At 35.8% G+C, this 70507-nt stretch overlaps 5 protein-coding genes and 2 pseudogenes across 13 annotated transcripts; 4 read left to right on the forward strand and 3 right to left on the reverse strand.

Annotated features, from left to right (window-relative positions):
* Nucleotides 1-1360: 1360 nt before the first annotated feature.
* LOC121242577 (auxin response factor 19-like) lies at nt 1361-9864 on the forward strand. Of its 3 annotated transcripts, XM_041140472.1 has the most exons (15): nt 1361-1927; nt 2300-2415; nt 3357-3455; nt 3543-3599; nt 3839-3994; nt 4068-4152; nt 4412-4502; nt 5162-5326; nt 5482-5604; nt 5920-5995; nt 6092-6230; nt 6712-8552; nt 8656-8846; nt 9275-9443; nt 9531-9864. In XM_041140472.1, exons 1-14 carry the CDS (start codon nt 1867-1869, stop codon nt 9408-9410), a joined length of 3336 nt encoding a protein of 1111 aa, XP_040996406.1. In that variant the 5' UTR covers nt 1361-1866; the 3' UTR covers nt 9411-9443; nt 9531-9864. The 3 variants fall into 3 exon arrangements, with proteins under 3 accessions (XP_040996406.1, XP_040996408.1, XP_040996407.1); XM_041140474.1 differs by lacking the exon at nt 1361-1927 and having other exon boundaries at nt 2331-2447; XM_041140473.1 differs by lacking the exons at nt 1361-1927; nt 2300-2415 and adding an exon at nt 2603-2756.
* A 2681-nt stretch (nt 9865-12545) lies between these two features.
* Nucleotides 12546-24883, forward strand: LOC121242702 (DExH-box ATP-dependent RNA helicase DExH10). Of its 3 annotated transcripts, none has more exons than XM_041140634.1 (17): nt 12546-12692; nt 13051-14256; nt 14983-15297; nt 15434-15538; nt 15614-15682; nt 15904-16071; nt 16152-16223; nt 16325-16441; nt 17425-17634; nt 17753-17911; nt 18585-18674; nt 18803-18895; nt 19093-19246; nt 22382-22530; nt 22620-22715; nt 23774-23866; nt 24478-24883. In XM_041140634.1, exons 2-17 carry the CDS (start codon nt 13153-13155, stop codon nt 24586-24588), a joined length of 3105 nt encoding a protein of 1034 aa, XP_040996568.1. In that variant the 5' UTR covers nt 12546-12692; nt 13051-13152; the 3' UTR covers nt 24589-24883. The 3 variants fall into 3 exon arrangements, with proteins under 3 accessions (XP_040996568.1, XP_040996567.1, XP_040996566.1); XM_041140633.1 differs by having other exon boundaries at nt 12566-12692; nt 12946-14256; XM_041140632.1 differs by lacking the exon at nt 12546-12692 and having other exon boundaries at nt 12708-14256.
* Nucleotides 24742-26068, reverse strand: LOC121242703 (annotated as a pseudogene).
* A 4527-nt stretch (nt 26069-30595) lies between these two features.
* Nucleotides 30596-41417, forward strand: LOC121242928 (biotin carboxylase 1, chloroplastic). Of its 4 annotated transcripts, none has more exons than XM_041140938.1 (18): nt 30596-30835; nt 30921-30992; nt 31150-31478; nt 31664-31805; nt 32691-32789; nt 32923-32979; nt 33547-33618; nt 35764-35853; nt 36387-36446; nt 36806-36991; nt 37124-37216; nt 37330-37411; nt 37899-38005; nt 39283-39358; nt 40388-40434; nt 40549-40611; nt 40723-40776; nt 40994-41135. In XM_041140938.1, exons 2-17 carry the CDS (start codon nt 30948-30950, stop codon nt 40726-40728), a joined length of 1554 nt encoding a protein of 517 aa, XP_040996872.1. In that variant the 5' UTR covers nt 30596-30835; nt 30921-30947; the 3' UTR covers nt 40729-40776; nt 40994-41135. The 4 variants fall into 4 exon arrangements, with proteins under 4 accessions (XP_040996872.1, XP_040996871.1, XP_040996869.1 ...); XM_041140937.1 differs by having other exon boundaries at nt 40723-40742; nt 40994-41133; XM_041140935.1 differs by lacking the exon at nt 40723-40776 and having other exon boundaries at nt 40994-41417.
* A 2341-nt stretch (nt 41418-43758) lies between these two features.
* On the reverse strand, nt 43759-47264 carry LOC121242720 (FCS-Like Zinc finger 14-like). 2 transcript variants are annotated; one of them, XM_041140658.1, is made up of 3 exons: nt 46406-47264; nt 45410-45448; nt 43759-44175 (listed from the first exon to the last, which is right to left on the reverse strand). In XM_041140658.1, the coding sequence occupies exons 1-3, from the start codon at nt 46966-46968 to the stop codon at nt 44016-44018; spliced, it is 762 nt and encodes a 253-aa protein (XP_040996592.1). In that variant the 5' UTR covers nt 46969-47264; the 3' UTR covers nt 43759-44015. The 2 variants fall into 2 exon arrangements, with proteins under 2 accessions (XP_040996592.1, XP_040996594.1); XM_041140660.1 differs by lacking the exon at nt 45410-45448 and having other exon boundaries at nt 46406-47262.
* A 9397-nt stretch (nt 47265-56661) lies between these two features.
* Nucleotides 56662-58023, forward strand: LOC121242435 (annotated as a pseudogene).
* Nucleotides 58024-59335: 1312 nt separating this feature from the next.
* LOC121242436 (U-box domain-containing protein 35-like) lies at nt 59336-64569 on the reverse strand. Its single transcript, XM_041140291.1, has 8 exons — nt 64444-64569; nt 63406-63527; nt 62495-62715; nt 62346-62400; nt 61824-62130; nt 61541-61642; nt 60416-60844; nt 59336-60106 (listed from the first exon to the last, which is right to left on the reverse strand). Exons 1-8 carry the CDS (start codon nt 64567-64569, stop codon nt 59336-59338), a joined length of 2133 nt encoding a protein of 710 aa, XP_040996225.1.
* Nucleotides 64570-70507: the final 5938 nt, after the last annotated feature.

Consider the following 70507-nt stretch of genomic DNA (forward strand, 5'->3'; position numbering starts at 1 on the left):
TAAAATGGGATCAAATAATTGTAATAATCAGATAATGTTATCTGAGCATAGGTTGTAATTTGGGTAGCATTTAGGTCAAACTCTATTTTATTGTTAACCAAGTCTTGATTTAGATTTCATAATAATGGTGGTGCATATATATTACTCTTACAATTAATTTATTGGTAAAATTTATTTAGTTAAAAGTATTACATTAAATCCAACTCAACAATAAAAAATATAAGAAAATCAAAGAACCCTGGATGAAGCAGCCTTTTTACAAGCATTATTGATTTGATATTTAGATTCCTTGTGTTATATCTTTTTTTTTTTTTTTTTTTTCCTTTGGCACAATAACTAAAAGGAACAGCTGTAATGGATTTTTTTATTGGATAGCAGGGAATTTATTATTTTTGAGATAGGAAGAGAATTTTATGAATAGTAATAAGATGATATGAGAATTTTATAAATAGTAATAAAATAGTTTGTGAATAGTAGTGAAATAGTTTGAGTTGAATACTTTTTGGATTTTGGGAAAAGAGAGAGAAAAAAATTGAATAAAAAATATTATAGAATTAAAATATTGTTAGAATATAATTTTATAATTTTTATAAAATTTTTATTATTTTTTATTTTTTGCTTAAAAGTTTAGAAAATTTATAATGATTAGTTTGAAAAAGTTGTAATGATTAATTTAAAAATTTTATATTTGAATTATATTTGAGAATGAGATGAAATGAAAATTTTAAGATAAGATCTATTTCCAAACAAGTCTTGAGCTTCGATGATCCATTTAAAAAATCTCGAGTTTAAGTTGTCAATTTGCTCTCTCAACAATAATTAGACTAGCTAATTGTGTTGTTGTAATTAGTTTTATTTAAGACACTGCATAAATGACATAATATAAAGCATTGCATTTCTTGTGATGCACATTATAACAACAATGCTGTATAATAAATGTGTGTGTAAATGTGCAATGAGTCCTTCAAAATAAATTTACCATTTGCACATAATGGAGTGTGATGGTGATGGTCAGAAAAATGGGTCAACAATTATAAATCATTGGGTTTAGCTGCCTATGAAGGAAACAGGAGAGACATTTTAAAAAATGAAAATTAATTAATTATGGGAAAAATATGAAAGAAATTATATATAGAAAAACAACAATTGTCTTCCTTGAGGCTTTTATTTCGATTGAGACACTTTTTTTTTTTTTTTTTATTAGAAAATATTATTTTGTTTAAGAGAAGACATAAAATTTATGATAAAAACCCAAGAAAACAAATCTGAAAAAGAAAAGAAAAAGGATAAAAAAAAAAGTTTGCAGTGGAATTTATTGAAAAAAAGTGTTAGAATTTTCATTACAAAGGTCATAGAGGGACATAAAGAGAGGGAAAGGACAGAAAAAGCACTAATCCGGGGAGGGAGAGAGAGAGAGAGAGAGAGAGAGAGGGGAGAAGAAGAAGAATAGAGGGGAGATGTCTGGGTGTTGTAGGGGAAGATAGGGGGCAGAGCTTCAGCATTTGGTCTGGTCTTTGAGGAACTCAGCAAACAAATCCCAACCCTTTTTTCCTTCCTCGTTCCCTCCCTTGTCGGCCGGTCGGTCTACTCCCACTTTCCGGCGAGGTAGCCGGAATCTTTTCCTTTCCTTTACTTTTTGTTCATTTTTTTTGGTCCCCGGATATTCTCAGAAAGTCGCTTTCTGGTCCTTCCCTGAGCTGATCTGAGCTCGTCAGCTGAGAAAGTCAAAAGTTTGCTCTACTTCTAAGCTTTGGATTTTGTTGCTTATCTGAACTTAACCGAGCTTGGATTCACCAGACAGAAATGGACCGTTGAAATTACCTGGCCAATAGTTTGTTTATTTTGTAATATTCGCCGGAGAACACAATGAAGACGCCGGCGAATGCCGGAGCCGGCTCCGTCACGGCAGCGTCCACTCCCTGCGAAGGTTAAGTCTCTTTGTCTCTGTTTATATCTATATGTCCACTCGTCTCTGTTTGTCTCTCTCTACGAGTGATAGAGCATTGGACGAATCGGTGGATCAGAAAATATGGATTTTGCGCTTATTTTTTTCCCTTTTGTCTTTATCTTCTTCTTCGGTTGTGTACGCTCATGTTTTGTACGGACTTTGTAATTTGCCAATGTCTCCGTGAAAATCGATCTTAAAAAGAGAATCTCCTATTACTGCTTCTACTCTATTTGCAAAATTCCAAAATTTCCATTTCTGTTTCTGGAGAAACAAACGTGCTTTATGGGTAGATAAGAATTAATGATATGATGGAGTATTCTCTGAAGAATAAGAGGGTGAAACGTGGTGCAGGAGGAGACAAGAAGAGCATAAACCCGGAGCTATGGCAAGCGTGCGCCGGGCCGCTGGTGAACCTGCCGCCGGCTGGGACCCACGTGGTCTACTTCCCTCAAGGTCACAGTGAACAGGTGGGTAGTATCAGATATCGTGCGCCGTGTTGGTGCGTCTCTGCTTAACCTTCACTTCTACTCCTTCGTTTCTGCTTGTCTGAATTGTATTAGTCTCTATCTCTAATTATACTGTCTGATTTTCTTTTTCTTTATTTCTTGTTTCTTTTCATTTCTTATTTTGTATCTATTGCTCATCTATAGATATGTGCGGAGATTTATGTCTGGTCGTATTTTTACAAAATAAAGCGGTTTGGTGAAATTAATGAATAAAGCGGTTTGGTGAAATCAATGAAGAAAGTCTATGTGAAAGGGAAAAAAGATAAGTCCTTTCGGATTTTGCTAAAGTGGGAGTTTGGTAGGTAAATATCGTTTTACCTTATAGGGTGAGATGATGCATTTTTTTGTCTTGTAATTATGCAAGCCTTTCATTTTAAGTACCAAGATTGTGTTAGTGTGGTGAAGTTACGAGCTTACTTTATACATCCATTTTATTTCGTGTGAACTATATGTATTTTATTCTTGAGTTTTGCCATGTACAAGCAAGTTTGCGTACCAATCTGCGTACTAATGTTATTGTCTTCATATTATAAATTCAAATTAGCATTGTTTTTAATAAAATCTACTTTTTGACCAATCATATTGAATGGGTGCGCGTATTAGTATGCAGAATCGCTTACAATTAGATTTTTCCGTCAAAATAATTATATCATTATTATTGCTACTTATACACTCCAGTAGTTTGTTTCATCATAGTTTGTAAAATTCTTATCCTAGTGTATTTTAGCCATTGAACCAAGTAAAAAAAAAAATATGGAATATAGGTATTTCATTGGCTTGAAATTTTTGTTGAACTACAGGCATGCAGTTTCTTTTATGATTGTACCATGAAAAGAACTGTGTACTTTATGTTATCTTCTTCTTTCAGAGTCCTGACTTGAAAGTGACAATCCTGGTTTCAGGTTGCAGCTTCTATGAAGAAGGATGTGGATGCACAGATCCCAAACTACCCTAATCTACCTTCAAAGCTACTATGCCTCCTTCACAATGTTACCCTGCATGTATGGCTGACATTAGCAGGCTTTTTCCTTCCAAACATATTGATTTCATTACTAAGCTTGTCCATTTTTTTGTGCTTGAATTCTTAGGCGGATCCAGAAACAGATGAAGTATATGCTCAGATGACACTCCAGCCTTATCATTCTGTAAGGACTTGACGCCATTTTTTTATAAGTTGGACTCGACACCAAAATGACTAGCATCTTTATTCTGTCCCAAAACTGTTGATGTTGTTAAGTCACATGGTAGCTTATGCTTTGTGAATTTGGTTATTCCTAAGCTACAGAAAAACTATACATTACTCAATCTTTAGGGACTTCTGAATTTGAACTTAGCTTGTCCCAAATCAGCAACCCATTTTGAATCTATCAAGCTTCATATGCAGTTTGACAAGGATGCGTTATTGAGATCAGATCTTGCACTCAAGACAAATAAGCCCCAACCAGAGTTTTTCTGTAAAACATTGACAGCAAGTGATACAAGTACCCATGGAGGTTTCTCGGTGCCACGCCGTGCTGCAGAGAAAATTTTTCCTCCTCTTGTAAGCAATATGCTTGATTCCAACGGTTTTGTGGGTTCATTCAAATTTTCATCTTGTTCTTGCTTCTGTATAGGATTTCAATATGCAACCACCTGCTCAAGAACTAGTGGCCCGGGATTTGCATGATAATTTATGGACTTTCCGCCATATCTACCGTGGTATGTTCTTTTCCATCTGAACAATTTTACAGTTGAACCAAAACTTGGGATTTGAAAGCTTTAAACTCCCAAGATCAAACTTTCAAATTTTTCTTTGAAGTAACTTTCTTTCTAATCAATTCACAAATCCCAACTTTTAATTCCACTTTAGAATTCATTTCCCAAGCATAGCAACACATCATCTTTACCTGTAATTATCACGTTTTCTATTGTTCCTTTCTAAACATATTTGGCCAACTCCTGCTTTCCCTTGCACCAGGACAACCAAAACGTCACTTGCTTACAACTGGATGGAGCCTATTTGTTAGCGGAAAGAGGCTTTTGGCTGGCGACTCTGTTTTATTCATTAGGTAATTTTCACGAATTGGGACTTTCCAGACTTTTATTTTTGGAGTTGCTGATAACATAATGCATTTTATATAAGTCTCTTAGTAATACTTCTTAATACATCACTTACATGCATGTGTTAGATTTCAATTTCATCCACAAACTGTCAATTATTTCAATTTAGTCCTTCAAGTTTTTAAAACATCTCAAATTTTATCTTTACTTATTGTTTCCATAATAACAACAATTTCTGATTTATCGAACTTTTTTGTGCACATTCGTAGCAGACATGGCTTTTTAAGTTATATCTTCTTGCTAATTCAGGGTGTAGGGGTCCTTAATGTTTTTTACTTACTGGACTTTCTTAAATATTGGATTCACATGCATCTGAGTGTTTTGTTTTTTTGTGAGATTAGTTTCATTTAAGCATTAGAAGGATGTGTGCGCATAAAATGTCTTTTTGTTTTATACCTGCAATTACTTTTTGTAGGGTAACTGTGATAGTGAGGGTATCATTTTGACTTTTTAAAAACCTTCTAGACTAAATTGAAAATTACGATTGTTTTTAGGAGTTTGAAATTTTACATATGGTTCAGGGTCCAAAATCTAGTTTGATCCAAAACACTTCAAATCAAACAAATACCTCTGTATTAACTGTATGGTATTTAATGCTTGTAAGCAGGGACGAAAAGCAGCAGCTTCTTTTGGGCATTAGACGGGCTAACAGGCAACCCACCAATCTATCATCGTCGGTATTGTCAAGTGATAGTATGCATATAGGGATTCTAGCAGCAGCAGCCCATGCGGCAGCGAATAATAGCCCATTCACTGTGTTTTATAATCCGAGGTTAATATCTTTCATTTTCCTATTTCTAATATTTTCAGTGATAAGTGTTCCTTACATTTTTTATTAGATTTCGAGTGCATAAGCTTAGTTGTAGGTCATATGAATTAATTTCTCCATACCTGGGAATCAAACGGAAATATCCTTTGTATATGCAGGGCAAGTCCATCAGAATTTGTCATCCCTTTAGCCAAGTACTACAAGGCTGTATATAGCAACCAAATATCACCTGGCATGCGCTTTCGAATGATGTTTGAAACAGAAGAGTCAGGAACAAGAAGGTAGTTGTATTTGAATTGTTATTCTTGCTCAGAATGTTGATAATATCATAATAGTATGGCATCAATGCTTGTGAAAATTGTGCTCAAAGTTCATATTGTGGAATGCTGATGGAGGCTTGATGGAAGAAGACAAGATTGGCTTCTTTTTGATTGGTTCTTTATTTATATTTAACTCTAACCACGATTATTGAATAGTTGATCTAGTTTATTGAGAAATGAGAAGGGCAATGGCATTCTTAGATCTGAAGAAATTTGTTTGGGATAATTGAACTTTTCAAAGGTTTTGGTCTTAAAGAAAAAGTGTTTCTTCTGCAGGTATATGGGTACAATCACAGGTATTAGTGATCTTGACCCTCTTAGATGGAAGAACTCACAGTGGCGTAATTTACAGGTGGAAATTCTGGGATGTCTTTGCTATTTCAGTAGGCATATCCTCACTATCGATAGTGCAGATTACCATGTTAATCACTTGCATATTCTTTAACAGGTTGGTTGGGATGAGTCAACAGCTGGGGAAAGACGTAACCGGGTCTCAATCTGGGAAATTGAACCGGTAACTGCTCCATTTTTTATCTGCCCCCCTCCGTACTTCAGATCAAAGCGTCCAAGGCAGCCAGGAATGCCAGGTACAAAATGTTCTGTGGCAACCTTAAATCTTGTCAGCAGCAGTTGTTTAAATTTTAATCTCTATTATTTTTCTATGTCATTTGTTCATAAATCCAGAAAATGATTCTTGCTTGTATGGCACCTAGGTCATTTGTTGCTAATGATATTTGCTTTAGTGCAATTCATTTTCCTCTAGTAGTTGAAGGTGTCATCTGACTCAATTATCCAATAAAACATGAATATCTCATGGGATAGATTTTCTTTTTGTTTTGTCTTGGTCAGTGTTTGTTGGCCTTCAAAGGTAGCTTTTGAGTTGCCTTTCGAAAGTTGATCGTGTGAAATGCCTTATGCTGATGATTGAATTCTCAAAGAGGCTTCTCGTTCTTTCTGTGACTTGGTTGTACACCATTTTTTAATTACTCTTGCCAAGGCAGAAAGTAAAAAGACGGCTATATTCAATTTTGGTGAGAGGACATTTGACTTACCTTACTATTATTGCAGATGATGAATCCTCTGAGTTTGATGCCTTATTCAGAAGGACAATGCCTTGGCTTGGTGATGATATCTGCATGAAGGATCCTCAGGCTCCTCCTGGCCTAAGTTTAGTCCAGTGGATGAATATGCAACAAAACCCTTGCCTGTCTAACTCGATACAGCCAAATTACATTCATTCCATGCCTGGACCAGTTCTGCAAAGTCTTAATGGAGCAGCAGATCTTTCCCGTCAGTTAGGCTTGTCAGCACCACAAATACCTCAGTCAAACAACATGCAGTTCACTTCCCAATCCCCGAGGTTACCTCAGCAAGCACAACAGTTTGATCAACTCCCAAAGCTACCATCAACATTGAACCCATTAGGATCCATCATTCAACCACAGCAACAGCTGGGTGATATTGCTCAACAATCTAGGCCAAATTTGGTTAATCAAACTCTTCCATCAAGTCAAGTTCAGACCCAAATTCTGCAGCCTCAGTCTCTTGTTCAAACTAACAATATCCTTCAGCAACAGCCATTGACTCAAAACCATCAGTCTCATAGACATATTTCTCAGAACCCACAGCAACAGCACCAACCACAGAGTATGGGTCAGAACCAACAGCAAAACCTTATTCAACCTCATCTGCCTGACCAGGTAAACCAACAATTACAGATGTCTGATAGTCAGATTCAGATTCAACTTTTACAGAAACTTCAGCAACAGCAGCAATCGATTCTAGCACAACAGTCGACCCTGCAACAGCCGGCTCAACTAACACAACTCCAAGATCCTCAGAGGCAGCCGTTAGATATTTCCCAGAGCTTCTCTAGGTCTATGACACCTACCCAAATACTGGAGCTCCCTCAAGCAACCTCAACCTCGCTTCCTCAGTCTAACACTATCCGACATCAGATGATAAAGAATAACAGCCACACAAATATTCGTCTCTCTCAGCCGCCCCAGCAGCCAAAGCTTCAACACCAGCAATCTGGCATTCTGCCTGAAATATCAGGGCATGTGGGCCTTCCCTCATCTTCCCATCAGCTATCTGTGATTGCTAGCAGTTTAGTGACAGCAGCTGCTGGAGCAGGGCAGTCTGCAATTACTGATGATGTTCCATCTTGTTCAACTTCACCTTCCACGAACAACTGCTCTAATGTGGTTCAACCAGTGATGAATGGCAGGCTCCAACGAAGTACAACAATGGGGGAGGACATGGCTCAGTCTGCTGCCACAATTATTAGTCAAAATGCATTGGAAACTGTGTCATCTAATGCTAACTCTGTTAAAGATTTGCAGCAGAAACCAAATGTAAAGCCTTCATTGAGCGTCTCTAAGAATCATAATCAAGGATTTTTCACTTCACAAACATACCTCAATGGTGCAGCTGGCCAGACAGATTACTTGGACACATCATCTTCGACTACTTCAGTTTGCCTTTCACAGAATGATGTACATTTGCACCAGAATAACAACTCGATCTCTTTCAATCCACAATCGTTGTTGTTCAGAGACACCAGTCAGCATGGGGAAATTCAGGCAGATCCCAGGAGTAATGCTCCTTATGAGCCTATTGATGGCCAATTGGGCATACCCTTGAATCCTGATCCTTTATTATCTAAGGGCATGGATGGGTTTGGAAAGGATTTCCATAATGATGTCACTTCAGGAGGCATGCTTGTGAACTATGAAAACTCTAAAGATGCTCAGCAGGACCTTTCATCCTCGATGGTTTCTCAGTCTTTTGGAGTTCCAGAAATGACATTCAACTCAATTGATTCCACCATAAATGATAGCAGCTTCATGAACAGAGGTCCTTGGGCCCCACCACCGCAATTCCAGCGAATGCGGACATATACCAAGGTTTGGTGCTTTAAATAAAACTTTTCAGCAACTGGCACTAATTCTATCTGTTTGATTTTTCATACTTACCTTGGATTTTGACTTGGCAAATCCTATTTTGAAGGTGTACAAACGTGGAGCTGTGGGGAGGTCCATTGATATCACCCGTTATGTAGATTATGGTGCGCTTAAACAGGGTCTTGCTCGAATGTTTGGCATAGAGGGACAGTTGGAGGATAGACAGCGAATCGGCTGGAAATTTGTCTATGTAGATCATGAGAATGATGTTCTCTTATTGGGAGATGACCCTTGGGAGTATGTCCTTCAGTCCTTCTCTGGTTGCAGATCACAGTTTTTTTGTGCATATGCACAACACACACATTTGTAGGCTTTCCTGCTGGAAAGATAGTGGCGAGGCCTTTGGTTCAAAATTGGTTTTATAATGCCCTATAGGCCACATATCGGGTGCATTTTGTACATTCGAAATCTACCTGAGAGGAGTGGGAAGCAAAGTTTTCTGGCTTGTTAATGTTTTCTTACAAAGTGTGTTAAGGTTCATTGATCTAAGGAATGTGTTTTCCATGTAAAACCACTTGTGATGTGGAACATCCACCACTAGAAGAATTGGAGTGTGGTTAAAATTGGTCACACATTGTTGGATAACATTTACCAGACTTGTGAAACCATAAAATTTATCAGCATAGTAGTCTGTCTCTTACCTTTTCTGTTTCTGGGTGTTTCAGGGAATTTGTTAACTGTGTTCGCTGCATTAAAATCCTGTCCCCTCAAGAAGTCCAGCAAATGAGCTTGGATGGAGATTTTGGAAGCGGCATTCCTCCGAATCAAGCCTGCAGCAGCTCTGATGGTGGAATTGCTTAATTTAGTCTTAATTGCTAACGATTCTTCTTCCGGGTTGGGAACTTAATACTCTTTCTAGTAACATGTTCATGGGTTTCCATATGGCATGTATTAATTGTATGCAACAACTGGATTTTCCAGGTGCAGGCCCACCGAGAAGTGATCCTTGGGTAATTGGAGTGGATATTTCCTTGTATTTTGGCACTGTTGCTGGAAGTGCAATGCAGAAGTTGAGAAATGGAGAGAGAAGCTTTTCTCACGGTACGATTAATATTCCATGAAAGTGTATTTCCAGACTTGTGAACAATCCAGTTTGGAATGTGCCTAAGATCTTCCATATGTGCTGTCTTGAGATCAATTCTACATTGTTTTGCCCATTCAATTTAGTGTTGGTAGTTCTCCCACTTCAGTTGCCATGTAGAAAGCAAGAAGGATGTAATTGTAAGGCCTAGTTCGAGTGTATAGTTCTTCAATCCGTCAATGATGTTGCTTAATATACATGAATTTCAGTAGCTACTAGGAGGTGTATGGTTGAGAGAATAGATTTGCTTGGTATAAAATTCCCAGTTGTGAAGATATATGTACTTTTGCAGTTTTTGTGCACATGCCAAACCACAACTATCCACTGGATGAATGATGAACTTAAAATATTAAAACATTGGTTTGGGAAAGTCTCCACAGAAGTTTGGATATGGTGGTTATCAACTTAACCAAACCCGAAAGGTAAGGTACTCCGGCCACTCGGCCGGCTCGGACACCATTCTGGAGATCTAGAGATGATGAAAAGATGATATGTTAAGTCATTGTATTTGCTATCCTATTATATTATTTGTTTTTCTACTGTAAGCCCAATGTAAGGTAGGAGATGAGTTTGAAATCTCAAGCCTTTTTTCGATGGAAAATGATACAATTATAATTTCTTTTACAATTTTTATACAACTATATATAAAATGAGGGATATTTTTGTAAAATAACTTATAAAGTAATATAATTTTACATAAATACTCTTAATTTAACATATGGTTGTAAAGTTGTGAAAAAGAGTTATAAGTATATCATTACTCTTTTTCGAAAGTGGAAGGAACTAGCTTCTATACCGTACTCATTAATTGACACGTTTGATCACTAGTTGGTTTGGTTACATAAAACAAAATTATTTCATCTCATATAATCATTACAAGTTTTTTAAACTCTCACACAAAATATAATAAACAATTTAACTTTTTCAAATCTAAAAATAAAAATAATATCAAAAATTTATATTATAACAATATTTTATTCAACTTTCAATAAAACATCTCATCTCATCTGAACCGTATAACCAAACGAGACCTAAGTTGATAATGACGAGACATATCACCATATTTGGTCGATAGAGTTCTCTTCTAAATTAAATTGGAGAAAGCTTTCTTCAAACAATTTATAAAAATGATAAGCGTCTACTGAGTATGTGACAGGTGCATATGTTTTTAAAAGTGAAGGTTAAAAAATTGTCATGTGTCCATTTCTTCAAAAAAGAAAAACATTTGTTTCTCAAATAACCAAAGAACCTACAACAATTCTTTAAAGAGGTTGTTTCTCTCAACTTGGTTTGGAGGAAAATTGTCCTTTGGACATAAACCATAAGCATTGTTTTTTAAAAAGTACATCCCAAGAACCGACATGAATTTACTACGGAAATGTAGGTCCTATTAGGATTCAAAATGTATTTTATTTCATCTCATTTTATTTTATTATTATAATTTTTTTAAATCTACACATAAAATATAATAAACAATTCAATTTTTTCAAATCCTAAAATAATAATAATCTTAAAAAATAATATTATAACAATACTTTTTTTAACTTTTATTTTTCATTTAAAACCATCTCATCTCATATCTAAATCTAAACCAACCATGTGTAATCAATCTTGGTTGAGACAAAGTTTTCCTCCAACGGCCAAATTGGCTTTCTGTCAACCCATTTAAAAAAAGAATAATGATATATGCAAGTCCTAAATATACAAGTTTTGCACAGTTTTTTTGTAAAAAAAAATAGACCCATTATGAAAAAGTGTGAGAAACTTATTTTTTTTTAACGAGATCTTTTTTTTCTTTTTTTTTTAAAAAAGACTTATGTAAAATTTGTACATTTAGATCTTATTCAAATGGGACCTGATTGGAGCAGTGACAAAAAGATAGAGTAAGAAAGGAATAGGACAAAATGAAAACTTTGGCCTATTCCTTTCTTACTCCCCTTTTAGGTTAGCATACTCTTAAAAAATAGAGTATCCTCGTGTTAATATGTAAAAAATACCATTCATATAATTTAAATAGTAAGATTTGATTTGTAAGATTCAAATCGAATTATATTATGTAAGTACTTTACTAGATGTGCTCTATACACTGACTTGAAAATATACTTTTTTTAAAAAGAAAAATGCTATGCGTCTCGATGGGTTTTTTATTTTTTTTACTTTATGGTTAAGATATTTTTTTTAATAATGTTATGAATTTTTCTTTAAAATTTTTTAAGGGAATTACAAAAATGTATGTAAAGAGGCACAAAAAAATAAAAAATAAAAAAAAGAATTACAAGTCTCGGGACCCAAATATCAGTAGACGTAGCACTATCCGAGATAAAATTGCTACGTCTCTCAGTCATGAGAGAAACACATGCTTTTTTAATAAAGGGGCTTAAAAATTGTTTAACCTGCATTTTTTAAAAAGGAAAATACTTTAGTTACAAATAGATTACATAAAATTAATTTTATAAATTGACATGATTTAATATGTTTTGTCAGATTATAAAATTACTTTTATTATAAAATAAATATAACGAATTAGATGAAATTACGTCATTTTATAAGATTATTTTTATATAATTTATTTATGGATGTAAGAGTCCTCTTTTAGAAAACATGGACATGTTATATGCTTGATGCACACTCATGTCTTAAAAAAATGTAGACTTTTAATTTTTATAAAAGTAATACTACATACAATTGTAAAATATATAAATACTATACAGTCATTTTAAAAAAGAATAAAGTTTATTATTAAAAAATTAATTTTATTTATATAAATTTTATATTTATTCATTTTTTTAAATAATTACACCACACTTGTACACTCTAAGTATCATTTATCTTTTTATAAATAGTTTGGAGGGAAATACTGCACCGATAAAATATATGGGCCTGAACCCAGTAATTGCAACGATTAAATATATTTTCCGCTCAGCCCAACGAACGGATATTTTGCAGTGTTGCATAATCCCGCAATTTAATTTCGTCATTCAGGTGCATTGTGGCCGTTGCAGGTATGCTGCTTCCCTTCAATGAAAAACCCTAATTTCCCCTTTCTCTTTTCCTCTTCTACGTATTATATACATGCGCTTGTTTGATATATGCATTTCTTATATTGTTAAAAACTGTATGTACTTCAAACATAAGACTGTTTGGTAACTAAGAAATGAAGGAAAAAGGAAAGAGAAGAATTGCTGCTTTTCCATATTCAATGTTAGCAAAGTATGATTACTTTCAAATAAGTTTTTCCTGTATGTGTCGATGCAGGCTTTCTTTTATGAATGAAATATTCTGGAATCCGGACTAAGGCGTTAGTTCACTCTATTCAATATGAACCTTTTCCAATTTATTGTTTTGTGATTTGTGTAACAGATAAAAAGCTTCAATATTTAGTTTAAGGGCTCAAAAAACTTAAACTGAGTTTAAGCCAGGTTGAAGTGAGTTTGAGAAGAGAAGTAGGTTTGATTTTTCACTATGGAAGAATCTCCGTCCCTAGGGAAACGAAAAGAACCTGAACCTGAACCTGAAGAATCAAAGGTTGCTGAAATCCATAATCAAGGATCTGCTCCGAAACGACAGAGAGAACCTGAAGATTCAGAGGTCACTGAAACCATAAATCCTGAGTCTGTTGTGAATCGACAAAGAGAACCCAAAGAATCAGAGGTTACAAGGACACCTAATCAAGCTTCTCTCCAAAATAAAAGCAATTTGATGCGCACATGTGTGCACGAGGTTGCGGTTCCGAGTGGATACACTTCAACCAAGGATGAATCGAGTCATGGAACCCTCTCAAATCCCATATATAATGGCAAGACGGCAAAAACATATCCTTTTACGCTTGACCCATTTCAGCAGGTATCTGTGGCATGCTTAGAACGGAATGAGTCGGTTCTGGTGTCAGCGCATACTTCAGCTGGTAAAACTGCAGTTGCTGAATATGCGATAGCAATGGCTTTTAGAGAGAAGCAAAGGGTTATATATACTTCACCACTGAAAGCTTTGAGCAATCAGAAGTACAGGGAGCTTAGTCAGGAGTTTAAAGATGTGGGGTTGATGACAGGTGATGTTACTCTGTCACCTAATGCTAGTTGTTTGGTCATGACAACTGAAATTCTTAGGGGAATGCTTTATAGGGGATCAGAGGTTCTAAAGGAAGTCGCATGGGTCATATTTGATGAAATCCATTATATGAAGGATCGTGAAAGAGGGGTTGTTTGGGAAGAGAGTATTATATTTTTGCCGCCTGCTATTAAAATGGTATTTCTGTCAGCAACAATGTCGAATGCCACTGAGTTTGCTGAGTGGATCTGTTATTTGCACAAACAGCCATGTCATGTGGTGTACACTGATTTCCGACCGACTCCTCTGCAGCATTATGTTTTTCCCATGGGTGGAAATGGTTTGTATCTTGTGGTCGATGAGAATGAGCAATTCAGGGAGGACAATTTTGTGAAGCTGCAGGACACTTTCTCAAAACAGAAACTTGATGTTAACAAGGGCTCTAATGGGAAAGCAGGTGGGAGGATTGCAAGAGGTGGGAATGCTTCTGGTGGTTCTGACATATACAAAATTGTGAAGGTGAGGCTTACAGTTTCAAGTGCTAAATTTGTTTGTTTTTATCCTTTCGGACCAGGTGGTCCAAATTTTGATGCTGTGATCCATTCTTTGTTTATTCTTTCAAATCTTTCCCCTTTGGATTCGAGCATGAAGTGTTAACAGGACAAATGGAAGGAACAATGGTGAGAATGAGGCTTTGGGTGCAATTTTTTTGATGAGAATGAGAGTTTAGGTGCAATTTGCTTTTTAAATATAAACAGTTTGATAATTAATTTGACTATATTTTAGAATGGGGGTCTGGTTACAGAATGTTTTAGTTCATAGCCTTTTTGACCCATGCTTGTAAAGGGCCTCTTAAAGGACTTTTGGGATACAAAATTTTTGTAGGTTGTACAGGATCTAGTATCAACACCTTTGCTGTCTGTTGTGATGTTATGAAGATTAGAAGCATCAGTAAATTTTTTCTGTGCTTCTAAGTGGTGCCCTCAGAAGTTTGATTGCCTTGCAGTAGTTTACGAGTCCATTATGTTGACATATCTAGATTGCCAACACTTACAATTGTTTATTTCAAGCTGGGGTCTTTATGTTCATGACCTAGAAATTATAATTTTAGGCAAGCAGATCTCCAGGTTTACTTCATAATGTAAGTTGTAAAGTCACAAATGTTTTCTCTGGTTTTATATTGCATAACCATGCATCTTGAATACCCTTGCTTAGTACTTGAATTGCTGTTTTGCTGAATTTCAGATGATTATGGAACGGAAATTCCAACCGGTGATCATCTTCAGCTTCAGTAGAAGAGAATGTGAACAACATGCGATGTCCATGTCAAAGCTTGATTTTAATAATCAAGAGGAAAAGGATACTGTGGAAGAGGTTTTTCGTAATGCAATACTCTGCTTGAATGAGGAAGACAGAAACTTACCTGCTATTGAGTTGATGTTGCCACTACTTCAGCGAGGTATTGCTGTTCATCATTCTGGTCTTCTTCCTGTTATCAAGGAATTGGTGGAAATTCTTTTCCAGGAAGGCCTTGTAAAGGCCCTTTTTGCTACAGAAACAGTAAGACTTTCTCCAAGCATTTGTTTATTACCCCTCTTCCCCCTGCTTGCTTTGTTTCAAAATCAGTTTTATAGTTGCCTCGGTCTATATCTAAAATGCAGATTGACTAACTTTTTAATAACTTCCTTTGTGACAGTTTGCCATGGGATTAAACATGCCAGCAAAAACTGTTGTTTTCACAGCTGTCAAGAAGTGGGATGGTGATAGTCATCGTTACATTGGTTCTGGTGAATATATACAGGTGATTGAAGAGTTCATTTTTTGGGATCTGGAGACTGCTTACACACTTGTATGATAGTTTTCAATGATATTGTAGATGAGTGGGAGGGCTGGGCGCCGTGGCAAAGATGAGCGTGGTATTTGTATTATAATGGTTGATGAGCAGGTGATTTTGTGGCTAGTTCTCCCTCTTTGTATTACATGATTATATGCATGCAAACTCTTTAGATCCTCCAAAACTTTCATAATTCTCGTTTCATAAGCTCTTTCAATTTGTGATGTTTTCTGATTCTTTCCATAGTCTCTTGTTGGATTTTAAAAAATGAGTGAGAAGACAATTTGGCCTTTGGTTTCATCAAATCAATGGTGTCTGCTTATTTTTTACAGATGGAGATGAACTCACTCAGGGACATGGTTTTGGGCAAACCTGCACCACTAGTTAGTACTTTCAGGCTGAGCTACTACTCAATTTTGAATTTAATGAGTCGTGCCGAAGGCCAGTTTACTGCTGAGCATGTAATCAGGAATTCATTCCATCAATTTCAGCACGAGAAGGTTTTGCTAAAACCTTTATTTCATTTTTATCATTACTGCTGCATAATGTTTGTTCATTACAGTTTTTTTCTTCTGCATAGGCCTTACCTGATATAGGGAAAAAAGTTTCGAAGTTGGAGCAGGAAGCTGTGGTGCTTGATGCTTCAGGAGAGGTAACTTTTGTCACTCAATCCGTCAATGTTTTTTTTTTTCTAATGTTTGTTTCAATTGTATATATTTATATATATATATATATATATTTGTTTTTTTGTAGGCTGAAGTTGCTGAATATCATAAGCTAAAACTAGATATAGCCCAACTTGAGAAGAAGTTGATGGCTGAAATAACCAGGCCTGAAAGGGTTCTGTACCATCTTCGTCCTGGTCGGCTGGTATGTGATAATGTGGCATATTGGCTATCTTTTCTGTTTTCTTATAAAAAATGTTTTAAGGGCCTGGGTGTTTTTGGGTTACTTGACCAATCCTAGCAGTGTTTTCCTGAACAGAACTGCTTTTTAAGACAAATTTTGATTTTGTTACTTCTTTTTTTTTTTGTACTTTTTTTTGTCAGTATGTAAGTTAATAAATAATTTTTTTTGATAGGTAAATGATTATAATATATTAATAAGAAAATGTATAGCCCAAGTACACAGGGAGTATACAAGATATAACACCTATTTAGGAAGAAAAAATAGAAATAAGAAAGTCATGAAAATCAAGGCCATTAAAATCTACAGCTTTGGCCCAAGAAAATAGAGTTCTAACAAAAACTAATCTAATCTCCTCCACGCTCCCTATCTTCAAACGTCTCAGGTTCGACCAACATGCCAGAAGTTCGACCACTGTCGCATGTATACAACCCAGGCTAGCTCTAGCCGTCTGAATTCATCTACCCATAACGCTCTAACAATCTTGCAATGTAGTAAAAGATGGTCTACAGTCTCACCACTTTGTTTACACATACAACACCATTCCACCACTATCACCCCTTGTTTCCGTAGATTATCCATCGTCAGAATCTTTCCCAGAGACGCAGTCCATGCAAAAAATGCTGCCCTAGGAGGGGCCTTATTTTTCCAAATTCTTCATGGGAAGTGATTATTTTGCGGTTGTGTGAGGGCCTTATAGAAAGAACGAGCTGAAATATACCTTTTATGGCAGGTGTCCACCACAAATTATTAATAAATAATTTAGTTGTCATTTTTTTTTTTCTGTGCATCTTTTCTTGTAATTATCTTTAGTTTAGTTCTTTCTGTTTTTTTGTGCATGCACTGTCTTAGGCTATGTGTCTTAGGCTATGTGTGGCTTCATCTTATAATAGTCCATGGTACATTTAAGCTCTCGTATTCGCTTGGAAGCGCTTTTCTGATTTCAGGTCAAGATAAGGGAAGGTGGAACAGACTGGGGTTGGGGGGTTGTGGTTAATGTTATGAAAAAGCCCTCCGCTGGGGTAGGTGCATTGTCATCGCGTGGGGTTGGATATATAGTAGATACTTTACTTCATTGCTCACCAGGTTCAAGTGAGAATGGTTCACGGCCAAAGCCATGCCCACCTCATCCTGGAGAAAAGGGTGAAATGCATGTGGTGAGTTGAGATGTGCAGCAGTGGTATCTATAATTCTAGTTGTGGTTCAGTATAGTTATTTGTGCAACTCTATGAAATGATTGTTTGGGATTTTAATATCTATTTCTATTAACTCTAGGTACCTGTTCAATTGCCCTTAATTTCTGCTCTAAGCAAACTGATGGTATCCATTCCTTCTGATCTCCGGCCATTGGAAGCGAGGCAAAGTATATTGCTTGCCATACAGGAACTGAAAACACGTTTTCCGCAAGGCCTTCCTAAGCTTAATCCTGTGGAGGTAACTATTAGCTGTATGCTGATCTTATGACGTGGCTGGTGTGTGTAGTTGTTTTGGTACATATGGGCTCTAGGATGTCATGTATCACTTTGTTACCATGGTTCCTATGTTCATGACCTTGAGGTGGTACGATAACCAGTGATGGGTATTGAGAGCGAATTACCCTCAACTCAGAAATTAAAATAGCATTTAATCAACATTTTTTGTTTATCTGATTTTTTTTGGTACCATTTTAGGCAAAAATCTGATTTTTCTTGATCTAGCTGCATCTAAATTTGTTCTTATTAGCTCCATTTGGAGTCGCATCTTCTTTACATGGGCATAACGAAATTTCTAGTTGTTTCATAGTCGATATTTTTTATAAGTTGGTTCATAATTTCTAGTTGTTTCGTAGTCGATATTTTTTGATAAGTTAGTTTATAGTTGAGTTAGTACCTCTCAAACGTTATGTTTTTTTGGATCATTTGCTTAGCTAGTATTTAATAGATTTTCTCCATGTACGCTCATTCTTGGCTCTTTCCAATTTCACTGTAATTTTCAGTTTAGCTTATAGTGTGTATATATATATTTAATTTATTATACACGTATTGAGATTTTATTTCGATGGAATCTGGGACAATGTAATGAAACTAGATGGGTTCTGCTATTTCCAAATTGTAATGTTGAAATGCAGGACATGGGCATTAAAGATCCGGAAATTGTGGAGTTGGTGAACCAAATTGAGGAACTTGAACAGAAGTTATATGCACATCCGCTGCAGAAGGTTCATCCTATTTTTCTAAATAACTCCACTATTCTATTGTTCCATCAAGTTTTTGAAGGCAGCATGCTGCCTTATATTTTTCTTTTTCCGTAAGGACTTTGTTTAACTATTCCATTGTGCAAAAATAGTCCCAAGATGTGCAACAGATGAGAAGTTTCCTGAGGAAAGCAGAAGTGAACCATGAAATTCAACAACTTAAGTCGAAAATGCGTGATTCCCAGGTATTGCGTTTCTTCGATGCTTCTTTGAAATATTTTCCCTTAGCATGTGGAGAATATGCTCATGTTACAAAAGAGTAAGGAAAATCATGCAGGCTTGCATATTGATAGTTGTTAATGTTCAAAGATGTCTTCTAATCTTCCCACTTGGCCAATCAGCTCTTGTCATCTGTTGTTTTTGTCTCTTGTCAATTTTGCAGCTTCAAAAATTCCGTGATGAACTTAAGAACCGTTCACGGGTCTTGAAAAGGCTTGGTCATATTGATGCTGATGGTGTTGTCCAGTTGAAGGGACGGGCAGCCTGCTTGATAGACACAGGCGATGAGCTCCTTGTCACTGAACTGATGTTTAATGGTACATGCACTGTTCTTTTTGTGGTCCTTAAAATCTTCTATTACTTCATGCTTAATATTAGTGAGCTTAGGTTGGACTGGGCTGGCCAAACTGAAGTTAGCACATGCTATAAGATCAAGACTTATTTTGCCGAACTGGGGGCTCATAAGAAGGAAAAAGTACACGTGTCTTTGTCTTTCTTGCCCAGCCTGAAGTTTTAAGGCTGTGTTTGTTTTGTCGTTAAATGAGGAAAATAAGAAAACTTTTTTTTGTCAAAAATATTTTGGGAGGAAATAACTTACTTTAGGTGTTTGGTGGAGACCAAAAAGAAAATCTCGATAATATTTTCCAACATAAAAAACACAACTGAAACATCCCTCTCTACAACTAGAAACACCCAATGTTGCAGCAGGTATCATAGCAGCCAGAAAGGAGCTAAACAACTCAACAGACATTATACATTTAGAAAGAAATCCCAGTAGCACAGCCATCATGTTTTGTCAGATAGAACGGCTAAAACTCATCAGATGCAGCAGCAACCAGAGAGCAAAACTGACTGCACGCACACAAGGGATTAGTCAGTGAAAATAGCCTCAGATAAGAAGAGGAAAAAAATTAGGGAGCAAAAACTCAATAATAGACTTTTTTTATGAGTAAAAGTTCAATAATAGAATTGGAAACATAATTACCCCTGCAGCACAACAGTGACCACGGCAGTGTAACCAAGTTTGAAGCAAGGTCAGATATGTAACAATGATCACAGCAACAACTTCTATGCGAATTAGCCATGCAATGGAAGAACTTGATGCATTTATCCCCTTTTTTTTAACCATAAAGCCCTAGATTTTTGTCCCCATGAAATCTCTTCCATTAAAGCCATCCTTTCAATATCCAAAGGTGACTTGCTTTTTGTGAGCCTTTTCTTTTTTTGAAAGCCCCCTCTCCTCCTCCACATCCTCCAAACCCTGTAATTCGTTGAAGAGGGACATTTTTTCGGTGTTCTACATTCCCAAAAATCTGCTCATTCCACTTCTTCAAGTCTTCCTTGAGAGCCTTTAGCTTACAAGCCAGCACATAACTCGGGTTGCCTTGTATGAGATAGGAAGACCACCATTGTCTAACTTGCTCAACAAAGCCTTCTGATTTCAGCCACATGTTCTCAAACTTAAAATATCTTTTACCTCCTTGGATACCTCCACAATCAATGAGAATAGGGAAGTGATCCGTACATAACTTTGGAAGCCGTTTTTGGATTAGATCTGGAAAATGTGCTTCCCAATCGGGCGAAATGAGGAATCTATCAAGTCTTGACCAAGCTGGATGTTCTTTATTACTGGACCATGTGAGTGCCACCCTCTAGAGTAATGTCCAGAAGATCTTGCTCATAAATAAAGTCAGAAAAGTCCGTCATTGTTGAGCTAGAGCTAGGACCTCCTAATCGTTCGCTTGGGAAGCGACATTAAAATCTCCCCCAATACACCAAGGAAGGCTCCATAAGCTACAAAGACCAACCAATTCTTCCCACTTGCCTCTTCTCTCGGTATTAGTATTGGGACCATAAACACCGGCAAAGGACCATTGATAACTATCTTCCACATTCTTGAAAGAAGTAGCCACTGTATATTCCCCCCACACTCATCCTTTTTTTCCACCACCCTTTTATCCCACATTACTAAGATGCCTACCGAAGCCCCCTTAGAAGGCTGATACGACCACCCCACGTGACAACAATTCCACAAACTCCATATGATGTTACGGGAGATGAATTCCAGTTTTGTCTCTTGTAAACATACAACTCCAGTTATCAGCTACGAAGCTAATTTCGTACTTTGGTGCGCTTCTCTAATTCGTTCAACCCCCTTACTTCCACAAGACTATTTTGAGCTTCTTAAAACCACTGATTTTGCCCTACCTTTCGTCCTGCCACAACTCGCACTTCCTTCATAATTTACCGAACAAGTCACTTTAATTCCCTTCCCCTTATATTGGCTGAATGGCTCTTCATGGCTGAATTGGACTGCCCTTCTTCGATGGCAGCAAGATCGCATTGTGATGTAGCCAAGAGCTTATGGAATGATATCTTTGCTAGAAGGGTTGTTGACTTTTTGGCCTGCTGGCAAGGCATTCCAGGTAACTCTCAATTGTAGCTATGTGGAAGAGGATACCGATCTGCCCATGGTGGTGCATATGGATGGAGAGGAATGGTCGGAGTTTTGAGGATCGTGAACGGACTATGGACAAGATTGGAACTTTTTTTTTGGACAAGATTGGAACTTTTTTTTCTTCATACTTTATTCCATTGGTCGATTGTAATAGACTTTAATGGCATGAATATACATGATTTTCTTTTATCTTTGGATAGTCATGCATAGGTGTGGCTCTTGTATATGTTCCGTGTACTTATCTTCTCCTATTTTTAATAAAATTCTTATTTACTGATCCAAAAAAAATAAAGACAACTACTAACAAACCAACACACAGCAGCAGCCCAGTTTGAAACAACTAGGGGATTGAACCCGAGAACAGATAACAACTACAGCTTCAGTTCATACAAAACCCCAGTAGCGCAGTTCACACAAAAGCAACTTGGGAGGAAAACTGAGCAAACACTCGTAGCAGCACTTGAACACAGCAATAGCAGAGCTCTCTCATTGCCGGAAATGTCATTCTCGACTGCACTTTAGATTTTCATCAGGGTGCAGTATAAGGGAGGATTAGGGTGTAGGGGGCAGTGATTTTCAGATAGGGTTGGGTTAGGAGGGAGGCGAAGGGCGGGGTTGGGGGAGGGTTAAGGGTTGGTGATTTTTGGGAAGAGAGGCGAGGGAAAGGAGGAAGCTGGGGGAGCGAGGATGCCTATAGGGAAAATAGCTTCTACCCCAGTGCAGTGTATGCCTTGTTGGTCTCAAAGGAAAACTTTTTGTTGGTCAACAGCCTAAGGAAGATATGTTTATCACATACAACAACTTAAAAGGCAGTAACAGTTGCATGTAAAGCATAAACACTATATTTTTAAAAGTTGAAACTTCATGTAATTGTTGGTTCAAGTTCTAAAAACCCTTCTTCATCCACACTTTCCATTGCTGCCCATATAATGAAGATTATTATGTAGCCTTGATATGATCATGAATTCTGAGTGTTTGTTTGTTTCTTGATAAGGTACATTCAATGATCTTGATCATCACCAAATTGCAGCTCTTGCAAGTTGCTTTATACCAGGAGACAAATCTAGTGAGCAGATACAACTGCGAACTGAGCTTGCCAGACCATTACAACAACTTCAAGAAAGTGCAAGAAGAATAGCGGAGGTGTTTAATTATTTAGCTCTTTTTTTTTCCTGTTCACAAATTTAATTTGGCAATTGAATATTTATATATACTTGTTGTCTATGTTGTAGATTCAATATGAATGCAAACTGGAGATAAATGTGGAAGAGTACGTGGAATCAACTGTAAGGCCATTCTTGATGGATGTAATTTATTGCTGGTCAAAGGTCAGTCTATATTCGCATTTCTAGAGTTGCTGTTTGATGTTCATATATATATATATATATATATATAGATATAATCAGTATATTATTAGTTCTAACAAAACGTTGTGGTCAAACAACCAAGTAGGTTCTTGTTGACATAATAGCAGGTATGAAATGATCAAACATAAAATAAACTAGACTCATTTCAAGGTAACTGCTAACTTGAATGTTAAATATCCCAAACCTATAAGATCGGTATTGCTAATATGTAGAGTCTATTTGTGGATCTACTAATAAGAGCCATGTCGGCTTTGCAATTTTCAAGAGTGCCTAAACATAAAAACCCTCTTACGAAATATTTGGGACTCACCTTGGAAACTTTTTCAAGATAAACTTCATAACTTAATCATGAAAGTTACCCTATTTAGACTAAAAATAAACATGGCACAGGTTATGTTACTATCATAACTATTATAACATTTGATCGTCATTTATTTCAAAAGGATGTAGGTCTTGCCTCTATCAAGTGTTTCATGTGGGTACTCTAGAATTATAGAATTTGTCTATTACATTGGAACAACATCGCTAGCCTCTTATTCCTGAAAAACATGTGGGTACGCTAGAGTTGTAGAATAAATTTTATTACTCAAAATCGTGTGCAAATTTAAAATTCTAGGGGTGGCTGTATATATCGTTAAGGGTGTGTCAAGACTTGTAGAATATGTTTTATGGGGAGTTTTCCCTTGAATTACCCGATGTGCACTTGCAAGAAACTCCTTACCGGAGCCTGTGCACCCATTGGATTAGTCGGGACTTTGTTTTTGGACACCTAGTGCCAATAAAAAAATGTTATTTACTTGAAACAGGGAAAAAAACAAAAAGCAAGGTTAAATAGTCAAATCAATTAATTTCTTTAAGTTTGTTGCTTTTAATCAACCTCCCCCCCCCCCCCCCAAAAAAAAAAAAAAAAAAAAAAAAGAAAGAAAATTGTATATCTTATCCCTCTGCTTTCTGCTTTCGCTTCTCTTCCACTGTTTGCTAGTTTGGTACTGAGCCATTATGCTTCTATTCTTCTTTAGGGAGCAAATTTTGCGGAGGTTATCGAGATGACAGATGTTTTTGAGGGTAGTATTATTAGAAGTGCTAGAAGGCTTGATGAGTTTTTGAATCAGGTAAATTGATCAATCAGTATGATGTCATTCTTTCATTTTTGGTGTTGAGTTTGATCTTGCATCAGTCAGTGATGTTGCATTTGGTACATGAATATTAGTATGTGCAAATAAGAAAGAAAAATATGATAACTAGCAAGGTTTACCAGAGGCAAATAGCATATAAGGGATGGAGGATGTGTAAAACTGAAAATCAAGCACAAAATTAAATGGAATTGTCTGATAAGCTCAACTTGTGGAGCATGAAAGAGGATATAAGTTTATGAGAGTTTCAAAATGAAGGGAATGAAAATCCCATCATTTTATTTGTTTTGTGAACTCTTTTGACCTCCCATAGGTTTGCCCAAATGACAGTGGTTTGTTTGGGATGTTATATTTTTTAGCTAGCTTGGTGACTCTCTTGAAACCGTTTGGCTAACATGTAGTATGAAATTAGTGCTATTTAGATCTTGCATAAAATGTGAATTTCAGTTTCTTTAAACAGGCGCGCGCATGCACACGCTCTTGGCCATATTTCCCCAACAGTTTGTTGTTTGTGTCTAAATGATTTGATGCTGGAATTGTAAGTTTCTGATATAGTGCTCTGTAGTTGTGATTGCCTCTCCTTTTTTCAGTTGCGTGCTGCTGCTAATGCTGTAGGAGAAGTTGATTTAGAAAACAAATTTGCAGCTGCTAGTGAAAGCCTTCGCCGAGGTATAATGTTTGCCAATTCCCTCTATCTATAACTTATCTTCCTGCAGGCCATTATGTACTGTTTTAGTACATGCACCACTGGGGATGAAGATGCGTTGACCTTAGCAAATGCCAGATCAGCATGTGGGGGTATCCTGCTGGGCAGCTAGTTGACTTTTGTTTTTCTTCCCTCTCTTTCTTATTTGTTTTTAATTGAATTGAGTTCCTTGTAACAAGCTCTCTCTTATAGTTGTTTTTTTTTTTTCTTTTTTCAATCAATTTTCAATCCACATTGTATTAAAAAATATCAACAGTTTTCACATATTATCTTTTTCTGTCATTAGGTAACTTTGCCTCTCCGGTTTTTCTTTTTTCCTTCCATGGTCATTTATAATGCTTGTTTTGAGCACAATGTATGCCTGCCTTAATAATCTGTTGGAATTTTGAAGAACATAGGGTTTGAGGAAACATTTTACTTTTAGGTTCTATTTGGCACTCGGAGCATGAGAAATGTGTAGAATTCCGAAGTAATGAATTAATTACAAACATTTCCTTAAAAATTGAATGCGAACTCTGAGTAAAACAGAACTAACCGGAGCGCTCCGGTTAGTTCTGTTTCAAACATTTCCACGTTATCTTTGAAACTAATGTTACTCTCTATTTCAATCAAGTGAGATTTACATGTGGTCCTCGTCCTTTCATCTCTAAGAGTTCATGCCTTTGTTTACTAACTGAGGATTGGGAATGAATGACAATAATATAGTGAAAGCAATCAAAACAACAACGGAAATAGTACTGCCCTGGCCTTTGAATCTTTGGCTGTTCGTCTCATGCCATCACCGGATCGAAGATGACAGTGGAATGGTTTGCAATGTGCAAGCTGAACTGTCCCCCTGTTTCACTCACATCTATCTTCTCTATTCCATGCTCTGCCCTCATCTCAAAACTGCACACCAATTTGGCCAAATGATAAGGCCTAAAATTGGCAATGCAAGTATGATACATGGGCAACTCCTCCTACCCATTCTGAATGGCAAGTATCGGAAATCGGCTTTTCCGCCAGCCACAGTGTCTGTGCCACATTCTTCTTCTAAGAACCTTTCGGGCCGGAATTCCTCAGGATTTTTCCACCATGCAGGGTTTTTTGCCAGCCACCAGGCATTGACCACTACCTTGGACTCTTTAGGAATGGTATAACCCCCTACCTTTGCTTCTTCAAGATTCATATGGGGTACCAACAAAGGAATTGGGGTGTGCAACTTTAGTGCTTCTTTTACTGTGGCCTAGAGATATGGTAGTTCATGAAGGTTAGATTCTGTCACAACCCCGACCCTTTAGGATGGTCGAGATTTCATCCTGGATCTTGCGTTGAATGGTCGGATTGTTTACCAGCTCAGCTATGGCCCACTCCATGGACCACAATGTTGTTTCTATTGCTGCAACATTGATGTTCTCCACTATGTATAGCACATTTTCTTCAATGATTTCTCCTTTCATCGGAGCATCTATGATGTGATCGATGGCACAACTATTTTATGCTTCTCTCCATTGGCAGCCATAATTTTTCTATGAACACATAAGAAGAAGAAATTTTAGCAATGGAAAATACTGTTGAGTTCTGATAATCTGTTACAATATTGAACTTAGCAGTAATTTGTATGAAAGAACAAAACCAGGGAACAAAATGAGATTACCTTATTTTCTCGACAAAATAGTTGTTGAAAAATGCCAGCCTTCTACTTTGCAATTTTTCGGATTTCTTGACAAAATAGCCTTCTACTGATTTATCGGATTTCTCGCTAGATTTATTTTGTAATTTTGAAGTTGTGAAATTTACTTTGATGTGCTTTCTTGATATTAATTAATGTTTGCATTTAAATTACTCTTTGCTTTAATGAATAATTTTATTGTTGGACTTTAATTATTATTAATTTATTTTTATTTTTTTTATTTATTATACTCAAAACTCTGAGCCAACTGACTCCTTTCTGAGTTAAACCGGGTTGCCTCAATGAACAAAGGGTCCTCTTGTGACTCAAACTTAGCATCAAACATCATCCGGTATATGACATTGTACAACATCAACTGCAACCGTTTTCTGATAACAATTCCTTTAGTTTTCACTCTCTCATCTTTCTTCAAGTCATGAACAACTAAATCCATCTCTTCCTCCCACATATAACTATACTGGTGCACAACTTTATTAGTGAAAAATGGCAGTGTCATGATGCGGCGCATCTTGCGCCAATGATCACCATAGATCGCGAATACCATGTCTTGTCCATTACTGGTGAAAATATCGAAGACAACGTTATGTGGGCGGGAACCGAATTCGACGCCTTGTGCGTGGAGGACTTGGTTGGCCAGCTCAGGGTTGGACACCACGGCTAAATTTCTAGAGCCAAGTTTGAGTAGGAATACAGGGCCATAGGTTTGAGCCATGGTGGCCAGAAGGCGGTGGTTTAGATCATTGCCTACTTGGAGCTAGTTCCCAAAGATTGGGACAGAGAGAGGGCCTGGAGGGAGGGTGGTGTTGGAGGGGTTGGAGATGCAGTTCAAGTAAAATAGAGAATGAATGGGAGTAAAGGGAGGATGACTAGGGAGAAAGGTATAGAGAAGTTGGAAAATACAAGCTTGCAAACTGAAATAAGTATTGCTGCAACAAGGGTACTGTAAAGTATGGACTTTGCGAGCAGATGAGCCATGCTCTTAATGTGGAGTTTGAAGGAGGGGGAAGTGGGTATATATATATAGATATAGTAGGGATGGTGGTAGGAGGGTTGGTGTCCAATGGCCGATCAAGGTCAAAAAGTTCAGTCGATGCTTCCTCAATAAGCAGCTTCATCTCTCTTTGTTTTAATTCAACTTGATTACTACAAAAAATCTGTCCTTTTTTCTTTTTGTTTCCCCCATTACATGACCTCCCCCCTCCCTCTCCTACCCACAACGACTTTCTTTCAATAACCTATTTCAAGAGTTCTTTTTTGTTATTTATCTGATAAAATGACTGGTCTACTCTAATTGAGGAAGTAATTTTTTTAACCGAGCTTTGTTACTTATCATCTCCACGCATCACATACTATACTTTTTTTTTTAATTTTTTTTTTGTTTTATTCTTCTTAAACTTATTAAATTCTTCTACTTATCATCCATATATCATATATTTGGTAAGAGAAAAAAAATATGGTGTATAGTGTGTGAGAATAATAAATAGAATTTTTCTATCCAACGAAAGCATGCATGATTTAAGTAATGGGCAACTCGTGCTTAAAAAGTTATTTTAGTGAATAATGATTAAATGGATGGAAATTGAATTTTCTTTCAAAATTGATCAAATGGGTTTGTTTTTTTTTTTTAAACCATTTGTGCCCAAATTTCCTGACAATCAAATAGAAGAAAAAAAAGTATACTTCTGCCTCTTGCTTATTATTTATTATGCAATATAATGACTAATGGCTCATTTGGATAGTAAGATGAGATGAGATGGTTTTACATGAGTTGAATAAAATATTGTTAGAATATTATTTTTTAATATTATTATTGTTTTAGGATTTGAAAAAGTTGAATTGTTTATTATATTTTGTGTGAAAATTAAAAAAATTGTAATAATAAGATGAAATGAGATAAGATGATGTGAGATGATTTCTATATCCAAATGAGCCTTAAACTATTAAAGTTATCTTTCTATATCAAAACTCTCACTTTCTTTACAATTTTTTATTAATCCTTTAAAATATTAAGATTTTGTAACGGTATCATATTTTAGTACAATCTTCACTATAGTTGGTAAGTAAATAATGTTGGTTAGGGTTTTATTAAGTTGGACTCTCATGGGGGGATCGTGTATGCAATACTTTGCTCAAACCAAATTAGGATGAATCATGCTATACATTAGCTATTGTTTTATCCAACACCCCCACACTTTTTTTTTTTCAACTTTATGTCAGACCCATCGCCATCACTTTCAACCTCTCTCTCCCCTTAATCTCCCTCTCAGACCCCTCTCTCTCTCCCTCTCTCCTCAACTTCTCTCTCCGACTTCTTTTTCCTTAAATTTTATTTTATAACGTGTTAAAGGGAAGATAAGAAAAATAAAATAAAATAAAACCCCACACGTCAGGTGTGGGGTGTGGGATAACAACGGTTGCCGATCCATAGAATTTTTCATTTACAATGGAGAATTGGAATAATATAAAAGTTGAAACAATCCTACCTTAAATTTCAAAATGAGATATTTCTCCAAAGTACAAAATAAATGTATGAAAACTTATTAAAGAATCAACTTAATTTTAATATTTATTGATATGTATCAATAAAAGGTGACGCTACACCCACTGAGGGAAGCCACCAAATTTAGTCACCGAATGTGCATTTTTTTTTTATTTTGTATTTTTTTTCAAAAATTTTTTAAACCCCTTAAACATTAAAAGGAATCATAAATTCATTCAAAAATATTTATTTAATCATTAAGTAATTTTTTTTTAAAAAGTAAATTCGATAGAAAATGTATGAGAGTAGAGTTTTTCATCAATAAAATGGATAGCGTGGTGCTCTAACTAGAGTTAACAAAATTTACAAAAAGATAATATTTAAGAGAAATGTTTAGTGTACAAATAAATTTTACATTAAAAAAGTCCATATACTAGCGTATTTACTGTAATCTATCATATTGTAAATAAGGATTTTTTATTATATATTTGAAGTTTGAACCCCTCAATTGGAATCTCTTATGAATTCCACGTAGTGAAGATTCAAGTACACACTTTGCCAACAAAAAAAAAAAGAAGAAAAAACTCTTTTGTTTTCTTTTTATTTTACTGTGAGAAAGACATCCCTTTAAAATATAAATAATTAAATTTACTTCTTCTATTAGTTTAAAATTACGAGATAATTGATAATTTCACATGATATTATAATATAAATCCCGAGTTCGAGTATTTTATTCTATTTAATTAAATATTCTACACCATAAATTATTATTATATATATGATTTAAGTTATGGGCAACTCGTGCTTAAAAAAAATATTTTATTGAATAATGATTAAATGGATGGAAATGGAACTCAATTTCAAAATTGATCAAATGGGTTTGTTTTTTTTAAACCATTTGTGCCGAAATCTCCTGACAATCAAATTGAACAAAAAAAGGTATACTTCTACCTCTTCATTATTATTTATTATAAAATATAACAACGGCTCGTTTGGATAGTGAGATGAGATGAGATGAGATGATTTTAAATGTGTTGAATAAAATATTGTTAGAATATTATTTTTTAATTTTATTATTATTTTAGGATTTTAAAAAATTGAATTGTTTATTATATTTTGTGTAGAAATTTAAAAAAGTTATAATAATGAGATGATATGAGATGATATGAAATAAAATAGTTTATGTATCGAAACTAGCTAAACTATTAAAGTTATCTTTCTATCATCAAAACTCTCACTTTCTTTACAATTTTTTCTTAATTCTTTAAAATGTTAAGATTTTGTAACCATATCATATTTTAGTCTAACCTTCACTATAGTTGGTAAGCAAATAATATTGGTTAGGATTTTATTAGGTTGGACTCTTATGGGTGGATCGTGTATTGCTATACTTTGCTCAAACCAATTTACAATGGAGACTTGGAATAATATAAAACAGTCCTACCTTAAATTTCAAAATGAGATATTTCTCCAAAGTACAAAGTAGATGAATGAAAACTTATTAGAGAATCAACTTAATTTTAAGGAAAAGTTTTTTTTGCAAACAATTTCGCGCACTAAACCGCACACTAACATTAAATGTAAGATATTTGTTAAATGAAATAATATAAATTGAAGATAAAATAATTTTTATAAGATAGAAGATCTTATTCTTCTCTCAAAAGTTCTTTTTATTTTTTTTATTTTTTTTGGTAATAAACAAAAATTATATAAATATTAATACATAATTTAATACGTCAAATCGCTTGTAACTCATAAGTCCGTTTTCATAAAACTTGTTCAAATCTTCACTTATATAGAAAAAAGGAAAAAGGAATATACGTAAAATGAGTTTTACCGTACAGATTGCTCGTTGCAGTATACATTATAAGTCAAGTGCCCACACGCACGGTTAGGCGGAGCTTCCAACCTGCCAAGTGCCAACTTCCCTAGTTTTCATCGACACCTCCTCTGTAATCCCTTCAAACTTCTTCAAATCTCGACTTCTTCACCCGTTCTCTCTATATTTCCTGACCAAAACTCTTTCTCCACCTTTCTCAGAAACGCCTGCTAGTTTGGATCAAAATCCTCCATTATTATCGCATTCTAGAGGTAATTTCTCATACTTAATGTTGGATAATGATGCTAAGATTGTTTTTTATCTATGTTTGATTCAAATGGGTTTGCTTATTTCTAGGCGTTCGTGTTTCCTTCTCTTCTGAAAATGGATGCCACGATGCCTATGTGCAAATCTGTCACCTCCCCTCCTGTAAGTCCTTCTCTAGCTTATATTGGTTTTTCTTTGTAATGCAATTGCTGGTTCTAAGTGTTGGGTTTTGCTCAGATTGGTGGAACTTGAAATGAGTCGCCGATTAATCCTTATATTAAAACTTAATTTTTTGTGGGGTTTCTTAATCCAATGGAAGGGTTTATTCGTGGGGAGAAGTGGAGGAATCAGAAGCTCCCAATGCAGCTTCATGGTGGGGAATAGAGTGAACTTTCCAAGGCAAAGTGCTCAGAGTGTACAAGTTAGTAGTTACAAAGCTAAAAAGCGTGGAGGAGCTCTGTATGCTACATGTCGTGCTGACAAAATCCTGGTGGCAAATAGAGGAGAGATTGCTGTTCGGATCATTAGAACTGCGCATGAGATGGGGATACCCTGTGTAGCCGTGTACTCAACCATAGACAAGGATGCGCTTCATGTCAAATTGGCTGATGAATCAGTTTGCATAGGCGAAGCACCGAGCAACCAATCGTAAGGGCTGATTTATTTTTTGACAGAATAATGTCATTAAAATGAAGTTTGAAGTTTATTCTTTTTTTTTTTTTTTTTTTTTGATAAATGCATATTTTCCATCAATATTCTGAATACCTGTGTTTCCTCCTTTGTTCTTGGTACGGGTGATAGTGGTGTAACATGCATGTTGATCTGTCTTACAGGTACCTGGTGATTCCAAATGTTTTATCTGCTGCTATCAGCCGTAAATGTACAATGCTGCATCCTGGGTATGGCTTCCTTGCTGAGAATGCAGTATTCGTTGAAATGTGCAGAGAACATGGAATTAACTTTATTGGGCCCAATGTAAGTACCTTAAACAGAGAGAAAGTGTTCCTCATCCTATAATGCCTAAGAACCTATCTTCCTTTGGTTGGAATATGTTATTTAATGTGGCGTTCTTGTTGAAATTCTTCGTAAGTTGAATCACAAGACTAAAGGGACCTGTCTTCTAAAATAAAACCAGACAGAGTGTCATATCAATATCACAAGTAGAGGCATAGGGTTTATCATAGTTTCCAAAGTCAGCCTTTTCATGGATCCGGGGGCATTTCTTTTTTTGGGGTAAGGAAACTGAAGAAGATAGCAAACTCCCGGGCATTTCAATAATGCATTTAACTGACAATAAATTTCACTGCTAACACAATCCACTATTCCATAATCTCAGGGTTTTAGTTTGTATTTGGATTGATGCAATGTGATTGCTCACTATCAATTTATAAAAACCTTACAGCAGAATGCTTCTAGCGTATAAGAGTTGCAACGGATCCTTGTCGGGTGGGGTCAGGTCATCAAAACGGGCTGCTACAAACACAATCAGGCTCCATGCATAGAAGCCCAACATCAACTTATATAAATATTCTTAACATACTTCAACTTTATAATTAGCTTAGCCTTTTTTTCTCTTATTTTTTTCTTCCCCACCTGTGAGGGGTTTCTCTTTTCTGTTTCTTTAGTGCAAGGTATTGCCCTTACTAGCTTTCTTTTTGTAGAATTAATTTTTTTTTTTGGTAGGTAATGCAAAGACCAAAGACCAAAGACCAAAGACTTAATTTGTTATGTTTATGATCTTTGACCTTCTAAGCAAATAGTTAAAATGTTCTGGTGTATTATTGGGTGTTCATGGTCGAAGTTCTTTCTTATTGAAAAAGTTCGAGCAAGAAATTTGAATTCCTGGTTACATTTTTGCAGCCTGACAGTATCCGTGTTATGGGTGATAAGTCAACTGCTAGAGATACAATGAAGAAAGCAGGTGTGCCCACTGTACCAGGAAGTGACGGATTGTTGCAGGTATTATGTATGACTTGTGGTGGTATGATTTTTAGCAACTTGCTAAATAGTTGTGAGATCACTTTTTCTATTCATTGTTAAAATATTAACTATAAAATGCTTAAAAAACCTAAGATGATGATTGCTATTACAGACCACAGAAGAAGCTATCAGGCTTTCCCATGAGATTGGATTTCCTGTTATGATCAAGGTAAATAATCTTGTACTAGCATTTTCTTATGATAGTTATTATACATATTTCCTTCTGTGGCTGCTGGGATTGCAATAGGCATCTATTTCTACGTTTATAAACTAACTCAAGAGTAGGAATTCAACCCTCTCCTGAGTAGCATGCATCTACTTTTTTTTGGTGCTTTTGATGAGTAAACAAAATCACAATTACCCAGTTCATTCAAAATCATGTTTATATATAACCAATGGAGTATAGAAATAAATTGAAAGAATTATTTAGTGGCATAAAGCTACTCGTGAGATCAAAGTTTTATCATTTTCTTCCTAACAAAATAATTAATAATTTTTTAAAGTAGTGCAAGCCATGACAATGCCTAATTGAAACTCTATGAAAAGTGAAGGGTACCTGTCAATTATTTTTCACTTGTTTTTTTCAAAACCTTTTGTGTTCAAGGTTTGATTTTGTTGCCATTTTAATAATCCAGGGTCCCATCCTCCCCTAATTCCTAAAACTCTGTAATAATTAAATCTTGTCTTTGTCCTTATTGAATTTTCTGTGAACTGACAAGCATTTTATGCTCTCAAGGCAACGGCAGGTGGTGGAGGCCGTGGGATGCGTCTAGCTAAAGAACCAGATGAGTTTGTGAAGTTACTGCAGGTATTGCACACAATGCATTTTTCTGTCATGTTACTTCACTAGGCCTTCTTAAACTGTTTGATGTTGAACTTAGAGTTTTGACACTTCTTAAGGGTTTGAATCTTCCCGATCTTCCTCATGTAATGCCTACTATTAACTTTATGTTGGCACCTATTGCCTTTGTATGAAAGTGTGGAGGGCAGTGTTGGTAAAAGCGCACTAAGGGCAAAGTGCCAAGGCCGAAGTGCATTGCTTACTAAAAGCTAAGCGCATTTACAAAAGCTCCTTTTTTGGGGCTTTTTGCTTGAGCTTAAAGCGCAAAAAGGATGTTTTGTAATTTTGTTAAACAAATTATAAAGTTATTATTTCAAGACCTAGAAAATGTTGTAAACAAACATTTTTAAGCATGTAGTTGATATTGAAGATCATTTACGTACCATGGCGCCACAACATGTTGTCATATGTGATGTATATGCTTTCAACACAATATAATAGTCCAAGTTGGCTTTCTAGATGGATTGATATTGATTGTTTATGTTAGCGTAGAAGTCAATACCTACAATTCTTGAGATTTTTTGGACATGGTCTTTTTGATTCAACCACGTACTTTAATTTGATTATGGCTATCAATTTTTTTTGGATGAGTGGCTATGAAGTATCATATATTTGTATATGAAGTATAGCACAAGAGAATTATATAAAATGTTATGTTTAAGTAAAGGTCAGCCACGTGGGTTGCCTACTTTTGAGCACACCAAGGTGGGTGTTCCATCTCTCTCTCTCTCTCTCTCTCTCTCTCTCTCTCTCTCTCGCATTATGATATTTTTAAATGAAAAAAATATGTTTTTATTTTATAAATTTTATTTTGTGGCTATTTGTGAAGCTGTTACTTGGTATCAATTGACATTGTTTGTTTTGCTACTAGTGTTATTGGCTGCACTATAGTTACACGCTATTCTTGTGACAATAGAGTGAGCAAAACCTATTATTTTGACCTTTTTTTTTTTTTGATAAGTAAGATATAAACTTTATTGATGTGAATGAAATAGGCATATACCTAGTACACAGGAAGTATACAGTTGAACACCTAGATACATTCTAAGAGCGTTAAACTAAAGATAGGAATTCATGTATATCACCCCCATTTAATACAATAGCTGAAAACCAAAGCAATAAAGTGTGCAGAAAATAATTCTTCAGCTCCATCATTGTTCTTTCCTTGTCTTTGAAGCATCGCATATTCCTTTCCGTCCAAATACACCACATGATACACAACGGAATCATTCTCCAAACTGCTGCCACTTGATGACTGCCCTGCAATTTTATTTTGTGGCTATTTGTGAAGCTGTTACTTGGTATCAATTGACATTGTTTGTTTTGCTACTAGTGTTATTGGCTGCACTATAGTTACACGCTATTCTTGTGACAATAGAGTGAGCAAAACCTATTATTTTGACCTTAAAGTTTGTATTACTCAAATACTCAAATTCTGAAAATATAAACACCAATTTTTAAGACATTTTGCTTCCTTTCTCTTAGTCAATTGGACTTATATATCGTATTTGAATCTAATCGGTTACTGACAACAAAACAGCATAAGTCAATCTTAAGTATTGTGCATAAGTTATGTGTTTTCTTGTATACGTCCTGTGTACTTGGTTACTCCTATTGATTTATATATATATATATATATATATATATATAATATTTTTACTTATAAATAAAAAAAGAAGTATTGTGCATAAGTCAATCTTAAGTATTGTGCCAATATTGTAATAGATTTTAGTGGCATATATCTTTAGACAATCATGCATAGGTGTTGCTCTTGTATATGTCCTGAGTACCTGGGCTATGCCTGCTTTTCTCTTTAATAAGATTCTTCTTTACTGATAAAAAAAAAAGTATGTGCCAAATGAATTGCCTCCTATGGTGTCATTGGAAGCATTCCCATCAATTCCATACCCCTTCAGCTCTTAGATCCAATTTTTTTTTTTTAATCTGCCTTGAGTTTTGTGATCTTCCTTACATGTTCTGTAAAGTCTTCTCATAAAAAAAGGGTGTTACTCAAGTACACAAATATAAACGAGAAATACCTAAACTACAAAGAATTTTATTTACATATTTTTTCTGAAACTTGTGTTATATTGGGTCTCATTTGATTTTCAGCAAGCCAAGAGTGAGGCTGCGGCTGCTTTTGGAAATGATGGAGTTTATCTGGAGAAGTACATTCAAAATCCAAGGCACATTGAATTCCAGGTAACTGCTGGGCGTTTTGATGTCTTTTAGTATTTATGATCTCTTAAAATTGTCAAGGAGTTTATCAAGTCACAAAAGGGAAATCCAGAACGGCATCCATAATGGGAAACATTCTCATTTAGTATTCTTTTATCAAAAGAATTATACTCAGTATTTCTGGATCTTTACTTGGATAAATTATGCAGTTGATTCATGGACCGTTAAGAGCAACCTGAGTATTCTAGGTCTAGGCAGTTATAGTCTGCATGATCTAAGACTATAAACGAACATTAGACTATGCTCCTTTAAAATCCGTTTAGTCATAGGTCTCAGTTAGTCTAATGTTCAAAACTCGCCTCATCTTACCGTGAGAAAATATAGAAGTCATATAAACCTGTTGAATGTGGTTTGGTAAGTCCCAGCCAAGCAAAGGACTAAAAGGGTAGGTAGTATGCATTCTTTTTCAGTTTATTTTATTTTTTAATTCTAATTGCCGAATCTGACCTCTGGGTGCATTTTTGGGTCCATCCCTTGCGTGCTAAATGGTTTGACAGGTTCTTGCGGATAAATATGGTAATGTCGTCCACTTTGGAGAACGTGATTGCAGCATCCAGGTATCAGAAATTAGCTCATTCCTCTTAACTTTTGGATAGTTTATCAAATGAGTTTTGAGTAGTTGTTGAATTCAGCTATGGAAATTGAGCTTGCTTCAAATTCAAAATTGGATGACAAAGTTAAAAGATCAATTGCTAAACGGAAATATGTGAAACTGGTGAATTCATTATTGGCTTTTGATACCTTCAACTCTATAAAATCAAGAACTTAGGCCCAACTCTATCCATCTTTTGCCTTTCCTTTTGTTGTCTTTTAGCTTTAAATTTGTTGTCATTTTGGTTAATGAGTTTTTTCTACTAGTTTTGAAGTGCAAGTAAAAAGATAAGTGATTCCTCTCTTGACCGTCAATTTTGTTCAGAGACGGAACCAAAAGCTGCTGGAAGAAGCACCTTCTCCTGCTTTGACCCCTGAGTTGCGGAAAGCTATGGGTGACGCAGCAGTTGCAGCAGCAGCATCCATTGGTTACATTGGTGTTGGAACAGTCGAGTTCCTTTTGGATGAAAGAGGTTCCTTCTACTTTATGGAAATGAATACTCGGATCCAGGTAGAAACATTTCTTGAGAACGTGGACTAAATATGTATATTTCAAACCATACCTGCTTTAGGGGACTAATCTCGAGCTTTACTAAATATTGTGTTTCCACCTTTTTTTGTCTGGGTTGGTTGGGGTGACTAGGTTGAGCATCCGGTGACAGAGATGATTTCCTCTGTGGACTTGATTGAGGAACAAATTCGTGTAGCCATGGGTGAAAAACTCCAGTACAAACAGGTAGTGGAAATGGGATACTTTAGTTATCTTAAGCATAAAATAATTTCCGAAAAACTCAATCCCTTAGCATACAGTACGGTGTATTTAGTGTCTTTTGGGGCTTTTATCTACAGGAAGATATTGTGCTCAGAGGACATTCAATTGAATGCCGAATCAATGCAGAAGACGCATTTAAAGGATTTCGACCTGGACCAGGTATACTCAAGATAATGTGCCTGTGGTCCTTCTGGCATGCATGTGCAAAATGCTTGATGCACCCAAATCAGCAAATCCTTTGTCACTTTTCTCTCCAGTTTGTTGGATTTTCAAAATTGGCTATTTTTGTTGCTCTGATGGAGGTGTTCCAAAAATCTCTTATAAGCTTTTGGAATATAATTTTAGGGCACTAGAATGGGTTTGCCTACCAATCCACATTTGCATACAGTTGGGCTTGCAGTTATTTCGCTAATTTTTAGTTTTATTTTTTATTTTTCTGTATGGAATGTAATCAAGCCATAATGATTAAGAGGTTTATAGGCATCAATTTTCTTGTTTTTTTCATCTTTATACAAGTAACTTTGATGCATACTCTACTCAGATTCCGAATAGTAGATGCAACATATTAGCATGTGGTTTTCAATCTTGTCTAACGAATGTATAACCGTTGTCAATCTTTTCTTATTTCTCTACTTTTGGACAACAGGGAGAATAACCGCATATCTGCCATCTGGAGGACCGTTTGTTAGAATGGATAGCCATGTTTATCCTGACTATGTGGTTCCTCCTAGCTATGACTCCCTTCTTGGAAAGGTCGGTCACAATATTCATTTTATTAGTTTAGCTTTGTCATGTGCAGTGGTTTGTGTATGAGTAGTTGATGTCATCAAGTATTAATGTGCTTTTGTGCGTGCTGATTTGTTGGGATGCATATCAAATTACCATTATATCTCTCATTCTGTGCGCTCAAGAATTGTTTGTGTATCAGTAATTTTTTTTTTGAAACCCTAGGGGTTGGCTCAAGTGGTAAAAGCCTTGGTCTTGGTGGTATGCACCCTCCAGATCTAAGGTTTCGAATCCTCTTGGGTGCAAACAATTTTTGAGGCCATTGGACTAGGCGGACTTCCTCTTGAATTACCCGAAGTGCATTTGTGGGAAACTCCTTGCCAAGGGCTTGTGCATCCCCGGGAGTAGTCGGGACTTTGTCTATGGACACCCGGTGCCAATAAAAAAAAGTAATTTATTTTTTTGATTGGTGTGTATCAGTAATTTATGGGTGTCAATTCATGCAGATAGGCAATAGTACAGATGGAAATAAGGGTTATAGGGGTAACTCTGTATAGTTTAGTTTGTTGACCTCTAGGCGGTTAGGGTTATAGCGGATGATTGGTGAAGTATAAAGAACACTTTTAGCAAAACTCTTCCTTCTCTGGGCTTGGAGCTGGCTTGTAAACACAGAAGGTCCTAAATTATGCAAGTGTTGTTCCTAAGAGTAGTTAATTATCTGTAAGTTTGATTTCTTTTATTGTAATTATCTATTTGACAGTTTCATCTGGACTTGCTAACGAATAATGGAATTGAATAAGTAATTAAAAGAGATTATCCAAGGAAAGAATAAAATGCGCACATCATGGCTGTAGGTACTTGAGTAAGAGAGTTTTGGTTCTATAACAAATGGTAAGTTTCATTCTCTGGATCTCTACCATAAGCTGTAGGTACTTGAGTAAGAGAGTTTTGGTTCTATAACAAATGGCTGTAGGTACTTGAGTAAGAGAGTTTTGGTTCTATACTAATCGAAAAAAAAAAGAGTTTTGGTTCTATAACAAATGGTAAGTTTCATTCTCTGGATCTCTACCATAAGCTACTTAAAAATTGTGTCTTATTTGTGGACATTTATCTGATAAATATTTCAAGTACATAGAAAAACCCTGTCATCTTAGCATTGTGTTGGCAATGGATGGACAGCTTATGCATCTGATAAACATGATAGTGTAAGGCTACAATATTCATATTGCTGCTCCTCTAAATTGGGGGTTTCTGCTACAAATTGTTCTTCTAATTAGTTTGCCAACTTTGGCACTATATTGTAGCTTATTGTATGGGCTCCAACAAGAGAAAAGGCAATTGAGCGCATGAAAAGGGCTCTTGAAGACACTATTATCACAGGTAATTATATAAGGTCTTGATCAAGATTATAGATCTCTCTCTCTCTTCCTGTCATTTTGCACTTCAATGTCTGAGTGTCAAGGTTGCTAGCAGTTCATCTTATGGAGTGTGGAGGGATGTTTTGGGCTCTGAAGCCTTGGCATATTATCCTTAAACAGCCTGTGTTGCCAATCTTGTGTATCTAGCGTTTCAGTTTAGGAGATAAAGATTAAGGCCCCGTTTGGTTTCACATATGGTCTCAACCCATCTCATTTTATCTCATCTCATCTGAACATCTAAACACCATTCATTGGGTCATTAGGGGCTTTCTAATATGGGCAAGGTGTTTTCTTGTATACATTTAGTGTACTTGATTACTTCTTTGATATATATAATATTTTTACTTATAAAAAAAAATCTAAATACCATTCAAATATAAAAACTTTTCAATTTCAAATTTTTAATTTTTTCATCTAATCATTACCTAATCATTACAACTTTCCCAAACTTCCAAACAAAACACAATAAAATAATTCAACTTTTTCAAATCCCAAAACAAAAATAATATTAAAAATTATATTCTAACGAGATTTTAACTTTATAATATTTTTATTCAACTTTTTTTCTCTCATTTTCCAAAACCCCATAAAACATCTTAACTCAAACCATTTCACTACTATTCACAAACTATCTCACTAATATTCACAGATTTTTCATCTCATCTCATCTGTTTGGTTTATTTGTGTAACCAAACGAGGCCCAAATCTAAAAATTTATTAGTTTAATGGATCAGGTAATTTCGGCAGATGGTTTTTCCTGGTGTTTTGCCTCTATTTAATATAAACCACTTGTTATTTAAAAAAAAATATGCCACTTGCATTTTAGTGGGGATCTTGTGGGTGAAGAGTTTTCTGCAATTTCCCTGTTGTCCTTTCAATCATAGACACATCCATTCTAATTGTTTTGTGCTTGAAATTTACATTTCTTGATTAATCCTCTCTTTTGGATTCTTAAATTAATCATTGTAATGTTGAAAACTTTCTTCCACAGGGGTTCCTACGACCATTGAATACCATAAACTTATCCTTGATATAGAGGTGGGCAAGCTCTGATGTGCATCTTTTCTTCCGAGATTTTATTCAAATTGTCTTTGTTTATTTTCTCTATGCATGTGGAACCATCTAATTTGCAATGTTTCCACTTTATAACAGGATTTTAGGAATGGCAAAGTTGATACTGCTTTTATCCCAAAGCACGAGCAGGAATTAGCAGAGGTGAGAAGCTGATGAACCCTGTGTTTTGTGTATATGTACTCTACCTGTGATTTTTATTTCTTTCTTTTATTTTTTTTTATCTTGTTATTTAGACTGTTTGGTATATTGTAGATGTAGTGCAGTTGATGATGGTAATTCCTTTTCCCTCCTAAGCTGGACTTCATAGTATGCATTTCCCTCAGTCCACATATGTTACTCTTTGGTTTATAGTTTTAAAATGGGTTAAATGCTAAAATAGTCCATGTGATTTTCCTTCTAGGCAGATTGGTCCCTATATTCTAATTTTTAACTTTTTGCTCCATGTGGTTTGTGGGTTGTGTGTGTCTCAAGGTTCTTGAAATCATTTATATAGCTTCACATTGGCTTCTGTTTGCCTACACAGCCCCAGAAACTGGTGCGAGTGACCCCGAGCAAAGAACTAGCTGGTGCAGCTGCTTAGATGGATCTCTTGCTCAGGCATTGCAATCGTCCTCAGTTCCTGTCAAGCCAAACTTTACAAATTCAAAATGCTCACTATTTGTTGTGTGGAAGAAGCTGCACGGAGTGCTGTGATCTCGATGCTGCAGATTATGCCTCCTGTGTGCAAAGACCCTTGTTTATTTTTTATTTATTTTTTGTCAGTTTTTTTTTGGGTCTAATGCCGACCTTTCTTTCTGATAGAAGCCTGAGTAACTTGGTGTCTCTTCTCAGCTTATTATCTCATTAAAGCTTTTTTCCTTAATTTTTGATGAAAAAGAGAGAGATAGCTGCACTTAATTTTTGAACTCTATTAGTATGACAAGACATTGATCATCATGTTCAAATCACACACTATATTGTTAGGCTTTATGTGGTGATTAGGCTTGAGCCATCCTTACCAAAAGATTCATTAATATTATTTAAACGTGTATTACAACTGCCTGGCCAAACAAAGAATGAGTTTGCAATTTCTCTGTTAAATTATTGGCCATGCTGTAGCCTCGGATTGCTGATTGAGAAGTTTAAAAAGAAGGAAAACCTCTTAAGTTCCGGCCGTGTTCCCTACAAGTCCGCCGGAGCCCGGCCTGTGAGCATGTTGCATTTCATGCAAGACAGCAATGTTGTTGCTTTCATTTTCTGTTTTAGTTGTAATATTTTTGTAGTGAGACTTGTTGATATGGCTTGGATGCATTACACTGAATTCATATGAAATTTATTGTTATAGTTCCCAACGCCAACACCTGGACCAAGTCTTGAAGATAACTCCTAAAAACAAGGACACAATGCTAGGCCAAGATGCTTTGGCCTACAAGTTATCAGACTCCTTTTACCTCATGGGGTTGTCTTGCTTGCCACTTATCTCGTAGTATTTATGCACCACTCTACTAGCTCCCTGGTGTGTTGCCATGAATCATAAGCTTTCTTCCCGTTGAGGTGAGCGGAGAGTTTTCACCCGCCAATTGGGCTCCTTATGAAGTGGGCCGATGGGCTTGCATTTGTCTCATCAGCCCAAATTCTAAAAAAAAAATTCTATTTATAAGCCGGCATGGATAACAAACACACTTGATAAAGTACTTAAATGACATGATTTGATTTGGAAGATAAATTTTAAATTTTAAATCTTATAAATAGTCTTACCATTCAAGTGTTGTGAATTGTCTGCTCCACACACTAGCTTGAAAATAGAATCAGTCAATATACAATAATGTATAACATAAAGAAAAGTAATAAAGTCCAAACCTAAACACAGATAATTATGGAATTACAATAAGCAGATTGTAAGAAAAAACGAAAAAGGATAGAGGAAATAAACAGCTTAAAGCTTGATGCAAGTTGGGGCTGAGCCCAAAGGTTTGAGTTTTGGGTCAAAGCATGAACACTACCATCAATTCCTTGTTAGAAGTAGATTGGCCATTTTGGATACTTCCGCCTTTGTAGCTCAAGCATGGCTACAATAATGGCCAATCCAAATTTGATAAGGCGTCGACATAAGAGAGAGACGACAAGAAAACTGGCAATTGTTAGAAAAATCTTCATCTAATAGACCTACATAGATCACTAATCATACATTATATAATTGTTAAATATGGAGAATGTCTGTAAGTGATCAATAAAGTGATATAACTAAGCCATTTTTTTTTTTTTTTTGATAGGGATATAACTAAGCTATTAAAAAATCTCTGGAAGTGTGAAATTTTGGTCGCATCATGAGTACTAAAATGGTATAGATCTAATTCATTTGTAGATTCATTTGTAGAGACCAGAGTTTTAAATACCATGTCGTGCTGGCCGGTATTTACTTTGTCGGAGCAGTGACCGGTATAGAAAATGTATGTGTTTCGTACCGGGTCGAATATCGATCGTACCAATGCGTTTCAGTCAATACTAGCCTGCTCGGTGTACTGGCCGAAATTAGTACATTTTTGTGATTAATATAAAAAATCTAACTTTTTTTTTTTCCGTAAATTTCACTCCAATTCTCACATTTAAAAACTATTTTCTTAACTTTTTTTAATCCCATTTTCTCGATGACCGAAAATCAAATCCCTACTCCCATTTTTGTCATGAAGATGAGTGATTATTTTTTTAAATAGTTGGATTGAGAACTTAGAAGTTTTATTGAGTTTGATAAATATGTATTTTAACTTTTTAAAACTTGTATTGATGTTATTTTGAAATATAATTTATACATATATAATTATTTATTATATATAGACTATCCCAAGACAATACCCAAAACAGTACCGGTATCGAAATATTTCGTTCCAATATCTTAACCGAAACGGTATTTAAAACTTTGGTAGAGACCCATTAAAGATCCATGTAATTTCATTATTTTATGATAGACAAAATTGAACTTAGGTACCAACTTAGGTACCATATATAGGTCATGGTTTCCACTCCAAGTCATTCTTGACTCTACGCATCCTATATACCACTAATGTAATATAATATAGTTATTAGTTTAGCTTGTAGTGACAGCATCAATTTGCAAGGCTTATGCAGTAAAACTTCGATCACACTCATATATTACTTCTGTCAGAATCAACGCTGCCTTTCAAGTCACGGACCAGCCTGGTTTGCATATGGAAATTCAAAGATCCCTCACAAATGTGACATTTGAATATTGACTTCTTTCTACCACAGAGAGAGAGAGAGAGAGAGAGAGAGAGAGAGAGAGAGAGAGAGGTATAATACAATGATTAGTATAATATTCTATATATGTTTTCCTCTGTTGGGTTCAAACAAATTTCCATTCTCTCATCAAAATATCTCCCATCTCATATAATTTTCTTGCAATCTGGGATATAGATACTACTTGCTTAAACCCTCTCAAATTATATCTACTGCTTATCGAGCCGGTGAAAACAGTTTATTGGGATACCCTTTGATCATGTCCTCCTTCACTTTCATTTTATTTACGTACGTAAGTTTCACAAGTGTGTTCATGCCGCAGCAACCACAGTAAAAAACACCCGTGGACCGGAGCAGGGAGACACAGAACAATCAAGTGGCTTCAGTGCTCCAGATCCACGCTTCTCTTTGTAATCGTCACTTCTAATGTGTTTGTCACGGCACTCGGCACTGCAAAATGCTTTTTCTCCCCTACAAAAGGTCCATGAATGTTTTATCAGTGAGAATTTCATGTAGGATGGACTGAGAAGGTGTTAAAATAAAGAGTAATGTTACATGCAGTTGTGGAGTGCGCAAGCGCCGTACAGTCGCTTTGAAAAAGAGTGAGGTCTACTATTAAAAAAATATATTTTTTTTCATGTAGATCCCGTATTTATTCACTTTTTTCAAAGTGATTGCACAACGCTTACGCACTCACGACTGTAACTATTATAGACCAAAAAGATCTCCTAAAAGATCTCCAGCTTTGAATTATAGACCAAAAACTCACGAGATTCAAGACCACAAACAGAACCAAACAAGACCAGTGCAACATCACAAAATATCTCCAATAAACCGATGGGGAAGTAGAAAGGACTGCCAACATGTGAACCACGTAACACACTAGTGGGGTTTTAGCACTCACTCATCTGCGGTCCCACCCTCTCAAATCTAGAGACAAAAGGTCAACCTATAACTACAGTCTCTTGGACTACCAAAGATTTGAAATTAGATAAATGCATGCCGCAGGTACAATATAAGAGAATGCGCATGATAAACCCAAAGGAAAGATTAAAAATATGAACCATAATCCAGTGACAAGTTAGGATTTTAAACAGTTCATGAGATCCATAACCATGGAACAAGAAAAGCATTAATCCATCATTTGCTTACAAAGAATACGCTTATTGGTTCCTTTCTTACACGAGAGATGTAGTGAATGGTTATAATAATACTCAATTCCAGTACTCATTTGTGAGAATATTGTGTCCTCAGCACTTGATATAAAAATAGATTATGGAATTTGAAAGTGTGAAAAAAGGAAACACTAGTCATCCTGAACCTGAGGTTCATCTTCAAATGCTAGCATAAATCACAACTGGATTGGTCATAATTTTGAGAAATAATAGGATTATATCGTTATGCAAAGGACAAGAGAAAACCATCTCCATCCACCTTGACTGCATTGTATGTTTTAAAAAAATGTAAAACTTTAAGAGCTATTTGGACAAAATCTAACTTCCTTAATATTTTTTTTTTTTTTTTATATGTAACTTCCTTAATATTTTCTCCTAAAGGATTTTACTTGGTCCTATTCCTCAAAGAAATTGGCCCTTGACTTGAGCTGTCAGAATATCATCATATAGCACCACATCTTGCTTGTTTCTTGTTAGTGCTGTTCTGAACTGTTAATTAGAATGTTACTATACTTCAGTTCCATACTGACCTTTCTATAGCAGCATCACAGCCATGGGGACTGCAGAATCTACATCAACACATAACCCATAACCTCTGTGTTTAGCAGTAATGATCATGCTTGCTCCAATGACATATGTGCAGCATAGAAGAAACATTCTCTAGCTATAATATAAATCTTTTCTAGATCTGCAAGTACTGCCACACATATGGAACCTAAGTTCCAAACTCAGGTCCATGGACTAAAATGCTGATTTTGCCTAGCTAGAAAGATTTTTGTTAAAAGTATCAGCAGAATGCCTAGGCTAGAACTTAGATAAATCGGCCAGGTCAAGCTGTATAAAGACTCAAACCTTCCAGACGATAAGAAACCTATATATGTTCAATTAATAATATCATCAGTCAAACAAGTCTGGGACAAATTATCACAGAAATAAAGGTTTCTGTTTCTAGTATGCACCTTTGATCAAACTAGTGACAAAGATCGCAAAGAATTACAAAACCCTGCAAGAACCTGTACTGAAAGACAAGACTTCAAAGGTAAACCAAAACTTTATTTTAAGTCAGACCCTCCATTTTGTTCCAAAGATAAACAAACTTTGTCATATAACAAGTACTAGTTAACTAATTTACTTATCAATCATCTTTGAACGACTATGAAACCTAAAGAACAAATAAATCCACATGACCTGCCATATCCTTTCAACTTTCTAAACAAATCCAAACTTCAAATGCGGAAAACCATTCCAAACACAAACTTTCACATACGACTACAAGTCTATATCAACAGACAACTAAACAATAAACAGAGTTTCAAATTCGCTTATGCTCAATCCACTGTGAGTCATACACCAAAAAAGAATTGAAGGAGCTAACTTTTAAGCCAAATCAGACTCCGAGTCGAGGCCCACAACATAATTCAAGATTTACACATCTCACAGATCATTAGCAATTCCAACCAACCAAAAATATTAAGTTTAAAACCAAGGACCAATATAATACACCATAAACTCTACGTTTTCGTTACCTGTACATGAATATGTCCAGACCATGGAGCTGTTTCTTGCAAAGATAACAAGTACTAAGAAAATCAGCAGTCCAGAATTCCCTCTCGAACTCATCAACATTCACGGGAGAAGCAGAGAACATTCTTACCCCACGATCACTCACCACACAAGTAGCACCGCAACAATCACCAACAACCGCATCAAGCTTATCATCGAAATACATGCGTTTCTCAACAAAATTGCTCCCCAAATGCGATATCACGCAAGTGTAGCTCTCAGACATCTCATCCACGTCCCCACCTCTCTCCCCATCATTCCGTGGACCTCTGAAGTTGGCAGCTGCCTTCGCAGACGACACGATTGGGATCGGTGTCGATCTCGGCGACACCACCGCAAAATTATCCGGAGCTTTCGGGCTCAAATCGGTCATGGCAGCCACTATGCCAAGCCCAACCACGCCCCCCTGGAATATCCTAGGAGATTTGGAGGGATTTGGAGACTTATCTACGGCAAACGACTCTGAGAGAGTGGTGAAAAGGGAAAGATTGATGGTGGGTCTCTTTTTTCCTGGTAAATTATCCATTTTCTGGGGAAATTACAGCTTGGTATTCCCCAAAATTCAATCCTTTTGCTCAGGAAAACTTGAGCTTAAAGAAACTTCTGCGAAAGAAGATGAGAAGTGGCAGAGTTCTGAGTCTTTTCACGTTTAGGAAACATTAACATATTGCACAGATTTCATCAGAAAGAGAGAGATACTGCAGCTCAATTCAGATGAGTGATGTAGAAGCAAGCAAAGGGTCTGGTTTTTTGCTAAATTGAGAGAGAGAGAGAGAGAGAGAGACCAGCTTTCAGCTCGCCTCTGGTCTCTAATAATTGTTTTTTCAGAGGTTGAATATATACAGTTTATTGTAATAATAATAATAATTTTTTTGTTATAAAAAAAAAGTTGCTTCATTTTTGCCAATAACAGTACTAAATAATTGTTCGCATGAATATTCGTTTTCCTTCTTTTTCCTTTTTTCTTCTTAAAATTGGGCTATTGGCCCCATTACTAATAAATGATGTTGCTTTCAAGTTTTACATTCTTCCTTTGTAGTGGGATAAGGTATCTTAAGGATATGTTTGGATACCTTATAGATGATCTGAAATGATATATAAATAATAGTAAATAATTTATAAATAATAGTGAAGCAGTAGGATGACTACTTCATGTACCAAACACAATTTTAGATGTATTTTTTATTTTTTATTTTTAAGTTTAGATTTAAAACAAGAGATAGAGCATGAAAAATAATGCATATAATTCTCTATCTGTTTTTAAGATAGCATTAAATGCTCGAAAAATGATGTAAGATAGATTTTGTATGTCTGTCTTTATTATTTTAAACTGCAAAATACAAACATAAACATTAAATATTTAAATTATAGTGTATATCCCAAGTTGTTATACCACATTGTTGCACCAAAAATTTGGCAAATTCCAAATAATATGCCACAAAATATATTATACAAAAAAAAAAAAAAAAAAAATTCCTTGTCGTTCAATAGCATGCTTCAAATTGGGACCATGTGAGTTATAAATTAATAAATTAGAGAGGTGATACAATCACCTCAAATTGGAAGTTCTATTTTTATCTTTCAACCTAATTAAAGTAAATTTGGAAAAGTTTAAAGTAAATTTAGGTTTATATTCTTAAAGGACTAGTCAATATCATTATTGAAAACTCATTGAAATTATTAGAAATAACGACGACTTCTCCCGTACTTCTTATTTAGAATTTTTTTTTATATCGTTTATAATGATTTAAGAAAAGTTCAACCGCATATGTTTTTGCATATAAAAAAAGTCTGATCAATGTTACAATTGGAACCTAAGAAAAGTTATCATAAATCGCATGAGCTTCTTTCTCATAAAAAAAGTTGGATTCATTTCGCAACACTGTCATGTTAAAAATGAGTTACAAGTATATAGGTTTAGAGAGTTACTTAATTACTAGACTAATTTATTGTCCATTGAACTAGCTAGTGATTCCATTGTAATACAACATTAACATAATGTTCTTATAAAATGGACAATTGGATCTTAGGCTCAAATAAGAACGAGAACGGATGGGATAAGTAATTACTTTCATGCAATTCTTTGAAAGAAAGTACTTTCCAATGAAAAAGAAAAAAGAGTGGAAATAAATATGAACAATACAAAGGGAAAATCCAAGTTTCTAGGTTCTTACATACCATCATACTCATGTAAGACTTTAGTACTAAAAAGGATACATTAGTGGTGTTGCCTTTTCCTTAATTTGATTAAGAATAGGAACTTTGAAGATAAAATGTTCATAGAAATAAAGAGTCTTGGGTCCAAATAATAATTATAATTATAATAATAATATAAAAAAGGGTGATGTTGTAACCAATATGAACTTTAATTCTTTCCACCTTTATGTTGGTTTTTGCACACTTAAAAAATAAATATGAGGCTCCCAAAACAAGATGCTCTTCATGTGCTAATATCTTGTATTAAATAATACAAGAAGAAGTAGACATTGGTGCTCTTTGTAGATATGGTGGGAGGAGCTTATATTTTTTTTTAATACAAATATTCTATTGACTAATTGGACCTATTACCCAATGCTACTAATTAATTAAGGAGTATATGGCCCATTTACATCATTGCTGGTTTGAATCAATTTCATGTGGAGATAAGAAAAACTTTAATAAAAATAATTGTATATCTCAAAATTTAGACCAATTCCCAATTTAATCCATACACTTAAATTACAATAGCATCAATCCTATATTTTCATGGACTACTTCCAATATTCTCTAATGAAAAATTCTTCTCATCAGTCACTATTCACCATCTTATACCCCACACCTTATGAAAAATATATTCACACCTTTTGAAAAAGTTATAGGTGTGGAGTATGTGAATGAATAGTGACTGATGCATAACATTCCTCTTCTCTAATAGTGGATCTTCTTGGCTCCAAACCAAGGCCATATTTGGATTCATATATTTTGATTTTTTTATCTAACTTTTCCATATTGTCTATATATAGGAAGAGATTTTCTTTACGTAGTTGTATAAATTTGAGGATTTCAAATGTGAGAAAGATAAACATATGAAGTGAGCCTGACAATATTTATTATTATTTCTATATATTTATCATGAAAAAAAAGCTTGTTCTAAGCCTATGACAGGTTTAATTTATGATGTTTCTAAAGTACATAAAATCTGATCTCACACCAATTACACTAAACGACAATAGAAGAAGAGCAATAAAAACACTTAGCTTTATATAACCATATTTCATCATCATCATTATATATATTTATATATATATATATAATTTTTCTCATCAGTTACTATTTACCATCTCACATCTTATATCCTATGAAAATATTTCATATTTTATAAAAAAAAATTATAAATGTGAGTTATAGAAGTAAATAGTGACTGATAGATAGTATTTTCCAACCCATTTTATGTTGCGGATTTTACAATGCAGACAAGTTTTTACCTTGTGCAACTGTTAGATCAACCAAGGAACCAAAAGATACAACAAAGACTTTAAAAAAAGAGAAAAAAAAAAGGGGTCATTTTCTCTATCATAGTCATGAACCGACTTGTTCCCTTTTTTTTTTTTTTCCTTCTTCTTCTTAGTTTTTGGCTCTAATTATCACCCTTATATAAACTTTATCTTTTGTTGAAATCGAGGTCCAATTTAATGATTAATCTAAGCACATTGGATTACCACATCGATAATTTAATTAAGATGTTTGGTACTTTTTACCTTTTCCCTTTTAATTTTTAGGGTTTCGTACCTATATTTTATGAAAGAAAAATTTTATTTATCATCTTTACACTACATATCAATATGTAATTTTTTATTTTTTCTCTTCTATGTAAATACACACATATTGATGTGTAAACATGCATGTTTAAACAGAAAGACAGAAATGACAAATCAAACGTTAGTATGTGGTGTGAGGATAAAAAATAACATTTCTCTTTATGAAATATTGAACAATCTAAAATAGATTTTCTTTTAATTTTTTTGGTCTATTGAAAAAGTGTTCATCTATTACTTTATAACCCTTTTGTAGTTACACAAATTGCATGTTTCCTTTCCAATTGCACAACATGTTACATATTCTGATTTAAATGTCCAAAAGTAAACAAATGTATAGAATTCACATATGAATATTTCTTTTTTCCTAAACTATTTACAAATAAAAGCATTTCTTTCTAGTGTTGATGGAATAATATTTAAGCAATTTATCAACACCATAACAAAATGCTCAAACATATTAACTTTTATAAAAGAATGATTTACTGCTCACAAAGACAAGAAGGCAATGACAAATATATTCAGCTTTATATCAATCAAACTTCCCCACTTTTCAGTACTCTACAGCAATATGCTTAAAAGTAATACACTAACCCACTAATTCCTAAAAATATGAATAAAAGTGCATAACCCACTAACACTTTCACTTTGTAGTTGTCAATCCTACCAACATACCCACAGAGAGGTTCTTCCAAACATTTTTTAGCCTAAAAAAGATTTTTTTTTTCTTTTCTTATTTTGTCCTGACACATCACATAGATTGTGACATACCACCTAGAGATTTATATAGTTTTTTATTTTTTATTTTTATGAGCATCTTATAATTTGTAGAATTGGTTGAGATTTACTATTCAATTGCACAGGTTATGCACTGCTAGCTGCCTCTTATTATGCAACATGGATTTTACTTTATACATCTTTTTATATATATATATGCAGCTTAAAAGAGCTTAGACTATGGCTGTTCAAGAAAAGACACCCTTGTTCCCAAAGAATGTGATACTCATGTAAAGGTGATTTGAATTTGTGCCTACCTAGAATCTGAATATAAACACTTATCTTTTGCATAATACTAAAAGCACATTGATTTTAGTTAGTGGGGAGAGTTCAAATTGAACTTTATCACTGGTCCTATTTCTTATGTGGTACCTGATATCAAGTTTGAAACATTGTCCATCCAAACACACTTTCTGTCAGATTTTCTAACTACTAACATGATGAAAAATAAAAAAAATGTGGCACAATCTTGACTGGTAGGATCTTAAGGAAAGATGCATATTGTAAAGTTTTGATAGGTTAGGGTACATGAATGACATTATCACATGGCAAATTGGGTATAAATTTGGGATTACCTATTATTTTTTTGCAATTTGATGTCATTAGGGTAGTGGGGGTTTAGATATTTAAGACAGATGATGATAGCTAGCTACCTCATAAACTTCATAGAATAATAAGGCTGCTATACAACAATTCCCCCAACCTGTCATGTGCCCAAACTGCTTTACTGGGTATTTGGCTCTCTCATTGACATGCAAAACAAGGAGTAATAGCAGTTTATAAACGGTAAATATTTTTAAAAGGCTCACTACTCCAAAACAGGTACCTCACCAAGTGTTTATAGGTGCACCACATGATCATTTGTGGATGCCAGGACTTGTGCCGGCATCTTTAGTTGAAACAGGGCCACTTGAGTTTCTTGTGGTCCTTAGATCCCTGAATAGAGTTTACAGCAATCTCTTTCCTCTAGGGAACGTGTTACCTTTGCTTGGTCCAAATGATCATAGCGTCCTAACACTCAATTTCACTGTCAGAAAGTGCCAAAGAGACTCATTAACTCGCATAACAGCCACTACTGAATGAGTTTTACTTTTCCTTAGCTCATCAGCATGGGGGGTATTGGGCTCGTGGAATAATTCCAAGACTGGCCTACATGGGACCCTCTATTTGAAAATCAGTGGGATCATGCAGAAAAAGCTTGGGGGTGGTTCATTTATTATTATTCTTCTTCCATTCAGATTTTTCAAACAATGATGTTAAGGTCCAGTACTTAAAAATATTCTTGCTTTTTCCTACTCCTTTTGGGTTTTAGCTCCAAATACTCATTTCAAGCTGTGTTTGAACTGGTGGTGGGTGTGCTGCTAGCTTCCACTTCATTGGTAGCATCACTGGAGAGAGACTTAAACAGATTGTTCATAGATTCATAGCATGATGTAAAAAGAGACAAAGACTTCCAAGGTGGGGTGTGGGGGTGGGGATATTATAATCTTGGGTCAGAGCCAGACACAGCCTCACAAGCCACATAATTATTTTGAAAGAAAAGCAAATCCACGAGGTCTGGTTTCCACTGAGAAAATAAAATATTAGGTCATTTCTTTGATTTTTCATGCTGGTCACTCATTGTGCTTGAAAGCACCAGTACTCTATATATATATATATATATATATATATATAGTTTTGCACTCTTTCAAAGAACATGCATTTTGTCCATCAATTGGAGACCAGATCTCATTTACCTTTCCTTGCCAATAATGGATTCTGTTGAACAATTGGAAAGTGTTTGATACTCCATCATCAGAGATGAATTCCATGAGAAAAACAAAAAAGCAAGAAGATTTGGTTCTGGGCCTCGAATATCAAGGGAGAGGAAGCACAACATGGTGGTGGTCCAAACGACCAAAACCTATTTACTTTTCATCCATGCATGATAGCTGATGGCTACTGTGTTGCAGAAGGGAAAAAAAAAAAAAGAAACTCTCTTTGAAAGGAAAACGCATGTACTGTAGAAGGAAACAATGAACTGGATAACAGAGAAAAGAAACGATGAGATGGAGAAGAGAGGCATTTGCAGAAGGACAAAAACTCTTATGTGCTGTAGAATGAAACTAATGTATAAAAAAAGAGATTGTAAATGCTGTATGTATAGCTTTCATCTGCATTATAAACTGTGTTGTATTAGTAGTATATATGACAGCTAAAATCAGCCATACGAGCTGAAAAAAATCTGTGCAAAAGAAAGAGACACAGAATGTACGAATAAAATTTTCCTTTCTTTTAATGTATGTGCTCCCATTTCTCTTTATTTCTGACTAAGGACCACATTTCTGTTTGGAGAAAAGATATTTATAATTGTGAATTACAGCATAATCATTTTAAAAAAAATAAATAAAATATGAGATTCATAAAAAAAAAATTAATTTTTTAATAATAATCATACTCTTTTTTAAAATAATATTTATACATTTTATAATTATTCGTAGAATAACCCACTGTTTGAGACATGCTGGTTAGTCTTGGTGGATAGCCCTACCACCATGACCAGGTAAAAAGGACTGGGACGAGCATCTCCAAATGGCAGCAATGCCACTTTTAATCGGTGGTCCTTACAACTTGGAGCCATATTTATGGCACTTTCTTCACAATTCAGACATGTCATTTCAGTTGAGTTTTCAATGCTGTAGCTTTCTTCCCTTGTCATGGCTTTATGTCATCGCCGGAGGGACCCTCCCCCATGCATCAACCTTGGCTGTACTCTCACAAGTCTATAAGAGTTGAATTTTGAGCTGTTTTTTGACATGATGCTAAGTTCGTGATTAAGGTTGCGTTTAGATGTTGAAGTGAGTTGAGTTAAGTTGAGTTGAAATGATAAAATATTGTTAGAATATTATTTTTTAATATTATTATTATTTTAAAATTTGAAAAAGTTGAATTGTTTATTATATTTTATATTGGAATTTGAAAAAGTTGTAATGATGAGTTGAGATGAGTTGTACTTCCAAACGTACCCTAAATTGCTTTTCCAATGTTTATTTAAATTTTAAAGAATAATGTTATTATGTCTCTTAATTTATGTCATTAGTTTTATTTTCTTGATGCAGTAATGTGATGCTACGTGGTTTATTCAGAAAATTTTAAAATATATATTCAAAACAAAATAACGTCTGAAGACATAAAAAAGATAAGGTCTAAAAACTTTGGATATTATATATATCAAGTGGGTTTTACAGTATTTATTATATATTTTATGACACTATAAGGTTACATTTGGATGTTGAATTGAGTTGAGTTAAGATAATAAAATATTGTTAAAATATTATTTTTTAATATTATTATTATTTTGAGATTTAAAAAAGTTGAATTGTTTATTATATTTTATATTAAAATTTAAAAAAATTGTAATAATGAGTTGAAATGAATTTGATTTCCAATCGAAGCCTAAAACCTTGTATGGATAGCAATGCATGATATAATACCCACTTTTATATATCTATCTTTTTTTTAAAAAAATTTTAAATCTTTAGATTTGATCATAAAATTCATATTCATCATTTATTCGTGTTGGGCCTAAAATTCATATGGGCCCAACACGGATAATTTTTCATTGACAATTTGACAAAGAATTTATAATGGCCTTCAGATTTAACTTAAATATAAACTTGGTTCTTGAAATTATTACATTAAAAAACTTTATGTCAAGATAAAAATAGGAAAAAGCAATGGGAAACACTATCTTTATTTTCTGTGGAATTGTTTTAACTTTTGTACTTTGCATGGAGATGGGTCTGATTAGTATGAAATTTGAAATTTGATAATATGATTTGGGTCTATGATGGGCCAATGGGCCTTCTTGGACAGCAATGATATCTGGTAAACTCTGCACCGAGGCTTTTAAGCAAGTAAAGCCTGGCCCATGTCATCCATTCTCTCTCTCTCTCTCTCTCTCTCTCTCTCTCTCTCTCTCTCTGTCTCTGTGTAACGGCAATTTCGAAATTGGAAATTCATTTCCGTAAATATTCTGAAGACGAGTCGTTCCACTGTTTTCTTCCACCAGAGAGATTCAGATCAGAACCGAGCTTTAGCTCGCAAGGTATGCGTTATCAGTGAGGTTAGTGTTAATGTTCTCATTTATCTGGAAACGTTGAACTACTCTGATATTTAATGCTCTATCGAGTCTTGAAAATTCTGGGATTACTATAGTCTTGTGATCTGTAGAAGATTGGGATATCAGAAGTGATTTTCCTGGGTGTCATATTCTGGGAATTTAGTATATGAAGTGCATGGCTTACTGTATCGATCAGCTTTTATTTCGACTTTCTACATTCCCGGGAAGACTATGACCTCCTGTAACTAAAATCATGAGATATACTTTAAAAACTAGCTTGTATACATATTTATCGATAATGTTGCTGCATCGCGATCATTATACCTGTAAATGGTCGGTTATTGTGGAAGGACTCAATCTGGGAAAATGAGCAGTCAGTTTTGTAAGGAACTAGTGCTGTATGAAATATCATGTATCATCTCAACAAATCTCTTATCTCAAATTTTCATACCAAATCATTTAATAAACAGCAAATCCTCTGAGTCTCTGTATTTGAGATTGTGTTGCAACTGTTTTATGAGTATATGATTTTCATATTTTCAGCCTATATAATTACTTGTCTCCTTTGCTTATTTGATTTACATGGTATATGGACTTAAATTACTTGAGAAATATATAATAAGCAACCTAAACATCAACTTGTTGTGGTCCCTTTTTTGACACTACTTTTACATCTATATGTAATCATGTGTCTTTGTAATTGTTTGGAATTATTACGATGGACGCCATCCCACATCTTTTCCTATTTGTGTGCTTTTGAAGAGAGAATCTGGCAGTGGATGCAGACCAAAGTTTTGATCACAAGGATAGCGATGCAGCTGGCACTCCGTTGTTACAAGCCTAAAGTCTAAAAAGAATGCCTCACTAGCTCTGGAGCTTTTACTTGAGATGAAATCTGAGGGTTTCTACCTAGTAGCTCCACGTTGTTGGCTCTGATGCTATGCCATACAGGTAATAGTAATGGATCCCTTGAAATTTTGGGGGAAATAATAAATGTTTCTTTTGTGCCTAAGTATTCGTATTGTTCCAGAGCTAGATGGGGAATTTGATGAAGTACCCAACAAGGATCTTAACTATTTGCATGCAGTTTGCTCACTGGCTATCTCATGGAATGGGAAAGGAGTGTAAGGGATAAATAACCGGGGAAGTCAGACACACAAGAGAAAAAGGATGGGAAAAAGGATAAAAGAGAGGAAGGGGGAGTCAGACACGCAAAAGGGGACGGTGAGGTGACATAAGGCTGATATTCTCTACTCCCAAGACCTATAAAAAGGGATTTGAGATCTTTGGGGGGGGGGGGGGGGGTTGGCTTCTTCTTCAACAATAGGAGGCAAGATTCCATTTTTATCTACTCTGGGCTAAAGGGGTCCCGACCCCACTGTACTATGAGACATGAGAGAGAAACCATGAGAGACTGTAAATTACTTAATTCATAGTGGATTTACCCTTCAAACAACCCGTGGACATAGGCCTTTTGCTGAACCACGTAAATATGTGTGTCTCCCTCTCTATTTACCTTTGCTGTATTTACTTTCTGTTCACGGCTATGGACGTACGTACGAGCACCGTACTACCGCTCCGGACAGCCATCGTTGGCTACGGAAGATACTGATTGAGGCCTGAATCGTCATTGTTGGCCGGGGATGACTCTTTCTCCCGTTCTGGCCTATGGGGTGATTTACGTCCTTAACAAGGAGGACAGATTTTGTTGATGGAAAATACTTTGAAGAAAAGGGTTCTAGGGGTTATACGGTAGATTCTTTCACTGGTAAAGCCTTCATTAGATATTGTTGCATCTTTGGTTCTGTGACATTATAGGAATGCTTGTGATGACCTTAAAAGGTCTAGACTTCTATTAGAGAAAGAAGGAACCAAAGCAATATCATTTGCATATATAAACGGATGGAAGTTCTACAAACTGAGTGAGCGAGGATGTGGGTCTTGCTGGGAAGAATGTTGGAAATGTTTTATGGATCCTTCGGTGCTAATTATATGCTGTCAATTTTAAAATGAAAAGCTTGCAGAGAGAATTTGTGAGAGAATGGTTGAACACATTACCACATTTAATCTCCAAGCTCTAAGGTTTTTAAGAAGTTCTTGCTATGGGATCTCCATCTTAGCCTTGGACACGAGCATGAACAGATCAGCCTTGATCTTGTGACCTATGGTTTTTTGTTGATGCATACTTTGCATAAAAGAATTGGAACATACTTAAACTCTGCTTTGAACAAATGAACTTGGATGATTCTCCAGTAGTATTAACAGGCCCATTTGTTTTTGAGATTTGGGTAAAGGGGACTCAAAGTCAAGCACAGAGGCATTTTTGGAGTTTAACAAGCTGGGGAATTGAATTACAGGCAGCTGAGGGCAGTATATCTCAAAGACAATACCGGAGGGATAAAATCCTTTTGAATTACTGAAAAGTGCCAGGGCTACTTGTGCACAGAAAACTTTGGCCAGTTATTGCATGAAAAAGGATACTCAATAATAAGGGGCAACATTTTAGTTCCTTCATAGACAGGGCTTTGGGGTAGGGTGAAAACCGACCATATCGGCATGGTTTTTGACAAAAATCGACGCTGCTTGATGGAGGGAATTTTCATGGAAGAACTAACTGGACCGACCGATTGGGAGGAGAAATACCAGCCGTACCGATTCTGGCAGTTCTCGGTCCCCTAGCGGTGAGGTTCGTCTAAGAGAGTAGAGAGAGAAAGTGTTGCAGGCTGAGAGAGGAGAGAGAGAATGAGAGAAATCGAAGAAAAAGATGGGAGGGGAAGAAGACGAGCTCAAATTGAAACGATCCCATTTGGTTTAAAATCAAACAGTGTCATTTCACTTATATATGTTATGTATAAAATGATGCCATTTGGTTTAAGAACAAACGATGTTGTTTCACATATATATTTTTTGTATACATTAGATTTAAAATGATTCCGTTTCACTTAAATTTAAGTGGAATGACATCATTTTAACTACGATATATATATCAAATATATTTATTTAATCTGCCGTGGGTTTGAACTGAACCGGCCGACGTTGGTTTTAAGGAATTTATACCGCCGTCTGACCGGTTCTCTGCCGATTTCGGGCTGTTCCATGCTCCGGCAGTCAGTCTGCGTCATTGCTGGCCGGTTTCATCGGTTGTACGTCATTGCATGTGTAAGTCATGAATAGTATCCTTTGGAAGGTAATGATTTCATGGAAGAAAACTTTGAAAAAAAATTGACAAAATCCTACTTTATGCTGAGTATCTGATTCTAAAATGGATGCCATAAAGTCCTGGATACGACATAAAGAAAGGTTTCATGGAAGAAAACTTTGGGAAAAAATCGAGAAAATCATATTTTAGCTGAATATCCTCTTGTATCTGTTCCAAACATTGGATTGCTTTTTCCCAGGGAAAAGGAGTAAAATTGGCTTGGCATCAGTTTTGTTTATTTTGGTATGGGTAAGTAATTCAGAGATGGCACTTACGAATACTAACATTTTTCTTTTTTGTTTCTGTTCTTTTGGGAAATTTCCTTGAAATGCTAGTAAATCATCTTTTGATTCAGCTATTTAATTCCTATAGTTTTAGAACTATTGCATCTGATCTTTATCATATAATAAACCTCGTTTCTAAAAAAGAAGAAATAAATTTCATTTCTCAAAAAGCAAAACAAAGAACCAGAAAATAACAGTGAATGGATACTCTTTAGAGATACTGTATGATATATTTTTCTAGACGTTCATCAAAGAAGCAGGAAATAATAGAAAACTTGATAAGACTGGCCGATATATTGAGTTTCCTTGTATCCTGAGGAAACAACATTTGACTCCACGCCTTGACTTGTGGCACCCTTAGGACATAGTTGATCCGCTTTATAGTCAAGTTACCTCCAAAGCAAAAAAATTTAAGCTGGTTTGCATATAAAAAGAAAAAAAAAATCAGTATGTACATTGTCTTCTTCCTATGATGGATGATGCTTGCTCATGTGGCTGATCTTTGGCTCTATCAGATCATGATCCAGATCCAGATTGTGCTAGCAACTCACTTCCTAGAAGGAACAAAAAACTTTTATTTAGACTTAAAATATTAATTTTGATATATAACCGACCAAAACAAAATTGAAGTAGTTGATAAATTTGTGAAAATTTCTTAGGCAACAGGAAGTCATGTGGTGTTCTATAAAGAAAAGATTGATTCTTATGAACATAAAATAAGTACATGATTTGTGACATCAGCTTACTTGTGGTGAGGATGCTTGGGTTTGTCGTGGTGAGTTTGGTTCACTACTGCTCATCATGAAGCCGGCATTCATGCTATCTTCAGCGAGTACTCTTAGTCTGTTAAGTTCAGGTAACACGACCTTCCCCAGATCCGGTCGATCTTTTCTCCTCATTTCTGCACATTGAAGAGCTAGCTTCGCAAACTTTAGCGCCTCTTCGACTGGCCAGTCAGGAACAGATGGGTCAAGCATCTCTTCGAAAGTCCCCCTTTCTATGGACCGTTCAACATGATGAGTCAAACCCATTGGTGGCTTGGCTGTTATTATTTGTAGGAGCAATACCCCAAGTGAGTATATATCAGATTTTATTCCAAGCATGCCCGTTTGCTGATACTCTGGGTCAATGTAACAAAATGTTCCAGCTGTTGATGTCATGCGGTACTGAGTTACACTGTCGGCTACTGATGAAGGGACAAGCCTGGCCAAGCCAACATCACTGATCTTGCTGACATAGTTACGGTCAAGCAAAATGTTGCCAGGTTTAAGGTCACGGTGTACAAGTGGTTCAGGCTTAGTCTGGTGAAGGAAAAGAAGGCCAGTGCCAATCTCTGCTGCGATTCGGAATCTTAGTTGCCAAGGAAGAACAGGTGTGTTACCTCGCCGAAAGAGACGGTCTTCTAAGCTCCCGTTAGCCATGTACTCATAGACAAGGCAGCCATACTCCGGGCAAGCTCCAAGGAGGAGAACCATGTTTGGATGCCTTATGCAGCTCAATACTTCAACCTGCATTAGATTTGCCAAAATATAGCTTGAAATAAAAACATAAACAGGTGTTTTTTTTTTTTCAGAAATCCCAGTACCATTTTATTTATTTATTTTGAAAATATACTGTTACAGATGGTAGAACAGGTTCTATCGACTTGATAATCATTTGATGCAGTTGAGTGAGAAACTTAGCATTCTTTTATTTTCTCTTGTTTGTGTCATATGTTTTTCATACTTCGTGTTCATCCAAGGCACTAGGTTAGACTAGTTGTATGCAATTCCTTATGATTAAGTTGCACATCACAAAGTGTAATCTCAAAGCCTTACCTCTTGGTGAAACTGTGCCTCTCCTTGAGCTGCATCTGGACGTAGAACCTTAACTGCTACCGGTGTGTGATCCAGTTCACACATGTATACAGGCCCATAACCTCCTTCCCCTATCTTGCGAGATGCCGAAAAGTAGTCTGTTGCCTCTTCGATTGCCTCAATTGGGTATCTTCTGTACCTGATATCCTTTGGCGTCATAGCAGATGTTGCCTTCTTTCTTTCCTCCGCATCTTTGAGGGCTTTCATTTCTGCGCTCACTCTCTTTTGTGCTTCTAGTTGTGCTAGCCTCCTAGCTGCTTCGGCTGCCTCAAGGGCTACTTTACATTTAGCTTTCTCCTTCTCTGCAACTGCCAAAGCAGCTTCCTCAGCTAGTCGTGCCTCTTCCAATCTCTGTTCTTCTTCGAGTTTCCAGAGGTGAAGCTCTCTTGCCTGTGTTGAAATTAACTATTGTCAGATTTTATGCTGGCATAATTGATGCTCAAACTCATCTTTTTTTTGCTTTGATTATTTATGAATCAATGCAATGGATGTATGGGTGCATAAATGTATCTTTGAGATTTTTCTCATTTCAGACTTCTGATTCATACATTAATATATTCGAATGGAGTAAATCACGCACTAAAGGAGGGAAATACATGGTTTCCAATTTATGGCTGGTCTCAAAACTCTTTTTGATGCCCACATGGCCATCTCTCTCTCTCAGTAACATTTAATGGGATGTAATGAGAATTAATGCCTCGTTTGTTTTCACTGATGAGATGAGATGAGATGAGATGAGATGAGATAAAGATGAAATAAAAGTTGAAAGTTAAATAAAATATTGTTAGAATATATGTTTTTAATATTATTTTTGTTTTGAGATTTAAAAAAGTTGAATTGTTTATTTTATTTTGTATGGAAATTTGGGAAATTTATAATGATTAGATGAAATAAGATGAAAAGTTTTGTGAAAGTGAACGAGGCCGACATCATGTCTTATGAAAATCATTGTCGATAGAATCATGATAAAAATCTTCCATATATTAATGGAAGTTTATATGATTTCACTTCTTAAATATTGGAATAATTGCCAAACTATTACTTTACTAGTACTCTTGGGTTCAATAAAATTTCAGAAGTTTGCACCTTCTGCTTTGCTGTGAGTGCTTGCTTGCAGGCCGTGCTATACATGTCCATTGTTTGCTTGAGCTCTAGCTTCAGCCGCCTCATCTCAGCTTCTACTTCATCCTGTTATTTCAGAGCATTGAGTAATTACTTTTCTATTCTGCATACATAGTCCAAAAACATGGCATGTATATTTTGCAGTAAATCATGAGCACACCTACTCAATTGCTTATGCCTAGAGGAAAAGTTTACCTATAGTGAATACATATTAACGGTGCAATTCTCCCAGACATATTGTTCTTACCTTGATCTGAGATGAACATGATGAATTTCGACTTTCAAGCGAGTTTGGGTGTTCAAACTGTGAAGATAGCACATGATCAATTGATATGTTTCCCGAAAGGGATGATCCAAAGTTTCTATAGTCAAATTCTGAGCTGGTTGATATTCGAGGAGTAGGCAATTCAGGTTCTTGATATCCATAAATAGAAGGAAACATCTGATCTATGCTTGGCCTTCCACTGCTCACAAATGATATGTCATGAGTATCTGTTGTGGAGAGCTCATACGATTTGTTCGTTGAAGTCCGATTATGTCTTGTGAATGGTGACCTGTTCCAGAAATTATCAGGTCAGTCATATATATGTCACTTCAAATCAAATTTGGATTTCACTACCATGCATGGATTGTTTACCATGATCTGAATTATTTGTTGGGGCCATAACTATCTATCTATCTATCTATCTATCTATATATATATCTATATATATATATATATATATATTTCTCCTCCCTTAGACAGCTATATATATGCATCAGAACTTACTTGATATCATCGTGGTGGGTACTGTTACGGGGTGGATATGCTGTCCTGATCTCTCCTGCAGCATTAGATAAAACTCATTTTAGTGATGGCAAAAGCCAGATCCGTCAGTGTTAAACAAAATGCTGCATGCTAGAATTACAGAAGCAGACCCGATGATCTATGTTGTTGCTCACGCATTGAATTTGCATTAGGTTGCTCAGAAATATGGCTTGCTTCATGCTGCATTTGGTTATGGGGAGATATCTTCGCAGGTACTGGCGCAGTAGCGGATCGGACAGATGATATCTTTCCTTTGGAAATCACATACACAGTGCAGAAATCTGGTGCCGCTTTTAACACGCTGCTTGGAACATCTGCAGTCATAAATCTCCTGCGAGAAAATGATGATAAAATCAGGATGCTGTTGTTTCTAGACTGAAAATGTATGGCAGTATTATTTCATTTATAATTACAATTGGTTTGATCTTCAAAACTAATATCAGTTGAAAGAGCCCCGTACCCACAGATTCTACATGTTGAGTTTTCTTTTCTTTCCTTTTTATTTGCACTTTTTCTGAGATTATTGATCTGTGTTCCTGATAAGGAGTGGATGCTTACTAGCTTGTTCCTCCTATTCCTTACATTGTCTTGTGAAGAAATTCATGAGCCTAAATCATCTCATAAAATTGATTTTACAATAGATGGTTGTTCATTTTTTATAAATATGCCCAAGACTTTGTCCATAGGTAATGTGAGATTATTTCTCAACACCCTCCCTCTTGTGCAAGCCAGTATTTTTTTTGGTCCTTGTGACGGGATAAGTAGTGTGGGCCTCCTTTTGTCCTGTGGCAGGCTCTGATATCATGAAGAAAAATTAATGGGTTTAACTCATCTTATAAAACCAGTTCTACAGAAGAGAATTGTTCATTCTTTATAAACATGTCCAGACCTTATCCACAGGCAATGTGAGATTATTCCTTAGACTTGGAGACAATTTTTCTCTAATTTATTCCCTCTGCTAGCTAGGTTGATCAAATAATGGTTAGTGATGAAGGTAAATCAGGAAAAAATGGTAGTTTACCTTACGAGGCCACCCCTTGTTGATGCACCAACAACCAAAATCTCAGCTGTAGTTGCGGAAATGTATTCAATTAATGCTTTTGCTATATCCATGTTCTCGAGCACCACTTCGTTACATGAGATCTGTTTCAAACATACATCAATCATTAGCAAACAAGCCTGATCATAATATAATAGAAATCATTTTCATATTTCTGTACTATTTTCTTGGCTTTGTTCATATGGAAATTAGAACAAGTAATTAATTAATTTATTGTGCTTTTAAAGGGAACCGGTATATATGTAAAATGAAGGGGCAGAATCCTACACCCTTTCGCGTGCAAAAGCAACGATATGGAAGGAACAATTCCTTGGACTCATTGTCGAGTTGTTTGTGCGCTCCCACATCATGAACATTCCCATCATGGCTCCCCACTGCACCCAAAACAGATGAAATTATAAGTACACGAGATAATAATTAGGCTGTGTTGACACTCGATCAATTGGCAATTGCTAGTTTGTCATTTGATTATTCTATGATTTTCTTTAGGCACAAAACCAATACAAAAAAAAAAAAAAAAAAAAAAAAAAAAAAAAGAAAAGAAAAAAAGTAAGAAAACATGACAAATTTTCTTGGTGATTTAATGAGAGTTTAGGGCTGGTTTGGATTCTGAGATGAGATGAGATTGTTTCAGATGAAAGATGAAAATTAAAAAAAATATTGTTAGAATATTATTTTTTAATATTATTATTGTTTTGGAATTTGAAAAATTTGAATTGAGATTTGAAAAAATTAAATTGTTTATTATATTTTGTGTGGAAATTAGAAAAAGTTATAATAATGAGATGAAATGAGATAATACTTTCTGAATCCAAACTGGACCTAACCAAAGGGAAATAGATTTTCATGCTAATATCAGAAAATCAAAGCAAATTCTAACATTCTACAATATTATTCTTTTTGGTATATTTCATCATTCATGTGGGAGTAGGGAGGGAAGGAGAGAGTAGTACTTCTTCTCGGCTTGGGACTTGAAGTTACTCTTTGGTTAACGTGTACCAGTGTGAGAGCTTGTCCCCTGGTGAGAAGATGATCAACTGTCCATTTCAAAGCATATTGGCTCCCTTTGTCTCTGTCTATTGCAACTGCCACCGACTCAGCTTCCTTCTTATCTGGATTTCCCATTAACATCTCTCTCTAACAATCTTGAACACAACTTGCTGCAACTCTGAAAGATCTGATCGCAAAGAAACCCAGACCCTGATCTTATCCCGCCTATGAAAGATCTTATGGCTGCTTCTTGATGGTGGCAAGATCTTTATGACAAGAAGAAGTGTATTTTCTCTGAAACTTTCTTTCCCCCTTTAGCATTAATTAATCTCTATCGTAATTTCCATCCTGTGGAAATAAATCTCTCTCTCTCTCTCTCTCCCCCTATAGACAAAGAGAGATCAGTTGGTTTTTTCTGGTGAGGAAAATACATTATTCTTGACTGAAACTGAAAAAAAAACTAATCCCCTAACCTTCTCCTTTCTCCATTTTAGGCCTTTTCTGTTTATTATTACAACAAGTCCTTGGTATGAATTCCACTACTTTTGGAGACCCAGTCCATCGATCTTTGACAGGCAGGTTTTAGTTTTTCTAGGTCCCAAAAATTTAAGGTTTCTCCTTGACGGTCAGATCAATCCTATATTTTTGGGATGGTCTGCATCTCTCATATATACATGTACATGCAGTTCCATCCTGTATGTTTCTAAACTTGAAGCACACCACATTAACCATGTGTACATCAAAAACATGCACGTACGTGGAACTCGGAAAATTCAACCTCTTCTTTTCTATTTTATTTTTGACTCGGCAATTCACGTTTATTTATCCTCGTCAGATATTCTTCCATCCTTCCAGTTCCTTTTGAAGAGGGGATGGATCCAAAGAGTGGTTAGAACAGACAACATGCGGTGGGATTGGCGCTGACTGGTCTCAGTGGTGATACAGCTTATTTTGCGGGATTGTGATCAATGTACTTTTAAACGCGGTTCGATCCAGTAATGAGACAGCCTGCTTCATGCAGTACTAGTACTGCAGTGGACGTAGTTTTGTGTGTATGATCTTCCATGCGCGTAGATACTCTTCATAAAAGACAGTTTCAAAATACACATGATCTGGATCATGTGCATGTAAAATCAAAATAATAAGCTAGCTCCTGCATGCATTTCTCTTTTTCTTTTGGGTACGTATACTACTTGCTGCGCCTTTGTGCTTTGTGGATCGAGTACTGCATGCCGTACGTAGCCTAATGGGATTAATGTTCTACTAACTACTTGAAAAACTTGCTAGCTTCTGCTAGCTAGTGATGATCAACAGCCTTGACATGATCGCGCGTGCATATATTGACTATGCTGCTCGCTGTCATGTTTTCTTGGTACTTAGTTAAGGTTGTGTTGAGTTTATTTGTACTTGCATGCACCCTGTGCCATTCATCATGTTTCGGTTGGTATTATTTGTTTTTACAATAATGGCAGTCTGCATCTTGCAGGATTCGATCAACTTAGGGAATTTGACAAGCAGCCATGCACAGAGCCGCCACGATTGTGTGAGGCTGATGTAGCTTAACATAGTTGTTTTGGCCGGCTTGGTTGAAAACCTCCATTTTTGTAATTAGGAGTGAAACATGAGAACCATGCATGCAGCGCATGCATCCCTTCAATTTTTTGTGGGTGCGTGAGATCAAGAGGCTAGGGAAGGGTCGGGGTGCAAGCTAAAAGGATTAACCCTCGATCGATCATTTCAATCTTAACAGTTAATTGTTCAATGACTACTGGTTTCCTTAAATTATTATAACCAAAAAATTAAATGTCAAGATGAAAGGGTCTTGCAGAGGGACCGATTCATTTGACCGACGCCAGACTCATAGTCATGTATTTGTGTGTGTGTTTTTTTAAATACTAAAAATAAAAATAAAAATAGTCATGTGTTTGACATGATTTCATGATATTTTAGACAATTTCTTAGATCTCGACATAATAAAATCTTGAAATAAATTAAACATCGATCTGTAAAAGTATATGTAAGGTTAATTAATTTGCAAGATCGCTTTATAAAAAATGTATGTGGTAAAAAGCGTTGATCAAATTAATTGTCACAAAGTAACCCATCTCAAGATCACAAAATTAAAGTGCTTTTTATGTTGAACTCAGGTTGTTTAAATATATTTAATTAAGTACGATTTTCATTTTTATGTTGAACTCAATCAGCTTGTTTAAATATATTTTGTTAAAGTTTGTAATATTTTGACATTGAGTTTTGTCACAGAATCACCAATTGAACGTGCAACGTTTGAATGCTATACGTATATACTTAAATTGTGAGAAAGAATTTACAACATCTGAACATATCTCACTATAAGAAAACTGCTAAGTTGTAACTAGTTATTTTTTACAAAAATGATTATTTTTTGTCAAAATGAGTCTGATTTGATTGTAAATAATCATTCTCGTCACATATAATCCATCACAAATGATCATAGAATCATGATATTTGATAAGGAATCATTGACGTACGTAGTTTATGTCTGAACGTTGAGATGCTGATGTTGTGCTAATGTAAATATTTGCATGCAAATAAACATGGTCATAATTCAAACATTAGTTGACTTACGTTTGATTGAACAACATCACATTGGTAGTGCTAAATATTCGAATTAATGTGAGTTTTTTGACGCTTGCACGTGCATGTACATTACGAGCTAGCTAGCATTTGCACAGAAACTAAAAATGTGAAGTATATATATTCGAACGCACGTTGTACTTTAGACGTACCATGTAATTTTTTAAACATGTATTTTGTGAGCATTTATACATGAATGGTATATATATTTTTCACATGAATGATAAAAAATGCATCAAAGTACATAGCTAGCCTAGCTAATAGTCCGAATTGTACATAATCTTTGATATAGTTAAAAAATTTAAAAATACAAATTACATGCTAATAATTGTTTTAAAAATTAAATTAGAGGCCATATAAAAAGATATTGAAGCATCATTTTTCTTTCTTCATGATACGTTCGGCACCATGTCACTCTTTGAATCTGGTCTTGCACTTTTCCATATTCATCGATCATTTTCTCTTGTTGTTCATGCCACAAACGCATTTCCTGCATTTTGGACTACCGAGATCATATATATAAGTAGGGGTGGGCAACAGGATGTAGGAGATCATATATATATATATATATATATATATATATATATATATATATATATATATATATATATTATAAATTGTTGAGGATATCACTCCTCAATCACAATCTTCCCATACATGTCAAAGTTGACCAACGTGATTGTAGGAGATTTATTTTTGTATTGTTTCCTTTTTAATTGTACAACAATTGATTTGTATTTCGGTTACACAATTTGTAAAGTTTTATATAAAGCAATACAACTTACCTCTCAATGACAAGGAGGATTTCAAATATTCTTATGGTATCAAGAGCCAAACTGGTTTAGCAACCCACCGATCCTCTCTTTTTTTCTCATGGCTTCCGAAACCTCTCCCACCCTTCTCTCCTTCAACACCTTAATCCACATGATAACTATCAAACTTTCTTCCTCAAATTATCTCATCTGGAAAAGCCAACTCCTACCTCTTCTTGAGAGTCAAGAATTATTGGATTATGTTGATGGCACCCTTGTGCCACCCCCAAGATTTGAAACTGCCACCTCTCTCACACCAAGTGACAAACATTTGGCGTGGAAGGCTATTGATCAACGTCTTCTCAGTCTCTTGCTTTCCTCCCTCACCGAGGAAGCCATGGTTGAGGTGGTTGGTCTCTCCACTGCACGCGACGTATGGCTAGCACTTGAGAATACATTCAGCCATCGATCTAAGGCCCGAGAGTTACGCCTCAAAGATGACTTACAGTTGATGAAACGCGGCACTAGATTTTTTGTCGAGTATGCTCGTGCTTTCAAATCACTTTGTGACCAACTTCATGCAATTGGTTGTTCCGTCGATGGCACCGACAAGGTGCACTGGTTCCTCCATGGGCTTGGCAGCGATTTCTCGACCTTCTCTACCGCACAGGCCCAAACCCCTCTTCCTACATTCGCGGATTTAATCTCCAAAGCAGAGAGCTTTGAGATTTTTCAGAAGTCTCTGGACTCCTCTCCATCCTCTGTTGCGGCTTTTACAGCTACCCCTCATTCCACTCATCGTGGTGGTTTTTCCCGCAACCATCGAGGTCGCACGCATGGGCATGGCAACGAACAAGGACGTGGACAAGGACGCTCCAACTCAGGCCAAGGACGTTGTCCCCTACGGTGCCAGATTTGTCGGCTTGAAGGCCACTACGCCGACCGCTGCCATCAACGCTATGCTTGGAGTGAGCCCTCTGCTCAACTTGCCGAATCCTTTACAAGCTCCTGCTCTCTCAATGAAGATATGGGCCCCGATTGGTTTGTGGATACAGGGGCATCGGCCCATATGACCATGGATCACTCTCAATTGGACCAGTCCACTACTTACATGGGTAAGGATTGTGTAGTCGTTGGGAATGGTGCGTCACTACCCATTACCCACACTGGTAAAATTTCTCCTTCCCCAAATCTTCATCTTCTCGATGTCCTAGTTGTACCTCGCCTCACAAAAAATTTACTTTCCATTAGTAAATTAACATCTGATTTTTCATTATCTGTTACATTTACTAAAAATTTGTTCACTATTCAGAATCGCAAAACAGGAAAGGTGGTGGCAACCGGCAAGCGTGATGGAGGCTTATATGTGCTTGAGCGAGGCAATTCTGCTTTTATTTCTGCCCTTAAAAATAAATCACTTCATGCGTCATATGATTTATGGCATGCACGACTTGGACATGTCAATCATTCTATTATTTCTTTATTAAATAAAAAAGGACAGTTTTATCTTACCTCTTTGTTGCCTTCTCCTGGTTTATGTAGTACATGTCAAATTGTAAAAAGTCATTGTTTGCCTTATTCTTGTAATGAACATAGGTCGTCCAAAGTGCTTGATCTTATCCATTGCGATATATGGGATCCCTCCCTGTCAAATCAAATTTAGGATTTGCCTATTATGTTCTTTTTATTGATGACTATTCTCACTTCACATGGCTTTATCCTTTGAAATTGAAATCTGACTTTTATAATGTTTTTTTTCAATTTCAAAAATTTGTGGAAAATCAATACTCTGCTCGTATCAAAGTTTTCCAAAGTGACGGAGGTACTGAATTTACCAGTAATTTCTTTCAAAACCATCTTCGTTCTTCTGGCATTCACCATCAGCTCTCATGTCCATATACACCAGCCCAAAATGGTCGTGCTGAAAGAAAACAACGTCATGTGACTGTGATAGGATTATCACTTCTTTTTCATTCTCACATTTCTCCTTGTTTTTGGGTTGACTCTTTTAGCACTGCAGCCTACATCATCAACCGCTTGCCCACACCGCTTCTTGGAGGTAAATCACCTTTTGAGATTTTGTATGGTAACTCTCCGAATTATGAAAACTTTCATCCTTTTGGTTGTCGTGTTTATCCTTGTTTGCGTGATTATATGCCTAACAAACTTTCTCCTCGCAACATCCCGTGTATTTTTCTGGGTTACAGTTCCTCTCACAAAGGGTTTCGCTGCCTCGATCCCACTACCTCTAGGCTTTATATCACCCGCCATGCCCAATTTGATGAAACTCATTTTCCTTCCCTTCCTACCTCTCAGGCCCAACCCATATCCTCACTTTACTTTTCCAATTTCCTCGAACCCAGTCTTATCCATATCGATCCGCCTCCCTCTCCCTCTGACGCTCATTCCCCACATACTACTCAATCTGGGTCCAATCCATGTATTATGTGTACTGATCCAATGAATGAGTCCTTGCAGGTTCATGATTCTCTTGCAGGTCCTTCTTTGCAGCACTCGGATCCCAGTTCATCTTTGCCTGAGTCCAGTATGGATCCCACACCTGCTGCCCTGATTCCGATGGGCACTCACCCTATGCTTACGAGAGCTAAAGCTGGCATTTTCAAGACTCGTCATCCGGCCAATCTCAGTTTTTTGGGTACTTCTGGTCTTCTTCTCGCTCTCCTTGCATCGACTGAGCCTAAAGG

Source organism: Juglans microcarpa x Juglans regia, chromosome 8D (assembly GCF_004785595.1).
Source record: "Juglans microcarpa x Juglans regia isolate MS1-56 chromosome 8D, Jm3101_v1.0, whole genome shotgun sequence".
In the NCBI taxonomy this organism is placed as follows: domain Eukaryota; kingdom Viridiplantae; phylum Streptophyta; class Magnoliopsida; order Fagales; family Juglandaceae; genus Juglans; species Juglans microcarpa x Juglans regia.

Excerpts from the sequence above, each read along its gene's own strand:
- LOC121242436 (XM_041140291.1), bottom strand. The coding sequence starts at position 64,569 with ATGGGAAATCCAGATAAGAAGGAAGCTGAGTCGGTGGCAGTTGCAATA. Across the intron at positions 63,528-64,443 it reads GGGGACAAGCTCTCACACTG|ATCTCATGTAACGAAGTGGT; the intron begins GTACACGTTAAC and ends TGTTTGAAACAG. Across the intron at positions 60,845-61,540 it reads CACTCACAGCAAAGCAGAAG|GCAAGAGAGCTTCACCTCTG; the intron begins GTGCAAACTTCT and ends ATTTCAACACAG.
- LOC121242720 (XM_041140658.1), bottom strand. The coding sequence starts at position 46,968 with ATGGATAATTTACCAGGAAAAAAGAGACCCACCATCAATCTTTCCCTT. Across the intron at positions 45,449-46,405 it reads CTGGACATATTCATGTACAG|ATTCTGCAGTCCCCATGGCT; the intron begins GTAACGAAAACG and ends GTGTTGATGTAG. Across the intron at positions 44,176-45,409 it reads TGTGATGCTGCTATAGAAAG|GGGAGAAAAAGCATTTTGCA; the intron begins GTCAGTATGGAA and ends GACCTTTTGTAG.
- LOC121242928 (XM_041140935.1), top strand. The coding sequence starts at position 30,948 with ATGGATGCCACGATGCCTATGTGCAAATCTGTCACCTCCCCTCCT. Across the intron at positions 36,992-37,123 it reads AAATGAATACTCGGATCCAG|GTTGAGCATCCGGTGACAGA; the intron begins GTAGAAACATTT and ends TGGGGTGACTAG. Across the intron at positions 38,006-39,282 it reads ATGACTCCCTTCTTGGAAAG|CTTATTGTATGGGCTCCAAC; the intron begins GTCGGTCACAAT and ends ACTATATTGTAG.
- LOC121242702 (XM_041140634.1), top strand. The coding sequence starts at position 13,153 with ATGGAAGAATCTCCGTCCCTAGGGAAACGAAAAGAACCTGAACCTGAA. Across the intron at positions 14,257-14,982 it reads ACATATACAAAATTGTGAAG|ATGATTATGGAACGGAAATT; the intron begins GTGAGGCTTACA and ends GCTGAATTTCAG. Across the intron at positions 15,298-15,433 it reads CCCTTTTTGCTACAGAAACA|TTTGCCATGGGATTAAACAT; the intron begins GTAAGACTTTCT and ends CCTTTGTGACAG.
- LOC121242577 (XM_041140472.1), top strand. The coding sequence starts at position 1,867 with ATGAAGACGCCGGCGAATGCCGGAGCCGGCTCCGTCACGGCAGCGTCC. Across the intron at positions 5,327-5,481 it reads ACTGTGTTTTATAATCCGAG|GGCAAGTCCATCAGAATTTG; the intron begins GTTAATATCTTT and ends TTGTATATGCAG. Across the intron at positions 5,996-6,091 it reads CACAGTGGCGTAATTTACAG|GTTGGTTGGGATGAGTCAAC; the intron begins GTGGAAATTCTG and ends ATTCTTTAACAG.